This window comes from Glycine max, chromosome 13, assembly GCF_000004515.6.
Source record: "Glycine max cultivar Williams 82 chromosome 13, Glycine_max_v4.0, whole genome shotgun sequence".
NCBI lineage: Eukaryota > Viridiplantae > Streptophyta > Magnoliopsida > Fabales > Fabaceae > Glycine > Glycine max.
Genome location: NC_038249.2, coordinates 37173899 through 37234846, shown reverse-complemented (window position 1 = coordinate 37234846; position 60948 = coordinate 37173899). Strand labels below are relative to the sequence as shown.

General features: G+C 32.2%; 5 protein-coding genes and 2 pseudogenes across 10 annotated transcripts; 4 read left to right on the top strand and 3 right to left on the bottom strand.

Annotated features, from left to right (window-relative positions):
• Positions 1-777: 777 nt before the first annotated feature.
• On the top strand, positions 778-9624 carry LOC100776578 (probable serine/threonine-protein kinase At1g54610). Its single transcript, XM_003543194.4, has 9 exons — positions 778-1186; positions 1554-2101; positions 3105-3389; positions 3816-4133; positions 4393-4620; positions 5104-5204; positions 5761-5875; positions 8387-8857; positions 9050-9624. The coding sequence occupies exons 2-9, from the start codon at positions 1685-1687 to the stop codon at positions 9251-9253; spliced, it is 2139 nt and encodes a 712-aa protein (XP_003543242.1). The 5' UTR covers positions 778-1186; positions 1554-1684; the 3' UTR covers positions 9254-9624.
• Positions 9625-15696: 6072 nt separating this feature from the next.
• Positions 15697-21799, top strand: LOC100809718 (protein SPA1-RELATED 3). 4 transcript variants are annotated; one of them, XM_006594700.4, is made up of 8 exons: positions 15697-16081; positions 16466-17533; positions 17695-17852; positions 18697-19642; positions 19713-19859; positions 19992-20303; positions 21061-21120; positions 21200-21799. In XM_006594700.4, the coding sequence occupies exons 2-8, from the start codon at positions 16628-16630 to the stop codon at positions 21386-21388; spliced, it is 2718 nt and encodes a 905-aa protein (XP_006594763.1). In that variant the 5' UTR covers positions 15697-16081; positions 16466-16627; the 3' UTR covers positions 21389-21799. The 4 variants fall into 4 exon arrangements, with proteins under 4 accessions (XP_006594763.1, XP_006594764.1, XP_006594766.1 ...); XM_006594701.4 differs by having other exon boundaries at positions 15699-16081; positions 16424-17533; XM_003541797.5 differs by lacking the exon at positions 15697-16081 and adding an exon at positions 16155-16305.
• Positions 21800-23706: 1907 nt separating this feature from the next.
• On the bottom strand, positions 23707-27536 carry LOC100776045 (beta-glucuronosyltransferase GlcAT14A). 2 transcript variants are annotated; one of them, XM_006594699.4, is made up of 5 exons: positions 27340-27536; positions 25862-26589; positions 25667-25742; positions 25432-25547; positions 23707-24686 (listed from the first exon to the last, which is right to left on the bottom strand). In XM_006594699.4, exons 2-5 carry the CDS (start codon positions 26430-26432, stop codon positions 24187-24189), a joined length of 1263 nt encoding a protein of 420 aa, XP_006594762.1. In that variant the 5' UTR covers positions 26433-26589; positions 27340-27536; the 3' UTR covers positions 23707-24186. The 2 variants fall into 2 exon arrangements, with proteins under 2 accessions (XP_006594762.1, XP_003543241.1); XM_003543193.5 differs by having other exon boundaries at positions 27199-27427.
• A 7066-nt stretch (positions 27537-34602) lies between these two features.
• LOC100819875 (proton pump-interactor 1) lies at positions 34603-39657 on the top strand. Of its 2 annotated transcripts, none has more exons than XM_003543191.5 (8): positions 34603-35100; positions 35629-36039; positions 36827-37012; positions 37124-37303; positions 37424-37618; positions 38289-38387; positions 38526-39032; positions 39116-39657. In XM_003543191.5, the coding sequence occupies exons 2-8, from the start codon at positions 35668-35670 to the stop codon at positions 39425-39427; spliced, it is 1851 nt and encodes a 616-aa protein (XP_003543239.1). In that variant the 5' UTR covers positions 34603-35100; positions 35629-35667; the 3' UTR covers positions 39428-39657. The 2 variants fall into 2 exon arrangements, with proteins under 2 accessions (XP_003543239.1, XP_006594761.1); XM_006594698.4 differs by having other exon boundaries at positions 34774-35063.
• A 2778-nt stretch (positions 39658-42435) lies between these two features.
• LOC100820406 (putative RNA-binding protein YlmH) lies at positions 42436-47609 on the top strand (annotated as a pseudogene).
• Positions 47610-50545: 2936 nt separating this feature from the next.
• On the bottom strand, positions 50546-54292 carry LOC100775496 (50S ribosomal protein L3-2, mitochondrial). Its single transcript, XM_003543192.5, has 6 exons — positions 54116-54292; positions 53725-54031; positions 51906-52115; positions 51519-51623; positions 51277-51390; positions 50546-50960 (listed from the first exon to the last, which is right to left on the bottom strand). The coding sequence occupies exons 2-6, from the start codon at positions 54022-54024 to the stop codon at positions 50787-50789; spliced, it is 903 nt and encodes a 300-aa protein (XP_003543240.1). The 5' UTR covers positions 54025-54031; positions 54116-54292; the 3' UTR covers positions 50546-50786.
• A 3084-nt stretch (positions 54293-57376) lies between these two features.
• Positions 57377-57836, bottom strand: LOC100819344 (protein GRIM REAPER-like; annotated as a pseudogene).
• Between the last annotated feature and the right edge of the window lie 3112 nt (positions 57837-60948).

The window sequence follows — 60948 nt, the reverse complement described above, 5'->3', positions numbered from 1 at the left end:
TTTTTATTCTTCATAAAATTTGAAAATTTTAATAATAATATTATTTTATATTTTAATATCTTAATTTCAATACATTCTAAATGAAATCATACTAGTAAAAGAAAATCTTCAAAAAAAATACTTAGTACATGTTCCTAAAACCTATAGTCATAAAAAAGTCCTAGATATAAATTAAAAAGATTGTTTTTTTAAGTATATAATAGGAAAAAAAACATTTTGCAATACTTAAGTTTGAAAAATACTTCACAAACAAAGAATCATCTTCAGATACAATACTTATAATTTCATCAACATATATTTATATTAACTTTGGGAATATTTTTATAATATCATTTAATTACATATTTTTATATAGGATATGTTTATTAACTCTTATAACAATTATTAAAAATATTCTCAATTTTTTGACACAAAATCATAAATATTTTATAAACAAAAAAATTTGTTCCAATTGAATAAAAAATGACTTCTTTTTAGTATTTTTTATAGAAACTATTAGTAATTAAACCCTTTTTCCCGACTGACAAACTCTAAGTATAACTGAGGTTTGATTTTTCAAGGATTATGAAATCTAATTGTTCTTTTTCAATCAGAGTTTAAACTCAAAATTAAATCCTAATTATTTTTATCAATAAAAATTAAAACTATGTATCAAATTTATATCGACTAATGTACTTTATTCAAGGAACCGAGATACACCGTAATACATTGAACTCTAGTTTAACTCACTAAACACATTACTACTGTTTGGTACTGGCGCGTGGGTGTGTAGCATGAAGAAGAAGAATGTCTTGATGCACTGTGCTTTGACACTTCCTCTCTCTTCACAGAAAGCTGCTGTGCAGGGGACACTCCCTCTTCGCAACATAAATATGCGCCGCGACAACATTAAATATATATATTTTTTCCCTAAGTTTACTCTTTTATTAATTTGTTTTACGTAAAATAATAATTGAATATGTATATAGTTTTTCTTTTACCACGTTAGTTCCATTTCTTCATCTTCCAAAACACACTCCACGGTTCTCTCAACCCTGTTTGCCATTTTGGCCTAGATCCATGGCTTCCTTCATCAACATATGCTTCTCTTGCTGAGTTTCAATGCTACCCTTTTCCACTCTTACCCTTTGGGTGCTTGGAAAATCTGCAGGAGCTCTATATCAAATTGGAAATCCACTTTCACAAGGTTCTTAGGATCTGGGTATTGTTGTAAATTTGCTAGCTTTGATATCTTCTGGATTGCAAATTAGCAGGTTTTGCACTTGGAAAATTGTTATGCTGTCAAGTAACTCTCGTTCTCAAGTTATCATTGTTTTTGCTTCAACTGGGTAGAGCAAAGTAGTGATTTTCAGGTTTTTGAGGTTTGATTTGTTGAATTTGAGGGTTTCACTGCTAGTTAGATTGTGCATCCTCTTGGGGTTTTATGGATGGGTTGTGTGTTATGCTTGCTGATTTGTGACCAAATTTCGGTTGAGATGAATACTAGGTTGCTACTGTAGCTAATATTATGTTTTTTTTTTTTTTTTTTTTTTGTGTGTGTGACATTTGATAAGAGTTGTGGCTGAGTTTGGTGGTTATGGGCACTGAAGAAGAGGATAATAGGATAGAATAATGGAAATGGAATTAGATTGGTGAACATTGAGATTGGAGCTTGGTTTTGTGAGAGGGTTGGTTGGTGTGCATAATGGGTTGCATGTGTTGCAAGCCCTCTGCCATTGAAGATAGTAAGGAGAGTCCAAGGGAGCGTTTATCGAGCAAGTCCGACAAGTCCGTGTCGGACTTGCGTGTGTCTAGGGGGACTTCATCGAGGAGGGAGGAAGCCTTCTGGCTAAAGGATAGATATGATAACAATGATGGAAGAGCTGCATTAATTGATAAGCAAGGGAATGGTTCTGTTAGGGTGCAAGGTGAGAGTTTTGAAAGGAAGAGGGAGAAAATGGAATATACTGTTGCTCAACATCCAGGGATTGGTAGTGTTCCTAAGGCCATGGAAGGTGAGCAGGTTGCAGCAGGATGGCCCTCATGGCTGGCAGCAGTGGCTGGAGAGGCTATCAAGGGATGGCTGCCACGCCGTGCAGATTCTTTTGAGAAGTTGGATAAAGTATGCTTCTTTCATTGATCTGGGTTCTTAATTACATTGTGACAATGCTTTGGTTTGATGTAGATAATTTGCTTTTCCCTACCTTGCTTGCTTATTGTTTTTGCAATTGTCAGTAGAGTATTGATTTAAATGTTAAAAAAATTAATAAATTTTATTTAATTATGTGATGTTAATTTTTCCCTGACCTTTTTGTCCCAACTTTTGATTTAATTATATACATTTCAAAAATCCACTCTATGCCTGTGATGGCAATGTGGAGAAGGAGAGACCAAGGGCCTACTTAATTTAAAGTTATTTTTTTCTATGTTGTGTTTTCATTTCCTGTAAAAAAATGTCAAAATTAGAAAAAATAAAAAAACTGAAAACAATGTGCCATTTTTTGTAATTATTAGTGAAAAGTGAGAAGAAAAAAAAAACATTTTCCTTAAGCCAGTCAGGCCCCAAGTGTTGTTTTAACCATCTCCATTGCAAATTATTGAAAACAGGAAGCATAGTGAAGACAACTTTGTAATTATTGGTGAAATTTATAAACTGATTTTTAAAAGCAAACAAACAAACACACCCTACCCTGACTTCCCCATTACTTTCTTTGATTTTAATTACAAATGTTGCCGTGATGCTTGGCTGATTTCTCATCCCCCAGCCCCCCATTTAACTAATGTACCTAGTATTTGTATTATTGATCTTTGTGATCTCATTAACATTTAACACAATTCTGGAATTTTATTAATGATTGAATTTAAATTTGAAATACTAATGATGTTATGCTTCTTTATGCCACTGCCACTTTTGTTTGTATGTCATATATTCTTGAATTCATGCTCTAATGTATTTCTGATAAAATTAAGTTAGAATAGAGACTTGTGTACTTGTAATTTTCCGATATTTCCAGTTATCTTTCTCCATGATTTCAGGTTACTTCAATGTGAATACATTATACATCTCCTGTATGCTTTGGGGCCATGAATGATAAATTGATAACTTTTTTCTCTCTGATGTGCAGATTGGACAGGGAACTTATAGCAATGTTTATAGAGCTCGTGATCTTGAACAAAGAAAGATTGTTGCTTTGAAAAAAGTGAGATTTGATAATCTTGAGCCTGAGAGTGTTCGCTTCATGGCAAGGGAAATTCACATTCTACGTAGGCTCAATCATCCAAATGTCATAAAACTGGAAGGCTTGGTTACATCAAGGATGTCTTGCAGCTTATACCTTGTTTTTGAGTACATGGAGCATGACTTGGCTGGGCTTGCATCACATCCTGGGCTGAAGTTTACAGAAGCACAGGTAATTTGTGAAGCATCCTTATGTTCTATTTCCCTCTGCCCATTTTATTGCAAAATGCAAATGTAACCTACCATATGTTCTAGGGAGAATATTGCTGCCACTAATTTTTATTTGATGTGATATTCACCAATTTTTTTTTCTATCCTGATGTTTGTACTTTTATGCTAATAACTGGTACTCCTATTTACTTCCTAAATGAGTTTAATGAAATTTAATTCCTGTTTTCTTTTGCCATTGAATAGAATAGAAAGAAAGAAAAGGAATCATCAAGTTTTAATTATTTCTTTGAGTTTGTAAAGTAAACTATTAAAATTTAGAGGAAGAAGCTTAATGAAAAACAAAGATAAACCTTGTTAGAAACAGAATGCTACAAGACAAATAAAAAATAAATCTTACAGGATTTAATTTCCTATTGGAACTTTGCAGGTTAAATGTTACATGCAACAACTTTTACGTGGACTTGATCACTGCCACAGCTGTGGTGTACTTCACCGTGACATTAAGGGTTCCAATCTTTTGATTGATAACAGTGGGATATTGAAAATTGCAGACTTTGGTTTGGCAAGCTTTTTTGATCCCAATCAAGCTCAGCCACTGACAAGCCGAGTTGTCACTCTTTGGTATAGGCCACCAGAGCTTTTGCTTGGAGCCACTTATTATGGCACTGCTGTGGATTTATGGAGTACAGGTTGCATACTTGCTGAGCTGTATGCAGGCAAGCCTATAATGCCTGGAAGAACTGAGGTATGAGAGCTTAGATGATTTAGTTCAAATGTGGTATTTCAGCATTTTCCTTCTTTTCATCCGTTCAAAATAACTTTGGTGTACTGTGAAAATTTGTTCTTTACAATTGGAAGAATAAAATATTGGTAGTAGGTGAAAATAAACCAATTCATAAAAAATGTTATTCACAATATTCTGTTCATGTCATTTTGTGTTGTTATGCATAAGCAGCTTGGTTGTATTAGAAAATTATTAGAAACTACAATTTTCTGTCTTGTAGGTGGAGCAATTGCATAAAATTTTTAAACTTTGTGGTTCACCTTCTGAGGACTATTGGAGAAAATCAAAGTTGCCTCATGCAACAATATTTAAGCCTCAACAACCCTATAGGCGATGTGTTTCTGAAACGTTCAAGGAGTTTCCTGCACCTGCAATAGAATTGATAGAGATCCTTTTGTCCATAGATCCTGCTGATCGTGGAACCTCAGCATCTGCTTTGAATAGTGAGGTGTGAAATTCTTGAGTGTCTTTTATATTATCCTTTTTTTTTCAATTCAAGGCAACTCTATCAACACACTGAGAGTCTGAGAGATGATGTTCATGTTGGTGTTGGGAAAACCATCGGTTTAACTTATTTTCCAAATTTATGTTGTGGGTTCCTTTATAAATTGCCAACTAGAAATGGTTTTCTGACATCTTTGTGCATATATGTATCATCTTATAAATAAATCCCTGCCCCTGTACTGTATCATCTCTTTATCTTGTGTAGAACTGTAAATATAGACTAGTATTATCTCCACCTCAACCTTAATATGGTAGGAAATTAACTTGTATAACATCAAATTGATGTGTTTATCAATTGTTGGTTGGTAGTTACTCAGTATCTCATACTCAACTAAAGTTTTGCAGTGAATTTATGGTAGTAGAATACTGTTTTCAAACTTCAGTATGCACCGCTCTTGACTCACCTATTGGTTTACTTGTAATTTAGTTCTTCTCAACCAAGCCTCTACCTTGTGATCCCTCAAGCTTACCAAAGTATCCTCCTAGCAAAGAATTTGATGCCAAAGTTCGGGATGAAGAAGCTAGAAGGTGTGTTCAATTTTGGTGTGGAATTACAGTTGTTTATATTCAGTATTGCCAAATGTATTATAATAATTGCACTTTTGAAGGGTGTGCATCTTTTAGATCATCTAACTAAACAGTCCATGCCATTGTTGTTGCATCTATTTTTGTCCAAAATTTTGGTTTTCTTTTCAAAATGCAATGGGCTTCATATGCAATGATTAACTTTGGGTAAATGGAAGAAGGGAATCTTCTGGTATTTGTTTAAAATAACCTTCCACACGTTTTGTTGTTTTTCTTTTTCATTCGTTGCACATATAGTGTGGCTGCCTAAACACAGTAAAAGTTACATATAGAGCAGAGGATAATATTTTTTTAATGTTCCTTATGATTCACGATATGAGTGTATACAGAAGTTATCAATAAGTCCAGCTGAAATATATCCGGTTCTTAAAATCAGACTGGTTCTTATTTAGTTCTATTATAATGTTCACATGGGTTCTTTTATTCATTTTCCTCGAGTGCTTGCTTATAAAGGTAAGTGTTAGAATTTTGCTTATGGTTTTGGTTATGATGTTTGCAGACAAGGAGCAGCAGGAAGCAAGGGCCAGAGACATGATATTGAGAGAAGAGGTGCAAGAGAATCACGAGCCATTCCTGCACCTGATGCCAATGCTGAACTGGTCTTGTCAATACAGGTATGTTAATTGTTAGTTGTTATACTAACCAATCTAGCTCATGGAGATTTGTCGTTGCCGTTTATGTATGATATTGTTCCTTTTGCTGAGATCAGTTAATCTTTAAATTACATGAATATCTTTTTCAGAATAAACTTTTTCTTGATGCATCCAATTTAATGTGTGGCATTTTTTTTGGAGAAACAATGAAAAGATTTATTGTGTTTGCCTCTACGTTTCTGACTCATGTATGAGAGGATTTTCATGTCAAATAGAGCAAAAGATTGTAGCTTCTGTCAGACGCAGATCAGGTTGTTTTAAATGTGCTTCCAAACATGCAGTTATCCCACTAGGTGGACTGCATCTTAGGAGTTGAACTGAAAAAAGTAAAAATAAGAGAGATATTAAAGTTTTCTTATGCATTTATAAATTAATTCCTAAAGGAGGCTTTTTTGAAGCACCTCTTGCTATTTCACAACTTGGTAAATCTGTGCAAAAGTGCACATTGAATAAGATGAAAACTATTAACTACTGTACACTCTTCTGCCAAGTACTGCCATGTCCTTGGAATCTGTTATGGTTTTCCTCTTTTACTGAGTTCCGAATATTTATATTATTTTCCTGATAATTACTGAATTTCTTTCAGTTTCCCTTTTGGAATACCTTTATAATGTGTTTGGATGGAGCAATTCAGAAGAGGAATTCATTTTTTCATGGAATTTAAAATGATTCATGATAAAATAGCTTGTTTGGATAAAATATTTGAAAGGAGATTTAATTTTTGGTATTTTTATGAATCATTTTGATTGACTAAAACAGTGAGATTTCAAATTCTCTTAAAAAATATAACATTTGAAATTCTTTTTTCGGAGATGTTCACTCTAACTTACATTCTTGCTCACGACTCTTTCTCGCTCAATACTCACAACTACGGGTGACCAAAGTTTTTACGGCCGATATCGACATAAGTTATTTTTCACTAACGTTGGTCGAGGTTTTTTCGGTCATAATTTTTTTGTATGATGTCAACCAAAGCTATTTTTTGTCGATATCGGCTAAAATTTTTTTTAGATGATGTTGGTTAGGATTATTTTCTCACTGACGTTAGTCATGGGAATTTTTTGCTGACGTCGGTCAAAGATTTTTTTGGCCGTTGTCGTCCAGGTTTTTTCAGTTGATGTTGACCAATGATTTTTTTTGCCGACGTTGGCTAGATTTTTATGGCCGACATCGGTTATGGCTAACTTTTGAATAGACTACTGCTAGGGTTTTTCAGTCGACATCAGCCAAAACTATTTTTAGCCAATATTGGCTAGGGTTATTTTTCAGCCGATGTTAACTATGGTGTTTTGGCTGATGTCAACTAGATTTTCTTAGCTGACATCAAATTTTTTTGCTAACATCGACTAGGATTTTCTGACTGACATCGGCTAGAGTTATTTTTTAACCACATTAGCTAGGTTTTTTGGTTGATGTTGGCTAGGATTTTTTTTACTAATACCAACTAGGTATTTTTGACCGACATCAAGCATGATTATTTTTAGTCGACATCGACTGGGTTCTTACAGTCGATGTTCACTAGAGTTTTTTTGGTCAACATCAGTCAAAGTTATTTTTTAGCCAACATTAGTCAAGGCTATTTTATAGCCGATGTTGGGTAGGGTTTTTTGTCCTACATTGGTTAGGGCTATTTCTTAGCCAACTTTGACCAATGATGTTTTTCGGCCGATATCGGGTAGGTTTTATTGGTCGACATCGACCAAGTTATTTTTTAGCCGATGTTGGATAAATTTTTTTGTCAACACCTGCTAGGACTTTTTAGGTCGACATTGGCTAAAAATAGTCTTGGTCCATGTCGTTCGAAAAGACCCTAGCCGATGTCGGCCAAACAAACCCTAACCAACGTTGGTAAAGAAACCTAGTCAACATCGGCTGAAAAATAGACTCAACCAATGTTAGTCGAAAAATAGTCCCGACTGACGTCAGCTGTCAAGTATTCTTGACATACTTTGACAAAAAACGTTATTTGATGTCGACCGAAAAATAGTTTTGGTTGATGTTGGTTTAAAAACATTAGTGGTTGTGGTCAGACAAAACAACCCTAGTTAAAATTATCAATATTTTGTATTTTTAAATTATTAAAAATTGAAAAATATTTTTTAATTAATATTTTAAAATTAGATTGTGTTTGTTTTCTATAAAGTTTAATATTAAAATTTCATCTATTTAAAATATAAAATTGAAATTTTGCATATGGAGGAAGTTGAATTACCCTATCCAAATAAAAAATTTAAAATTGAAGAAATTTGAATTAATTTATCCAAATAAAACATTTTAAAAAATGAAGAAAAATAAAATAAAAGCAATTCAAATTCTAGGCATTTCAAATTCCCTGAAATTTTGAAATTCTTGATCCAAACACAAAGTTATCTTTTCTGCATTCTGTGTACTCATTCATTTTTTTTTTTTTCCACATCTCATTTGTTTTTCATATAGTTGAAAGCAATGATATCCTCTTTTTTTATTTTGTAGAAGAGACAAGGGCAGGCCAATTCTCAGAGTAGGAGTGAGAAGTTTAACCCTCATCCTGAAGAAGTTGCTTCTGGATTTCCCATTGATCCCCCTAGACCATCACAAGCTGCAGGATTAATTGCAGATCCCCCGGTTCATCAACATAAAAGATCCTCCCATTCAGGTCCACTGACCCACCGTGCGGCATGGGCTAATAAAGCCGGGAAGAACCAGGAAGATGCTCCAAAGATTTCAATGGGGGGTGACTTATCAACAGTATCGGGCTTAGTTGCAGCAAGGAGGAGTATGTTGTCTGACGATCGCAGAGAATGGTCTGGATCATCACAAGCAGAGGCCCCAAAACTAATAAGCAGGTTCCCAGGATCCTTCAAGGAGGCTTCTGAGTCAATGATGCAACAGGATCAGAAGCATCATGCACATGCTCCTCAAAAGGAAGAGGGGAGAGGCAGCCGCAACAAAGACTCAAATCTTGTAAGTAGTTGCACTTTCTCCCTTGCCTACCTTCTCTATACATATAGTCAACTACGTGTCGGAGTGGATGTTGGGTGGACATGACCCAGCAGGACATTAGTCTATTTCTATCTTGATATTCACAGCTTGGTTAGAGTTTTGTCTTTTGCTTGCTTGCTTGCTTACTCTATTATCTTTTTCACAATCCTGCAGGTTGGTTATGGCTCCAAGGGTCATAAAATTCATTATTCTGGTCCTCTGCTAGTTCCATCAAGCAACCATGACCAGATGTTGAAGGACCACGACCGCCAAATCCAAGAGGCGGTTCGAAGAGCACGACTAGACAAGGCAAAGATGAGAAGACTCCAAGCTGAAGGGAGCCAGATATCCAATTCATTATTTGTTTCTGGTCGTTGAGTTATAGAACCCGATGCTGCAAAGCATCATTAAGAATATTTGATTCTTTTATTTTGCCTGTACAGGGAGTTAGCATCCCCCCTGTGGCCATGTTAGGTAACTCTAACTCAGAAATCTTCCCTCCACTTTATCACAGCACGTGTATTTTCCTTCCACTTATATGGTCATTCTTGCAAAGCTTATCAACCTTAAGCTGTAGTAGAATACTGGGGGACCTTGTCTTCCTTGTGTTTAACTTATGATAGAGTAATTATCACTGGGAAGATGGATATGTATATTTGTGTACTCTCTTTTTGTCACTTGCCCCATGTCTCCGAGATGCATTTTGGTACGTCAGTACATGATTGAATATAGCCACTTGTCATGTGGTATACAGTCTCTCCTTGCTTCCTTACTATTTTATTCTAGATTATAAAATGAAATTAACAGAAAATTCCAAAGCTTGTAAGGTGTGTGAAATTGGGTGGCAATCATTTTTGGACATACATAACAAAGAGATCTTTTAAGGATTTTTACTGCAATTTCTGTAAATAACAAAGTGGGCCTAAAATGAATTAGCACAAGTTATTTAAGGGGATTTCAAATTGAGTGATCTAATGAAATGATCTGATAATTTTAAAGAAATTAAAGGATATTTACTGTAATTTCTGTCAATAACAAAGTGGGCCTGAATTCAAAGGAGATTTGAGTGGCTATTAACCTAAAATTTATTTGAGAGGATTTCAATCAAACTGAGTCTAGTTACTTATCTCAAGAGTACTCAAATTCCTCCAAATTCAAAAGTTTTCTTTGTTAGGCCTAATTCCTAACATTGCATTTAGTCCTATTGGTAGATTTTACAATTGGGCTTAGAGCTCAGTGTATCCTCGGGTTTAGAGTCTAAATGAGCTAAGTCACGTTTTTCTTTTTTATAAGTAAAACTTTATTAAAAACAGAGTATAAGAGTGAGTGTAAGAGCAAGTGCAATGGGGGTTCTTAAAAATTGGCACACGGTATTTTAGAATTGATGCTCATTACTAATTCGCATTAGAGAGAATCTGAAATAGGAATCCTGTGCTTATACAAGTACCGGTTCTTAATCTTGATGTGGGCCACATTTTCCAGAGATGGGTAACTCTTTACATAAAAAAATTACAAGCTTAAAATTTAAAATATATGCTGCACTAGTTTTGTAGAGATGCTGGGTCAGAGAGATTGAAATTTTATGAGATGCTTAATTGGAAAAAGTAAAAATAGTAAAGTGTACAAATGAGACACGTTTAAGAACTCAGAGAAATCCTGCATTTGAGATTGTCTGAGTCTAATATGATTACATCAACTTTACAAGGTTAAATCAAAGAGAGAAGTAAAGACAAACTATAAGATCAACACAACAATTAAAGAGGAAAAAAAAACATTGAACTGTAGTCTTAAGTTATGTTCATGATCTAATTTTTATGAAGTCCAAAACACTATTAAATTTGAAGGAAATGCACTAAAACAAAACAAAAATGTTATGCATAATTCACATATACCATACTGTAACATGCTAAATTTGACACAACTTTTTCTAAAAAAACAAAGTTAAACTAGATATAATGAGTAGAAATATTATTAAGACTCCAAAATACGATCAAATCATGTATAAATTGCATTTATCATAAAAATTATTAAAATAAAACTCCAATTATAATAAAAAAAACAGCACTAAAATACTTGTAAAATCTAAATCTTTTTTTAGCCACTAAAAAAAACTAGCCAGCATCTAGGCGGAAATGGTCCAATCCAGGAGGTAGATCATCCAAGAGAGACAAATAATTGATGTCGTGTGGGACTGTTAGCATTTACAGAGTGAATATAGGAACTTGTGGTTGCACATATCCGTGGGGTACAGATTAATTTATTTCGGTGACCCAAAAAAGATAGTTATTAATAAAAATAAATAAATGTCGTATTATTGTAGTGACAAAAGTTTTTATCCAGTAGCTTTTATAAATAGGTAGTGTTATGGAAAGGAATTATTTTACATTGTTATAAGATGAAGGTTGATCAAAAAGAATTATTTTACATTGAAATATAATAATTACTACAATCATTCTTTTTTAAATCAGACGGGGTACATATTAAAAAAATCCTCAATTTGTAAAAACATGAGTATACGTTAATTAAATTCGTACGAAAATTCATGAACAATGAAATAAGTTCAAACTGATAATGCAAAGTTCTGCATGTCAAATCAATGTTGAAATTCAGAGACACTATACGGCTCGAGACTCGAGATTCTCACGTGTATAGATGGTGGAAAATGTTGGGAGCATTTCCCCAAACACGTGTTTATGGTCTTGTTGTGACCCACCACACAAGAAATTAATCAATAACGTACAACAAGTTTATCCACGTACGGCCAGACATGAACCATTTAATTTGAAGAAAATCACCATTAATTTTCTTTCGTTCACCAAACTGTCTCCCTTTGATTTCTTCTCTGTGGACCTCTGGTGTCAATCAACGTGTTTCTTTCCTAACATCTATGGCAGCAATGAACGTCAAATAAGTTATGCTGATCACACGATACTTTATTGGAAAATTTTGGTATAAACCAGCATTGGAAAATATTGGGGTCTTGCATTGCAGATATATATGTACTAATTAAAACACCGATTGTTATATCTATATAAGTTTAGTCTTATATTATCAATAGATATATAAATGTATATGGCTTTCTTTATTGATTTAATTAGTATTAAATTATAATTATACATGCATGTCACACTGTATAAAAATTTAACATAAAAGAAGGTAATCAAATTATAACACTTACACTATTATAAGTTATACAAAATGGATGGGTTGACGAACAGTAACTACACTTTTTGTGTGTCATATACTATACAAATTGAATACCAAAAAGAAAATAATTTAATGAGTCTTATTTAAATTTATTATTATATTAATTTTAATATACGTATCAATGAACTATAAGATAATTTTAGATCAATCTAAAATTTTGAGATATGATCTATATGCGGTAGAACTTTTAATATATTGATAAACTTAGAATTAAAATCATTTAATAAAAAGTTATTAAATAATATAAAAGTAAATGAAACTTATGCATTTCAATCTATAATCTGTAAGCAAAAAGTTCCAATTTATAAATTTAAACTATAAATAGTTTAAGGAAATACAATGGTTGAGTGGTCAAGTTAGGTTGGGTACAGTAATCTTTTTTAAGAGTAACCTTGAAAGGGTTAATATCAAATTTTGTTGAGAACAATTACATAGTTTATGATGATCAAACTAAAATTTAATAACATAATCCATCAAATTTGGAATTATTCTGCAGGTTGAACCCACCCCGATCCTCACAAAAGGAATGGATAAGTTTTGCTCTTGTGAAACCACAAATCTTGCCGGGTTTGTGTTCATTGTTCTCCAAACAAGGTAGATATGTAAAAAAATCAAGAACAGGAGCCAAATATACACTAGGAAAACAATAAAGATTTCAGTAAAAAAAAAAAAAGAAACAATAAAGATCTATATAGTTTAGTTTTTCTTTTCTTCTCTCCCTCCTTCCGTAAAAGAGTGTAAAAAATGTCAGGTAGAAATTAATATATATATATATATATATATATATATATATATATATATATATTATTGTTTATCACATAATACAAGCGTGATAGAATTAAAACTGATTGAATTTTGAAATACATGTACAAAATGAAAAATAACAAAAGTACCAATATAATAAGACATCCAAAAGCAGGCTATTGGCTTCTTGGATGAAAATTATTTATTTTTCTTGTTAAATTTATCGTTTCTTATTTGTTGGTACCTTTTTCTTCTGTTTAATTACAATATTTGATCAAAAGTGGGGACCAATCCGGAAAATAATTATTCGAAGAGTCAAATTCAAAGGTCAATGAATGTTCAAAAAATAAAAACATATTAAAAAAAAAAGTCCTGTCAATGTTTCACATTCACTGAATCACTATAGTTTTCGAGTGGCCAATATTTTTTTGAGAATAACAAATCATATTTATCTTAACCATCGAAATTAAAATTTTAAAAACTTCCAAGATAATCAAATCTAAATTTTTTAAAATTTATGTTTTTAGTTTCTAATTTAATTTTTGATGATCATAGTTTTAAACTTTTTCTTTCATTATCACTTTTAGTCTATATTAACAAATAAAGATATTAACACTTAACACATAATGTAATGACAATAATGATAATATTAATAACTTAGTGATTTGTCATATGAGTCTAACAGGATAATCATGTATAATTTTTGTTGGATAATTTATGTTTTTAATTTCTCATATATTTAGAATAATCGATGACATCAAATTAATTAATCAGAAATTAAAAACAATTTTTAAAAAATATATATGACTATTTCTTTAGATTTTTATTGATTTTTTTATGACTCGACAAGTCACTCAAATTCTATTATTGTTTTTTATTTCCAACCTTCACGTTTTTATGGTTCATTTTTGTTTTTAATTTATGAATTTTTATAAATTGCATATTTTTTAAGGAAAATTCTACATCTTAAACTCTTTCGTTGTGAACTTTTTTTTAATGATTTTTCACTATTATATATATCCTTTTCTTTTATAGAATGAGTTTCTTGATTTGTATAAAACAAAATAATCTTTCTTAGTTCTATTGTCCCAACAAAATTTGGGAATAACATGTTAAAGGTTAGGAAACTTGTAGACCAACACTGCATAAATCATTAAAGACATTGTGAAGTTATATATTTTATTTATCAAGCCAGTATAGTATAATTTGTTGAATAAGGTATGAGAAGTATTGTAAACATATGAATATTTATTTATGATTTTTATGGATTAAAATCTTAATCTATTTTATTTTATTTTATTCGTAATTAGCATATTTAGAGAGTTAAGATCGATTCATTGTTTATTATTTGGCCTACCTACAACAAATTTAGAGGTGATTCTTTTTAATACAAACATCAAAATAAGCACTACTATATTATATACTGTTTAAATTTTCATGTTTAGTTTCTTAGTTTCATCTTTGAAATCTTAAAATTTGTCAGAGATTTTAAGTTGTTTGACTTGTTTCCTTCTGTATGTATCACGATTAACGAGAATACTAAACATTTTTTTGGTTACAGAACACTAAATATCTAAATTAATTGATACATATTTGTTTTAACTTAAATAATAATTTATAATTTGAGTTATATATATAACTATATCAAATATTTGGAGAGAAAAAATAGTTCTAATAGCCTCCATAAATACACAGGATCTCATACGAATAATAATGCATCATGGTCTTTTCAGCCAGTGACCCAATTGGTTAACAGTGACACAGTAAGCAATTAACTAATGATTACTCTTGATCCTGAAATTAAGAAATACTTGTCTCCTGCCTGCATTGAAATCGCAAAAGTGATAATATGAATGTTGAAACTATTCAACTATTTTTTATTATTATCATCAATGTTACTTTCACCAAATAAGACCACACTTTGCCTAACTCTAAACTAATTGTTTATTAGCTTGTCCTGTCGTCGCTTATAACCAAGGGGATTTGATCTTTCCACTTCGGGATAGGGCATGTGTTCCGGAAACAGATACCACATATTTTATTTAGAGCACATACTTCTTCTTCCCCATTTTAGGGAAATGATTTTTTTGTCATTTTATAATTCCAATTATTGTATTATTTTTTTTATGAAATTACATGTTAATTTTTTAAAAACTAAAATACTAATGACATTTCTTAGTTCATGTGTCTAAATCTTAAACATTCTTCTAAAAAAATAAATCTTAAACATAAAACAAAATAGAAACGGAGTATAAAATAGAAAATGCTACTATCTTCATTTTTATTTACTTAATTTATCAGAATTAAGAGAAAATTAATTATTTTACTTGATATTCATGAATTTATATATTTTTCCAATGTCACCATCGTAATTAATGCTCTTTTATTTTTTCTAAATGTTTCTAGTACAACCTTTATTTTTTTAAATTAGGAGTATTGAACTCTAAAAATAATTAATGTAAGATATTATAAATTGAGTCTTCTAAAAAAAAATTAGTTACGTTTTACACAATCATTCGAATGTATGATAATTTTATTTATCTTTAAAATAATTTAATTTTAACCGACACATCAAACTCAAGTAACAAACACGGCTTATAGTTGAGTTATATGAATAAGAACGAAATTTATTACTCTTTTTGGGAGTATAAATTAAATGTGTTTAGATACTTGTTAACAGAATCGTAATAAAATATAAAATACTAATATGTGTTCGTTACTTTTTGAAAATTTCAAACATGGCCCACGAGTTACAAAAGTTTAATAATCTCTCTCTCCTTCAACCCTCTGAGGCCATGGTAGTGCCACGTATAACATAGCGGGAAGATAACGAAGATGAAGAGGAAATGAAATGCCCCTTCCTCAAGGCTTATAAACTATTAAGAGTAACAAAATTGATACCCAATGTGGAAACAAAAGGAGAGGCTAATACTAGAGTATGCAAAATACGGCAGAGATTACTTTGGTTAATTCTCAAACGACTTTTTTTAATTCCAATATTAGTTTTATATTACTGTAATTGTTTGTGTGGGGGAGGTTTTATTTGTTCTGTACTTTTGTTTTAACTTTTTATTATTATTACTGTGTTATTTTTTCTTCTTCTGATTTTCCTATAATAAGAGAAATGTTGGGAATTTATGAGGCTGTGGAGCTTCAATGTGCTTGTGTTGTGTGTGCAACTAGAAAGTTTTTGTTGTGTGGCTCTGTTGTGAGGTTGGCCTAGCAGAAACAGGAGATCCTCCTATGGTGACACTGGTACACCTCTATCTCTCTCTCTATCTATCTATCTCTTCTTCTTTCACTATTTGTCTCTCTGTCTCAATTACAAGTGTCTCTCTATCTGTCTGCTCATTTATTAACTCTGATGGGTGGGTGGTGGGAAAATTCTGATCAATTTGGATAACGTTTGGTACTTTTTTGGAGGGTCTATGTTTGTTTTCCCTACTGTTGGAGTCGAGGAACCTTTAGCCTTTGTAGAAGTACTGTTTATTTTTTGTTGGCTTGGTTTGGTTTGGTTTGCTGAATTTTAACATATCCCTTTTAAAAAGTTTGTCTTTTTTTTTATTTATTCTTTTTTTTTTTTTATTTTGTATAAAGGGATAGATTGCATTCTGAAGAGTTTGTGAATTCATGGTGCAGACTTGACAGAGGAAGTTGTGATCGTGTTCAGTGTGAAAAAAAGGTTGAAAGGTTGATCTTGATTGATATTGGAGTCTTTGTGATGAAATGAGTTTGAGTTATAATGGTGATGGTGGAGGTGCTAGAGTGTGAGGCAAGTTGGAGGAGGGCCATAGTTTATGGATGTGTTGTTGTACTTGGCCTACATGCAACTCTAGCTGGATGAAGATGGAGCCTTCTGGGTCTGCTTTTCAGAATTCTGGCAGTTCTAGGGCCTTGAACAGTTCTGGAGTCTCAGATAGGAACCAAAGGGTTCATTGTCCTCAAAGGAACCCCTTCTTGGGTGAGGCATCCCAGGATTCGGGGTTCAGAAAGGAAAGGGATAGGTTTCTGTTGGCTCAAGGTGGTCAGCCTAAGAACTTGGGCGGTGGTTTTTCGGGGTTGTGTGAGGACGAGGTGGAGGTTGACCCCTTTTTCTGTGCTGTAGAATGGGGTGATATTAGCTTGAGGCAATGGTTGGATAAACCTGAACGATCGGTGGGTGCCTTCGAATGCTTGCACATATTTAGGCAAATAGTAGAGATTGTCAGTGTAGCGCATTCTCAAGGAGTTGTAGTTCACAATGTGAGGCCTTCCTGCTTTGTCATGTCCTCTTTCAACCATATCTCATTTATTGAATCAGCATCTTGTTCAGATACTGGATCGGATTCTTTGGGAGAAGGATTAAACAACCAAGGCGGTGAGGTTAAAACTCCAACATCTCTCTGTCCCCATGATATGCCTCAGCAGAGTATGGGAAGTGAAGATTTTATGCCTGTCAAGACTTTAACCACCCCTGCTCAGTCAGATTCTAGTTGCATGTTGTCGAGTGCCGTGTATGCGGCTCGTGCATCATTGATAGAAGAAACAGAAGAAAATAAAATGAAAGATAGGAGAAAGGATGACGAAGTAGAAGGAAAGAAGCAATCATTTCCAATGAAACAGATACTACTAATGGAGATGAGTTGGTACACTAGTCCTGAAGAGGGTGCTGGTGAATCTAGTTCTTGTGCTTCAGACGTTTATCGATTGGGGGTTCTCCTTTTTGAGGTTTGTAACAGAAATTGTTCAATTCTTAAGTTCTTATAATAGGGTTTACTTCGATATACTCTATCTTATATTTTGTTTGTTACAATGGAAGTAAGATATAGTGTTGAAAGACCCTATTTACATTTTGATGTACTCTAATTTAATTACCTTACATGTTACAGCTATTTTGTCCGCTCAGCTCAAGAGAAGAAAAGAGTAGAACCATGTCTAGCCTTAGACACAGAGTTCTTCCTCCACAGTTACTTCTAAAGTGGCCTAAAGAAGCTTCTTTTTGTTTATGGTTACTGCATCCTGACCCTAGTGGTCGTCCAACACTCGGGTAATTATCTTCATCACATGGTTTTTAGTTTTTGCATATTATATATCCAAATTGTTTATGACATATCCCATTTACCTGCCATTTGAATGCCTTTTTTTTTTCCTTTTTGTTTTCTATTTCTTCAATTCATGAGATATTAAAAGGTTCTGATTCTTCTAATTGGCAATTTATTTCAAATTAGATCCTTAGAAGCTGATTTTACGTTGAATTTTCTGAGATTATTTAAGCTTCAAGATGTCTGATTTACTTATCTCTTAGATACAAAGCTCACTATGAAGTGTCTATTTGAGAAACTAATTAGATAGGTTCGTAAATAATATAAGATAAACTTGAACATAATCATGTGATAACTTTTGCACTAATTTTGCGGTGTTGGCTTGTATCTGTTTTGTAAAGAAGTTTTCTATATGATATTTATGTTTTTGCTGAAGGTGGAAGATAGGCAGTAAATCATTTGCCAAAACAAATATGACAATATTGGATAAAATTTGCTGACTTGTTGAAATATGTTTAAGAATTTCTATGCTAAATAAAAGTTTTTAATACTTCTCTCTTTAAGCATTCATGGAAACTTGAGGCTTCGATTGGTTTTTGTGTCATAGGAAGAGTCAGCAAATTCTTGCACCGTATGCTAAATGGATACATTTAGTGTTTGCAAAATCTATACTGTTTTTTCCTTGTTCTCTGTTTATGAGTTATGTTTCTTAGTTTTTTTCATCCGAGCAGATTCCATAGAGTTATACAATATAGTAGCTAAGAATCAAACGCCTGATCAATCAAACCATTTTTAATTCTGTCATAAACATTACACATTTTTTAAACCATTTGTTTACTTTCCTAGCAGGGAGTTGTTGCAGAGCGACTTCCTTAATGAACAGAGAGATGATATGGAAGAACGTGAAGCAGCGATAGAGCTGAGACAAAGGATAGATGATCAGGAGTTGCTGTTAGAATTCCTTTTATTACTTCAACAGAGAAAACAGGAAGTTGCTGAGAAGTTGCAACATACTGTCTCTTTTCTGTGTTCAGATATTGAAGAAGTGACCAAGCAGCACGTTAGATTTAAAGAGATTACTGGTGCTGAACTGGGGAGTGATGAGCATTCAGCATCAAGTTTCCCATCCATGACAGTTGTTGATAGTGAGGGTTCTGCTTTTCTAGGGACTAGAAAACGAGTCAGACTAGGGATGGATGTTAAAAACATTGAGGAATGTGTCGATGATGTAGGGGATGATCAGAAAAGTAACGGAAGTTTTCTTTCAAAAAGTTCACGGCTAATGAAGAACTTTAAGAAACTTGAGTCAGCATACTTTTTAACACGATGTAGACCAGCCTATTCCTCTGGGAAACTGGCGGTTAGACATCCACCTGTAACAAGTGATGGTAGAGGGTCTGTTGTCATGACTGAAAGAAGTTGCATCAATGACTTGAAATCTAAAGAGCAGTGCAGGGAGGGTGCGAGTGCTTGGATAAATCCTTTTCTTGAGGGTTTGTGCAAGTATTTATCATTCAGTAAGCTAAAGGTTAAGGCTGACCTAAAGCAAGGAGATCTTTTGCATTCTTCCAACCTAGTATGCTCACTCAGCTTTGATCGTGATGGAGAGTTTTTCGCTACTGCCGGTGTGAATAAGAAAATTAAAGTGTTTGAATGTGATTCAATAATAAATGAGGATCGTGATATCCACTATCCAGTTGTGGAGATGGCTAGCAGGTCAAAGTTAAGCAGTATATGTTGGAATACATATATCAAAAGTCAAATTGCTTCAAGCAACTTTGAAGGTGTTGTACAGGTAAGTCAATTGCCATCAATAAATTGTTTATGGTATGCATAACAATATTGTAACTTCTCTTCTTATTCAGTTATGGGATGTAACAAGAAGTCAAGTAATCTCTGAAATGAGGGAGCATGAGCGGCGGGTGTGGTCAATTGATTTCTCATCAGCAGACCCAACAATGTTAGCAAGTGGGAGCGATGACGGTTCTGTCAAGCTATGGAGTATCAATCAGGCAATTCCATTTTTGCACTTGGTGGAATGTCAGCTTTGAAACTAAACGTACTGCAGTCATCTGTTGCATGTTTTATGTATATTATGCTGGATGTATAATGAGTTGTTTCTCTCACCTGGGATGTTTCTGCAGGGAGTTAGTGTTGGTACCATCAAAACCAAGGCAAATGTTTGCTGCGTTCAGTTCCCTCTGGATTCTGCTCGTTTTCTTGCTTTTGGCTCAGCAGATCACCGAATATATTACTATGATCTACGCAACCTAAAAATGCCGCTTTGTACTTTAGTTGGACATAACAAGACTGTGAGCTACATCAAGTTTGTAGACACTGTGAACCTTGTCTCTGCTTCCACAGATAACACTTTGAAGCTTTGGGATTTGTCTACATGTGCATCTCGAGTTATAGACTCACCGATTCAATCATTCACGGGTCATGCGAATGTTAAGGTATATCTGCTGACGAAAGTAACTTGTGTCTTCACTGCCATATGAGTTTTTAGTTATATTTTCCCAAGGATTTGTTTTATTATGGTCAGTTATATGTTGAGGATAAATAAGTAGGCAATTTTTATCAACCAACCCCCCGCCACCAAAAAAACAAAGCCAGTTCACTTGAAGATTATTTCCTATTCGAAGATAACTTATAGCCAAAGATATAACTGTTGTCATATTTTAGGCAATGAGCTTGATACTAATTTTGTGTGTGTGTGCAAGAGTCTCCCGCCCCCAAATTAATGTTTCTATCAGCGAATGAAGTTTATAGTGACAGCAGCGTGATAATTATTAGACTGCCTGATTCCTAATCTTGTTTGTGGGTAAAAATAAAATGTGACAGTGCATAAGTTATTAAGGGTGATACTAATTAGAATCATTGGCTCCTTTGCAATTTTACTCTAAAACAATGCCTGTTCAGCGTTCATGATCTAGTGGCATTCACTGTTTTCTTTTCTGTTAATAGCTACTGAGATATTTGGACTTCTGCATCAATCCTTGTGCATGCCTCATGGTGTAGCATATCTTGTTCTCTATGTTTGAGATCCATATATTCTGTTCAAAATCAATTATGGACCTGTGTGACTGTGCATGAAAATTATATTAAAAATTAGGCTCAATTATTATTGATTTCCATACATTTTTATGTAAGCCATTTTTCAATTTTGAGGTATCATATAATATCCTGCTGATGCATCTTCCTTTCTTGCAGAACTTTGTGGGGTTATCAGTATCTGATGGTTACATTGCCACTGGTTCAGAGACAAATGAGGTATTTCACGTCTTTTTCTCAGTTTTCTTTTCCTATTGATTTTACATTACTACTGAAGGTAACCTTCTGTGTGAATTAGGTGTTCATATACCACAAAGCCTTCTCCATGCCAGCATTGTCATTCAAGTTTCAGAACACAGACCCTCTTTCCGGTAATGAAGTGGACGACGCTGCGCAGTTTGTGTCCTCGGTTTGCTGGCGCGGCCAGTCGTCCACCTTGCTCGCTGCAAATTCCACAGGGAATGTCAAAATTCTGGAGATGGTTTAATAAGTTGTTGGCGTCTACACATCAATCTACTACAAAAATGATAGAGTTTGCTGAGCATGAGGTGACAGAGCCTATGCTTAAGATTATAGCTTCTGTTGCCACTGAATGCTATACAAAGGGGTATATAGATTCCTTGATTATTATTTGTAAGTTGTAACATAACAAATTTTTGCATTAGTAGTTCATAGCGGAAGCAGTTAAAGAAAAGAGAGATTGATCGCGTGGAAAACCAAAAAAGCTCATGTAGATAGTGTCACATTGAAGAAAAAGTGAACGTCACAACAATCAATATCAGATTTTTACGGTTATGATCCATATTCAATGATAGTTACATTCACCTAGTGGAAGCTACTCATTTTGTGTAGAATTCGATAATATTTACAGATAAAAAATCTATTGCATTTTCTAAAATATTTCTTGTTTTTAATGTGCTAAGTTGGTGCAAGCTTTTATGAATTGAATGTCCCGTATCATGTGGATTGTGGAACGTGGCACATTAAATGCCTTTTATTATACTCAATTGTGGCATATCAAATGACTATGTAAATCTTGGCCAAAGATTATGGATGGGTAAATTTTTTATTTTGAATATTATTGAATAGTTTGGTAGTTTTTAATAGCTATATTCCTTTTTCTCCTTTCACTTTTATATCCGTGGACTAGTTATTTTAATTTTTAACTTTTGTAATAGGTTTGTAATTTTTATGTAATGTTGAAATTATGGGAATTTATTTAAATATTGAGGGAGGAAAATGAGATATTATACATTTATATTTTGAAAATTATATGGATTTGATGTATGATATGTTAGATATGTAATGATGCGATAGATGTGTTACAAAACATACAGTCCTAACTTTTACTAACACTAATCAGCTTCCTAATAATATATGTTTTAGAAAACCTAACCGGATTGGTCGCATTGGTGGTTCGACCGAAAAATTGGTGAAATGGTCAAATATTTGCTCTAAATAAATAAATAAAACTGGCCTTAAGAAAAATTGGAAAAAGTAGAAAATCAGTTAAAAAAATTGGTTCACAGCGTGTTAGTGAAAACTATTTTATAAAATGTTGATATGATTTTTTTCGTTTAAAAAATTGAAAAATTAATCTAAGATGTTTGCCATTTTCTTTTTTATTTTAGATGTAAACTTATTATTATCAATAGACATTGTTGTGTATTTTTTTTTTAAATTTAGACCTAAGTATAATTTCAAATTTCAAAAAGAAAATTAGATCCAAGTATTATAATATATTTGATTTGGATATTCGAGTGTACTATGAACGTTAGAAAAGCCTTCCATTCAGCAAAAAAAGAGAGGTTAGAATAGCCTTCAAAATTATATTGTTTTAATGTAATAAACTTTCAATATTATGTTTTTTAATATAATTTTACGTATCGTGCATTATTTAATTCATATTAATGTGTTATTAAGATGAATTCGACTACGATTAAACTATTAAACCTTGAAATAATATATTGATTTGGCCTTGTTTTAAAAACCTTGCTAATAATCTGTATATATAAGGAAATAAAAAAAAAACTATGAAAACTAAAGAATTTAGATATTATTGGATATTTTTATTTTATAAATATTCTGACAATTATCTTGCAATATTAGTGGCAAATTGGTTGTGAGATTAGTATTTGCGTGTGCTCAAGGTACTACCTACATTGGGTTAGCGTTTTATTGTTTTTTCTTGCAACGTTGACCAGAGAAAGAAAAGAATATTTTTCCCTTACTATAAGTTACTTAAAGGAATATTAGTGGCATATATTAAACTCCAATTTCATTATATTGACTAAAAAACAAAGTCAATTTCCTTACAAGATTCTAACGATATACTATTCCAACTTACGTGAAGACGAAGCTTTGTGTGAAAGTGAATTACCTTTCTTTCTAGTTGCCACTGCTGTTTTTGGCACGCGTTTTCCTCAATAAACCCAACACACGCATCAAACTAGAGACTTGTTTTTATGTCAAAAATCATATAAGGCTAAAACACATGATTTTTTTTCTCTCTGATGTAACAAGAAACCTAATATCCGTAGATATAAGATAGGTTGGATGATTAAAAGAGACAAAAACGGAAAAAAGATTGTAAGTTTGATCCTCTGCTAACACAAAATAAACAACTAACATTTGTCAATTAAAAAAAAAAAACTGATATCCATGATGTACCAGAATTATAAGCAAAGAGAATGAATAAGATTGTGCTTGTTACCTAATACCCATGTTTCTTCTGCCACAAATGTTTTCCAAATTGATGAAACAAGTCATAATATAATTGCTACTGAACTAGAGAAAACTAACCAATTTATATAAATCCAGACATGCATAATCCACTGAAACATGAAAATAAATGTCTAGCAGAGTTTTTGGCTGATTGAGCCTAGCATTTAAATATTTAATTATCCAAACTCTGATGTCTATCAAAAAGATCGTGACTCATGAAACGTGAAGTAACAAAAAACATAAGCAAAAATGTATAAAATTCCGGGATCATGATGCTGCTTAAAAATTGTGTTACCTATGGGTAAAAAGGACCTACAAAAAGAAAGATGACTCTCATGCAAGCTTTGGTACTTCACATAGAGGCAACTAACTATAAGTATAGCTAAGTTAATAAATATCTGGGATTGATTTGCTATATTATGAATGAGGTGCAATTGCACTCTAACCTCAAAAACTTGTCTCTCTTCAAGTAGGTGCTGGAATACTAATGTATCTGGTTATAAGAATAACCTTCATCTATCCAACTCTTCCATCTCCAACCACAAAAGTCCTCAACAGGATCTATTTACACTGATCCTCACCAGATTTAGCCTTCAAAGTTAGCCCCGCGACAAGGCGATGAAGCCTTTGAGACCCCGGACCCGGTTTGAGTTTATAAATGTTCCCAATCTCAGAACATTTGGGTTTGCCGGTGCACCAACCACCGAGCGGGAATAGTCCATTTCTCTTACGGAGAATCTTTTTATCAATCCAATCCAAGGATGGATCATCTTGCTTAAACTTTCTTGCAAAGGCAGCACCACTTTCAACCATTTTGTCTGTGTCATTGATGTTAAGGACGTGAGGGTGCTGTTTAGGAGGGACGTCCCAGGAAATATAATGCAAGTCACTATTTACAAGGGTTTTAGCCCATTCTGGTGCATTGCATGCAACAGTCTGAAAGTAGCCTTCAGGGGAAGACAGAAAATTAGTGTAGTACATGAGAAGGGTCCTTGGCAGATTGTCCCATCCCCATACAAGATATTCAACAAAGTCGTGTGATAAAACTGTCCATGCTGAACCTGCAATGTAGGTACAATAATTCAACAAAAATTATCAGAAAGCAGAGCAAATAGTATATGCACTGAAAGTGTATAGGGCTTTTAAATAGAGTAAATAGTATGGGGCTTTTAAGTTGTCAACCAATAAAAAATTGTCATGTCTTTATAATTTTGTCAACTTATATAATAACTACCTTGAAAGTCATCCCTAACATGATTTTAGATTGGTTGACATTATAAAAATCCTTTACACTGTCAGTGCATAGATTTTAAACTACATAAAATAACAATGAAAGTGGGTAAATGATGGTAAGCCAGAAATCAGTCATTTGGCAATTTCGTGTGTATTAGAAGGGGAATTATTTGATTCATGGTTTAAGATTGACTAATATTCACTTCTTCACCCTAAAGGAGGGAAAACAAATTTTCTTAGTTCAAAAGCCCAAAAGGAGAATCTTTCATGAAACAAGCACATTTTACCGATTGTAAGAACTTATGTTTTTGAAAATACACAAGCATATATTTTAATTCTACCCTAAGAAGCTATGTCCTTGGTGAAAATTAAATAAACCACATAACATAATGAGATATCGGAACCAAGGTAATGTTATCTTATCAACAACCCAGAAAAAAGTAGCCTCTACAACTACAACATGTATCTGGTTTCATTTTTAGACTAAACCATTCTTTTTCCAAATTTGCATATGTGAACCTCTAGAAAAGTGATCAATGGCAAAGAAATAAAGTTAGGAAGGAGAAAACTAACCAGTGAATAATTTAAATGCTGTTGGCAGAGGTCTCTTAGGATTAACCCAAAATACATCAGATTTGGTTGACATGTAAAGCCCAGGGTCTACAATTAACGGCATTGCTCGTTTATCACTGCATATAGTTCAATTCATCATTATGTAAGGGTTCATATGTCATGGGGGAGGAGACAATTCATTATTTATATGTCAAGGCTTGCTTATATCAGGTGAAAAAGAGAAGAAAAAACTTACAACTTCCACCCTAACTGACTTGTGTGCTCAATGAAATTAAGGCCTCTATCTAAATCTGAAAAAGTATATAGTAGATCTGCACAATTATAAACTCATATTAGTCTAACAATCATTGAGCAGAACAAGTTGTCATCTTAAAAACTTTGAATCAGAACAAATTTTAATAGAAGAAATCACATAGGATAATAAACTAACCATCCTGTGTCACAAGAGGATAGTCTGAAGCACTAAGATTAATAAACCAGTCCCAGTCTTTACTTCTCTTGAGCAGAATGGCGCAAGCATGAAGAGTATTAGAAACCATCGTTGGTCCTCGGTAAGTCACCATGTTAGCCTTTGTGATTACATAAACGTTCCCAACCTCAGCGAATACATGTTGTCTTTCAATTCTATGTGCAATCTCCATCCTTTCCTCTAGCGGTGATTCAAGGTCCATATGAACAACATAATGGTTTAGGGGATGATAAAGTGCATGAAGGGTTCTCCATAGCTTTTCCAAATCCCCTTTGGAGCCGGAAATCAAGTAGGCAAAACGAGGAAGCGCAGGCCTAGCCGGCGCTGGAGCAGGAGAAGCCTTCCTCTCCACAATAACCGGGGCAGTTTGGTTTGAGCGTAAATGAGAAGGGAGAAAGAAAAAGAGTGAATTGATGGAGTGAATTTTAGAGACAAGACCCATGTTGAAGGATGAAACTAGTAAGAGCATGCATATTGCAAAACACACTATGAAAGGATATAACCATTTCTTCTCTACGTTTAAGAACCCCATAACTGAGAACTATCACGGATAGTAATACTTCACATTCTATGATTCCATCAATGACTCAAAAATAAATTGCCAATTCACCATCAAACAGCCACTACAACACACATATTTGGCATCCTCTTCATATATCTTCTCAACAATCTCTGTCTCTGAATAGTGTCTGTCGCATCAAAATCAAATATTATATTCAACAAAAATGTATACTTCTCTCCTGGGAATATACTGATTATTTAACAAACGAAGGAATCACAGTTCCGTAATCAAACGGATTAAGCATCTATCAATAAATAAATCGATAGTTAAATGACCAAAACTAGAAGATACGAATCTAAGTATGTCTAGTGAAACGTGACAAACCTGAGCATCAAAAGAATCGAAAGAAAAAAAGTGACCAAAGAATATTAAACAACAGATTTTGTTCTTGACAATGACGAGCTAAGAAGAAAATGAGGAAAAAAAGAGATAAAAGAACGGTGCAACAAAATTGATTATCATAACACAAAAGCCAGAAAAACAACGATCTAGAACAAATCAACGAATTGTTGGGAATAAATCAAGATAAATTTTAGCTCCAACAATGGTCTATAAATTTTATCTCTAACTGCTGCATTAAAAATATTAATAGAATATGATCATCAAAAGAAACAACATAACAAAAAAAAAAAACTGAAAAAAGGAGAAAACCCAGATAAAAAAAATTCACTGATTCAATTTTTTTATGACCCTTGAAACAGCAGAAACACACAAGAATAAGGAGAAAGGAAACTACCTGCATCTGCATGACAAAGAACAACACAACACGAGCTGAAAGATAAGCTTAATAACTCAAATAAAAAATGTTTAGTGTTAATCAGGATTATGCAGATCACACTAATGAATTTTACTACAGAGATAAAAACGAGGGACAAACCAGTTTGTGATGGAGGACGCGTCCACGTCTAAGAAACACATAAGAGAGAGAGAGGCTCTAAAATGAAGCGCATAATAATGATAATGAATAAGAGAAGAGAACAATGAGTTTCTTTTTAATGTGTGACTTGTAACTTGTAACGTGTACGTTTGTTTGTGTCAGTGCTTCAAATCCTACGTGTCAGACAAAACGGTTCCATTTCTTTTTGGACTTGCTTTGCCTATATATAATGAATTTAGAATAATCATGTAATGTAAGCGTGTTGTTGTTGGATGGTAGTAGTTGCTAATTATTAATCCAGTCATACATTGTAATTTTTTAAGTTATACTAGTAATAGGTACTCATAATTTTTGTCAAAAAAATTGCTTATAATTAAAGTTTTCTTGTAATTTCATTTGATTTTAAATAAAAACAATACCGCTCTCATGCCTAGCCATCTAGGTGAGTAATTAGATCATTTTGATAAAGTGAAAAATAATAATTTAAGATCAAAATTTTAAATTAAAATAAAGTGAAATAATATAAATCTCACGTCATTTTATTATTCATTCTTTTTCTCTACTATCGAATATATTGCTAGTCTTAAATATATATATATATATATATATATATATATGCAATTTTATTCATAAAAATATTAATATTATTTAATATATGCTCAATATTACTAGTGAGAAATGATAATGACTAATAGATCCTACCTATAAAAATTACCTGAGGCAAAAATAAGATAGTTATTTTCTATTAAAGTGGACATTAATGTGTCAATCTTAATTAATCAATAGAAATTAATATTTAATAATGTCAATCTTCTAAAAAGAGAGGATATGACAAAAAGAAATATGTTATCATTATTGATAGTGTAGCTCTATCATAGTCATAATACATATCCTACTTTAGTGACATCATCTTTCTGTTACCCAAATTATCGGTCAAACTCGAGGAATGAGTAGATTTTGTGAAGAAACAAATTGTAAATAAATTTTCCAAAACTGATGAAGGAAAAAGAGGAGAAAGTCTTAGAATGTTTCGAATAATGATAAACATTCGAAACAGAAATAAAAGTAATCACAAACAAATATAAGAGTTCAGGGACAGAGAAGAAGAATGCACCAAAGTTTTATATTAGTTTAGCCACCTCAATTATGACATACATTTGGTACTTAAGAATTTTTCACGGTCAAATCAAAGAATTATAGTAATAAGTATTTTACACCGGTCTATTAACACCGAATTTTGTATGTACGAAAGTAATTAACACCGGTCTAATTGAGTTATTTTTTCTGTACCGGATGATACTTTATACGAATTCCTTATCTCCTGAGAATTATTATAAAATAATTTTCAAATTTTAATTGAATTGTAGGTACAATAGACGATCCTCTTTTTAATAACATCATAACAAAATCTTTTTTTTAATAAAAATCTAATAAGAAACAATTGCGACTAATTCATTTAATACAAATTTTAGCTTACAAAAAATATTATGTTAAAAAAAAATAGACAAAATAAAATGTTTTATCTGTTGATCCAAATTAAACCAAATTATTTAAAAACCAATTGGTTTGGGTTGGATTTTTTTTTAGAAAATCAACCCAAACCAAGCCGTTTAAATTTGATTGAGTTGGATTATAGGTTTGACTAAATCCAATTCAAACCGACCCGCTTATACCCCTAATTAAAAACAACTCTACTTTAATTATTTAATCTTCATGGTAATTTTAGTGTAAAATTTAAATTGATATAATTATTAATTAAAATTAACTAACCTAACTTTTTCACACAACTTGTTGTGTTGAAGGTTGTGTAACATTGTGATTTTTTTTTAGATTGTAACATTGTGATTTTTATTTATCGCATAATTAAGTGTGTGATTAATACCACAAAAAGAACTAAATTTAAATTTTTATTTAATAAACTAACTAATAAAAACTATAAAATTCCATGTGTTTTGTATGTTTTTAATGGTCACTGGGCTTGATTTCGGGCTTTGGCACATGTAAGAAGAGGTGGGTATATGAAAAAGGCTTAGCTGGATAGCAAAAGTCCAAACTCACTTCAAAAACCTTCTCCGAGTCTTTTATATGATGAAGCTTCCCCTCCTTTACTCAATTTCTCATTTCCTTCTTCTCTACCCAAGCTTTTTCCCTCACTGGAGTTAAGGAAGTAAAACTCTACACAATTGGATGGTCCTTCTTCCAGTCTAGAGCTTCCTTAGGTGCCTATTGTATTGTGTTCTTCTAGTTGAACCTACAATAGGAGTTGGTAAGGACCTTTCTTGTAGCACAAAGTTTATATCTTTAATCTCCCTCTTAAGGAGTTCTCACCGTTTTAGGGTAAGGGGAGCTTTATCTTATACTATACTGTGTTGAGATATTGAATTCTTGATTCATTGGATTGTTATTGGGTTGTTTTCCTTTTTTCCCATTTTGAAACCTCGTAAGTTGGAAAATAAAGAATTTTTAAGATTAAGCTTGAATGAGGGTTTTATTTAATAGATTAGTCAGTTAGAAATGTAATATGAATGTTAAGGAATGTTATGCCACGCTTAGTTTGCATTTGGAAGACCATGGATGGCCACAGGAAGCAAACTCACAAAAATTCATGAAGTTGCAAATCTATAATGCTAGACTAAACCTAGGAATTTTGAGGCTTAGACTAAGGCCTCCATGACTCATTTTTAGTTCCAGGGGCATCAAGCTAAGTGTGAGACTCAATGAGGCATAACCTAAGGCCTCTAGAATGGGGTTTTTTGTTCCTGGGGTTGTAGGCTAAGCATGAAAACCCATACGCTAAGCGTGAAGCCTCCAAAATGGGGTTTAAAGCTATGTGTTAATGCTAGGAGCCATATTTACATTTTTTTATGAGATAAATATTTTATTGTTATTAAGCTAAATTTTTGGAATGATTATGGTATTAATTGAAAATGAAGTTTTATCTTAATGTGGTGATGTTTGTTAAGGTGATGGTGGACAATCTATGGTACGTGAGGGTTTCCTACTTGGTTTAGTAAACCATTGGATGGAATTCTAGCGACGAGTAAGGTGAATTTATGTTGATGATTTTGGTGAATATGTATATAATCGACTGTGTATTGACGTGCAAGTTAAAAATTGTATTTGTATTCATACATAATGCCAGTTGACATTCCATATGGATAGATACGTAAGTTGGAGGTGCTCAATAGACTTTGAACCTAATGTTGGAGGTTTTCGTGATAATTAATATGAATGAATTTACATAATAGATTAATGAGTGAATCCTTATAAATGCAAGATCTTTCAAATCTTATAAAGGTAAGCAAACATCAACACTTATGCATTTTCCATAAGTCACATTTCCTTCAGATGATCAATTGTACGTCATCTTTGAATGCTCATGGAGTGGGACTATGTTAAAGCATGTATCAATGTTGATTGTTGAAGGTGAAAATCTTCATGGAGTCGAATCTGTATGATATACCATGATGAATTTGCATATGAAAATCATAGTGTGTGAGATGGATTTGTGTATTGAATAATAATAAAATCATTTGATTTTTTGTTAGTTTGTTTAAGTTCTCTCAAGAGTCAATATTATTCTATCATTTCCTCTTTAAATGCATTATGTTTATATTATAAATAAATTTATACTTGTGTTTTGTGTGTTGTATGATTGTAATAAGCATGTGATTGACATAAGAGTAAATAGTAATATTATTACAAGTTCTTAAAATGCTTATGAAAGCGGATAGGGATGATAAAAATGGGATGACATTCATTTTTTTGTTCTTATATATATATATATGACCAACTTAGGATATATTTATAAATACTTAAGCTATCGTGTGTGTCCTCTAAAAGGGGACTATTTTGCTAGTGTATTCACTTTTATATTTATATTTTGTAATGGCATAAGGCATACTATCCATATATTAGCAATACTTGATGAATGTAGATACATATTTTGAATGTGAAAAAAAAAACTTATAGTTAATTTGTAATAATTGTAATAGTTGAATAGAATGATTAGATATAGTTAATTATGTAATGTACACGAGTCGTTACGGTTGGTCCAATTTCAATAAATAATTTTTCGTTTGCTAAAAAAATATAATTATTTTTATTGGATTTGATAAATTAATTATTCATTTATCATAAAAAAAATATGAGAGAGAATATTAAGCTAGCTCTCTACTCTCAACTAGGTCTAAAGCATGGATGTAAATAACCTTGCAAGTTGCAATACACATGATTATGAGAAAGATTAAGAATTTCACTCTTTAAGTTATATATTAATCAATTAAATATATAAAAGTAAACATGCAATAATCAATTAAATTTCAACAAAATTCGAGTCTGCAATAACTTTTTTCATTAAACTTTTAGTAACCTCTTAACATGCCGTGACATCCTATTGTTATTGGATAAGAGATAAGATTGGTATATGATACTAGTAGGATTTTTTTCTCAAAGTGGCGCCACCTCATTTGTAGTCTGCATCATTCTCATCTGTTAGTTAGTTTGGTAGAGACAAAAGAGAGTATAAAATAAATGAAATGAATAATAAAATTATGTAAGACGCACACAAACTTAAAAATACCATATATAATGAAAAAAATCTAAATACTAGGAGTACAAATAAAAATAAGAATGGAGTTGTTTACTTTCTATTTTAATTCAATTTTTTGTTTAAAAATTAAAATTAAAACATCACAAAAACATTAAAGTGGTTAATTCAATTCTTTCAACCCCCTCCATCTAAAGAATAAAGTAGTATTTGTGTATTTGGCTGTATTTATTCAACTTTTTCCTGAATAATAACACCAACGTCCAAGGGGCAAATAAAACAGAAATCAGAAAGAAAAAGTAAAAAAATAAAAAATAAAAATAGTGAGATACTACTATATGAGATGTCACATGTCAGAATGCGCATTGCACGTGGAGAAAACCATTGTGGGTGGTTAAGGGAAGGTGAGAGGGTATTTATGTACTTTACTCTGGGACTACTATTATTTTGTTCCCACTTCCACTTCCCATCCAGATCTAGGACACGTTCCTCGATTTCAACGCCTACTGCACACCACACTTTTTAATGCATAATTTCTTTTTGAGAGACTTTTTAATGCATGAATAATTAAATATAATTATGACTTTTTTTTTCTTGTTTCTTGACAAAATGTGTTAGTCATTTTTAAATTAACCCATCTCTCTAGGAACATGTTTCATTTTTAGTCTAACTTAAATGTAAAAGACAGAATGAAAATGCTTTTCTAAACTTTATTTTTCTACCAATATTTATTTACAACGGATGCCTAAATATGCATTATATTTTTTGTACTATATTATTTTCATTTTAATTCATATGTTTCTTACGTTTTAGTTTTTATATTAGCATTTATTTATTATTAATATTTAAGTAGTTGTTATGAATTTTATTAATGAGATGCTAAAAACTTAAAATATTTATCGTTCGTATTGCCAAACTAATGCTAAAAAACATATGGATAATACTTTCAATTGGTTGCGGATATTTTCTGATGGTTAATCTTTTCTTTAACTTAGAATAGAGTTTTATTAATTTTTTTTAAAATCCAACTAAAATTTATTAAAACAAAAGTGTGAAAAGAAGCACAAGATGGATAATTAAAAGAGATAAGTATTGGACAATTCTTTTATCATATAATAAATAATTTGTTACTAATAAAAATGTATTTGTTTAACTTGTCTGATATTTTAAAGATATTGATTAAAATTTGGCAGAAAAGAAAATGAAAAAATTAGGATTAATATAGTATGTCAGAATTTAAAATTTAAACCATGATTAGTTAAAATTACAATGATACCCCTTATAAAAAGATTACAATGATATTAAAGTTCAATTTATCTAAACAAAAATACAAGAAAGATATTTTCAATAATTTTTAGTTACAATACAAAACAGTCAAAGAGATTTAAATAAGTTGATCCACTAAGATATTTTAACAAAAATAAAAACTAGAAAATATATTTTTAAATATACTGTATATTAATGGATAATGTTAAATTAAAGAGAAAAAAATATCAATTCTCAAACACTATTTCACTTATGCGAAAAAGATAATATATCAATTATTGACAGAAATTTATTAAAAATGATAATTTTTCAAGTATTTCTCTATATTAAATTCAAAATAAATTTAAGGAATACCATTTAAAACAAAATAAATTGTAAATATGTATAAAAAATGAATAAATTTTAAATAAAAAAAACAAATATTCATAGGAGTTAAATGACTTAACAAGAAATAAAATAGTTTTTAAAAACTAGGTTAGAATATGTGTGTCACATTAGCAAAATATGCTATATCACTAAAAAAAATGTAGTGTCACATCGTCTAATTGTTAAATTAAATTTAAATATAAAATTAAAAATATATTTAAAAGTATTAAAATAAATTAAAATATTCAATAAATGTGATTAGGATAAGACATATGAATATAATGATAACACTATAAAAAAAACGAATATAATGATAATAACTTCTAAAATTTTCTTATTTAAGAATGACTCTTAAAATCATCGTTCGATAATAGTTTTTAAAAACACTCTCATCTGATTATTTTTTCGGTGATTTTAAAATTCAAATTTCTAATACTAGACCAGATTTAGTGAAATTAAAAAAATAAAAAAGTATAACTAACACATGAAATTAAGATTTAAAGAGGAAAAAATATTTTTAAGCTAAAATTTAATTTGTGAAGATTTGACTAGGAAATACAAATTTAAGCATTTTAGGTAAAATAAAATTGAATAATTTTAAAAATGAATAAACTTGTTTTATTTAAAATAATTTAAGAACAAACATTGACAAAAAATATAATTACATTTTTTAATAGAGTAAAATAAATAAATATTTTTGGTATAAATTTTTAATACCGTCAACAAACAATAAATTATCATTGATATTACTATTGAATTATTTTTACATGTAATTTTTTTTAGTTTCTATGTACTATAAAGTAAAAACTTTTATGATGTTTATCAAATAAAAATTATAATAAGTATGACTTTTAAGATGATTATTAATAAAAGTTAAACTTATGTTAATTTTTAATTAGATAATAATATAAAAACTCTTATGATAATACATATACTATTTCTTACTTTCTTTTTAACTATAAAGAAATTGTTGAAAAAGTAAACATTTTATTATAGCATAATGCAAAATAATTATTATAGCATATTTAAAAGCAGGAAAACTTTGTTGATATACTTCTTTCTGTATAATCCTCAGAAGATTCTGCTAACCAAACATCTACGGTTTAGACTTTTAGATATGCAGAGCCCATAAACAGCAATGAGCAAATGTTTACCCAGAAATAAAAAAAAAAACCAAAATTACAAAATCCGGAACCCCTTTGTTTTAATTTTGATTTATTTATTATTTGTGAAATATCCCAAAAAGGTAGAAAAGAAAAATCATCCTTAAAATATTAGCTTCAAGAAATACACGGTAGTCCAACGTTTTTACTGTTTGTAGAAATCGAGGGTGCGAAATCCGCTGCCGAACCTGAAAAAATCCAACCCCTTTTGTTACTATAAATAAGGCACTGTGGTATACGGTTGGTTCTCTTCTTTCTCTCTCTGGTACTGGTTTTTGTTTCTCGTTTAAGCCATCATAGGGAGGAGGGGCTTGTCGGGTCAAACAAGTGCAACAGAGCGAGATCTGAGTCGTAATTCGGAGTCCCTTTTGAAAAAAGAGGTCTTTTTTGCTGTAATTCACTTGGTTCTCCATTTGGGTATTCTCTCTGTCATTGCTTGTGCGTTTTTTAGGTTCAAAGTTTTTGTCTTTCTCTTGATGCATCCATGGTGGCTTGGTCGTTTTATGTATTCAGATCATGCCCTTTTGGAGTTTTGTTTTCATGTTTTTGTCTCCATTCCGTGATTTGGATTTGCATGTTGGGCTTGGTCTTAGAAGAAGGTGATTTTGGCATGGGAAAAAATGTTTTTTTTTTTTTTTAAATCGTGTTTGCTAGCTTTTTTGTTGATTGTGGTTTGTTTCATTTGCATGTTTGAGATGAAGGTGGTAATCTTTAGATCCCTTTGTTCGTTTCACCTGATTAGTTGTTTGTGATCAAATTGATATCACTATATATGTCTGTGTATATATGTATGCTTTTCGTTATTTGATAATAATGATACACGGTTAATGTTTCGTGAAAAAATTCTTATTGATTTGTGATTTAGCATTTGTGTACCGAGCCTGTGGATCAAAATAATGAAACTGTATATGCTCATGATTTTTCCCTATATTGCATTGGAATTAGGTTACTTGGATTTTGTGAGGTTGTCTTGGAGTTGGAGTCATGGCAGTTGAGGTTGTGGGATTTGAGATGGTTCAAGGACCAGTGGAGAATGGTACTGGAGGAAAACCTGTTTTAAATGAGAAGGAGAATGGCAAGCTGGAAAAAGATGTGGGAGCTGCGGATGCCATCAAATTTGGGACACATGGAGAGGAATCTGCAAAAACGGAAGGGATTGATGTTTCGGACGTGAATGCCCCGAAAGATGCTGCTGAAGATTGGCCTGCACCTAAGCAGATTCATTCTTTTTATTTTGTCAGGTGGCGGCCTTATGATGATCCAACCATCAAGTCTAAAATCGACTTGTCTGACAAAGACATTAGCAAGAAAAATCAAGCCCGGTTTCAGATCACTGAAGCACTGAAGGCAAAGCGGGTGAGTTGAGAATAATTCATCGTGGTTGCTCATAAAAAATTTAGTCGCTTTTAGTGTATTTCAAAATGAGAGGATAATTGTCTCAAAGGCGCGAAAGCAAGGCCCCAGAAGAAGCCAGCGCCTTATGCGTGTCGTATTCGTAACCGTTAACTACCTTAAACTCAAGCTGTCTAACTGCCTGTTTGTTTTTGTTTTAAAATTCCCCAACCGCAAACATGTGTCAGATAGAAGGAGGATTTTTTCCCTTCCTACAAACCAGTATTGGGAAGTGAAATTTTCCCTTGATAATTGTGTGAACTTCCATGTGCGTTTGTTAGAATGTAAATAAAAAACCTCTAATTTGCTAGCATGATGCTATTGTTTTTTGGTTGATTTGAGAACTATGGTGATTCTATTATGCTAATGGAGATAAAATGGTCAGAATATTAAGAAACAAAACCAATTGTCAATATTTTTTACTCTTAGCTGGAAGCAACTTAGTGTTTTACAAAGTTAAACATTTAATATTTTTTTTTCCATAAATGTTATGTTTGAGTTGTTACTTTATATGGACAATTAATGCAAAAAAATCAAATAATTTATTTTCTATTGCTGACATGTTTCTTTAGCGAGGCATGTATGCGTTTTGATGGAGTCTAGGACCTAAAGGGTGCATTTTTTCCTTTCACTTAACTATGGACTGTCCTTTCAATCAAAGTTTTGTATTTGCAGAGTGACATGATATGATTATTCCTTCTCAATGAACATCTAACATAATTACATATCTTGTCTTTATTGTTCGCTGCAGTCAGAACGAGCCGAGTTGATTTCTCAGGTCAAGTCTCTAAGAGGCGACAGTAGGCAATTTCAGAGTATTGTGGATGAGAAATTGAAAGAGATTGGACCTCTGCAGCAAGCACTGGGCAAGCTGAGGACTACAAATAATGCCGGTCGGGGTGGTTTGTGTTCATCTGAGGATGAACTTAACAGTGTTGTATGTTATGAGTCAGAGTTCTTTTTAGTCCAGTGTTCCTCAATTTGTCTAGTTAATCTGAACATGTATTCTCCATTCACTCACTACTCCTGTGTGCTTTGACGGATGCAGATATATAGTTTACAGTACCGCATACAGCATGAGAGCATTCCTTTGACTGAGGAAAAACAAATCCTCCGAGAAATCAAACAGCTTGAGGGGACAAGGGAGAAAGTTATTGCTAATGCTGCAATGAGGGCCAAGTTACAGGAATCTATGGGGCAGAAAGAAACCATTCAAGATCAGGTTAAGGTAAGATGGTTATATTTGTATTTGTGCTAATGAAATTCCCCCCCTCTTAAAAGTGTTCTGAATAAATGTGTATTATTATTATTATTCAAAAAGTTCTTGAGAAATTACTTTCCATTGCAGCTTATTGGTGGGGATTTGGATGGAGTGAAGAAAGAGAGAGAAGCGATTCGGTCCAAAATCAAGCAAATTGATGATGCACTGAAAGCCATAGACAAGGATATCCAGTCTCTACAGGAGGAACTGACAGCTGTTTCTCAGAAGAGGGACAAGGCTTTTGAGAGCATGCAGCAGCTAAGAAAACAGCGCGAGGAGGGGGTATGTTTCACTTTAAAATATGAGCAGTCCAGTGCAATTTCTTAAGGTGTGCTTGATAGAAAAGGTGGAAAATGAAAATGAGGAATACAGGGAATGCAAAATGGAGTGAGATGTAATGCAACATATGTTTTTGAATTTCATCTGGTGTTAGGTGTTGAAGGTGGAGAATGGGGAGGTTTGAAATCGTTTTTGTTGAACCTTGTTTTTGCATTTCCATCTCATTTGGTAGGATAATTTTTTTAAGATGGAATGCAACATATGGTTGTGTGGTTACTTGCACCTTCATCTCTCTCAAGCATTTTGTGACTTCCATTCTGTTTTTTAAACCTCTTATCTTTTTATCCTTTTTGTACCACATTTAATCTTAGTTTTTGTGAACCTGTATGCTTTAGAAATTTAGTTGACATTGTAACCAGAATCTTGGAGTTCTGCCAAACTGACAATTATTTATACCTATTGACATGAACCCTGTAAAGTAGAATTTCGTCCTTGATGTAAATTTCATGAAATCATGCTTGATGTTGTCATTGATGTAAATCTCTAGTCTCTTAATGATTAATAAACTAATTTGTTTATTTCAGTGATATGATTTTTTTTTTTGGTGAATTCCAGTGATATGATTTAGCACTGTAGAATAATATCTGAATTTGCATTTATGTTTCCTGTTCAGAACACCTATTTCTACCAAAGTCGTACAGTTCTGAACAAAGCACGGGAGCTGGCTGCAAAGAAAGATATTAATGCTCTTGATGAAGTTTCACAGACAGAGGTTTGTCCCATAATATTTTATTCTTTGTAACTATCCAATATTTAATGATGATATTGCACTTTAACCATCTGATAACTTTTTTCTGCTTTTTCTTGACTCTTATGTTTGTGATTGAATCTCATATTTCCTCGATTCTAGGTTGAGAAATTTATGGCACTCTGGAACAAGGACAAAGCATTTAGGAATGATTATGAAAAAAGAATTTTGGCCTCATTGGATATGCGACAGTTGAGTCGGGACGGACGGATGAGGAACCCGGATGAAAAGCCAATCCTGGAAGAACCAAAACCTGCTGAAGCTGAAGCATTACCAAAAACTTTCACAAAACAGCCAAAGGAGGAGCCTAAGCCTTCTCCACAAGAAACTTTGCCTGCTCAGAAAGAATCCAAAAACAAGGGGAGGGATTTGAAATCCAAACCGGAGAGTAAGGATGTAGCAGAAACTGATGAATATGAATTTAAAAATCCCCAAAAGGAGGCCCCTGCCAAAGAGTGTGAAATCGATCCAGCAAAGCTAAAAGAGATGAAAAGAGAGGAGGAGATTGCAAAGGCAAAGCAGGCCTTGGAAAGAAAGAAGAAGTTAGCAGAGAAAGCTGCAGCCAAAGCAGCCATCAGAGCACAAAAGGAAGCTGAGAAGAAGCTTAAGGTGATTTCTTTGTTTGTTGATTCATTTCTTTTTCTCGTTCCATGGTTATACATTTTCCAAAACCTGAAAACTGCTTGTAATAGGACCGTGAGAAGAAAGCAAAGAAGAAATCAGGTGCTGCAGCTGTGGCCAACCCTGAGGATGAACCAAAAGATGAAGTTGTCGAGGCTACAGAGCCAGAAAAGGTTAACGATGATGTCCAAGTCCTGGCTCCAGTGAAGGAAAAGGTCCAAAAGGAGAGTGGCATCAGGTCCAGGGGCCGAGCAAGAGGCCCAGACTCGATTCCAAAAGCTATTATTAAACGGAAGAAGTCTAACAATTACCTGATATGGGCTGCAGCTGCGGCTTTGCTAGTCCTCCTGTTGGCAGTGCTTGGATACATCTATCTTTTCTGAAAAGCTTAGATGTAGAAGGAGCTGTGAAACCAATTTTCTGAGTGGGTGGCTAGGTTTGTGAGGTAGCATAAGTTATGTTCATGTTTCTATACATCCTCTTGGGAGAATAGATGAAACACACTTTGTTGTGCTTAGCTCCTGCTTTGGGGAGAAAACTGCATGCATACATTTAGCTTTGACTATGTACTTTCAAAATTTTGTTCAGATTTCATTTACTGAATTTGCTTCTATAGTTAATTTGTCATAGGAATGGTACCATGATATACTGAAAAACTTTTATGATGATAGATTTTACATGTTGGTTAACAAAAATCTCTCTAGAGAGGGTGAATGTCTTCATTTGGTATGTGCTAAAGTTATTTTGATAGTATCTCGAACTGTAGATTAGTTATGTCTGTAAGTATTTGTATTCATGCTAGAATGAGTCATTTTAGGTAAATTATACCGACTTAGTACACTGCTGCGTGTGAAAATGTCTTCTTAATTTAAATGAAATTTTTTAAATTGGAGAACTTCAATTTAAGATACCTTATATTTTGATATTGTGAATGCATGCCCAATGTCTTATCCAAACGGATTTTGATAGCATTGCTTTTTCTAATTTTGTTCCTTCAAGGCTTCAACCATGAATCAGGTTTTGACTTGTTTCTATAGGCCATAAAGAAATACGGATAAACCCTTGCAAATTGTAGAGTGATGGTGTCATTAGTGGCCATGAATTTCTGGTGGATGAAATTGATTCGTGCAGATGTGCTACTCCAATAGTTTTAAAATAATGGTATGCAACTAGGGGTGAGCATGGCTGGGATTGGATTCGTAGGAATTTTTAATAAGATCGATTTGGATTGAATTTTTCTTAGTTCGAATCTATCTCAATGATTAGATTAATTTGGATATAAAAAATGAAAAAAGTTGAAAAAATAATACTCATTCCCGAGAGAGATTTACGAGTAAAAAGAAGAATGATGAATAAAATTCAAAATAAAAGTTTTTTTTTGCATGTGGTACGTTAGTCCCTAGTCACCAAAAGTAGAGATTTTTGCATAATTAAATTTTGTACCATATACTTGATAGGGACATTCAATTGACTTTAATCTTTTCTTCATAAACATTGCTTCTTATACTCTTTCTCAAGCTTCAAGCTTGGATATCAAAAAAAGTTTGTTAGAAGGATTTTTTTTTTAAATAAGAATAAAATAAATGATGCATATATGATTATTGAGTATCTATAAAAATTAGACTAAATTGTAATTTTGATTTCTCTACAATTTTAAATTTGTGATTTCAATTTTTCTATTTGTAAATTAAGATATTTAGTTTCCTTATTTACTAAAATAAACAAGTTAATTGTTCAAAGTTAAATGTTGAATTTGTTGTGAAATGTTGATGTTACATGAAATTATGTAAATTGTTAACATGATGCTTATGTAAAAAATAATTAAATGAAATGAAAAATAAAAAAATATATTAATAAGAATTGAACTTATGAGTCTTTATTCATAGGCAAACCAATAAATTACCAAGACACTTGTTTTGTTTAGTTAATTATATTAACATTATTTTTATGTATTATTAATAAAGTGTTATTATTTTTTTAAATTATCAAAATTTATATATTAAAAAATATTTAATATACAAATATTTTTAATTTTATTTTATATCATTTTATGTTTTTATTTGAATAGTTTAGATATTTTTATTTTATTTTACCAATTCCAAATTAAATTTCATAAATTAATAGGAAAATTATTTACATAATTTTTTAAAAATTGATTTAATATATATTATATATATATATATATATATATTATTTTTCTCTAATTATTTACGTAAAATAATTCATAGACAAGACAATAAAACACATATTTTATTTAGTTAAATACATTAACATTATTTTTTATGTATCATTAGTGAAGAGTTATTATTTTTCAAATTATAAAAAAATATAAATTAAAAATATTTAATATATAAATATTTTTTAAATTTTATTTTATGTTTTATTTTGAATAGTTTAAATATTTTTAATTTATAATTTTTTATAATTTGAAAAATTAATGACTCTTAACTAATGATATATAGAAAACAATATTAATGTAATTAACTAAATAAAATAAGTGTGTTAATAGTTTATTGTCTTGTCCATAAATAAATGGTCATAGTTCAATTTCTATTAAAATATTTTTTTTCATTTCATTTAATTTTTTCCACATAAATATTATTTCAATGATCTATCTATGTTTTACATTGACTTTAAATAGTCAATTGATCAATAAGTTTATTCTAAAATTATAATTTAGCCTTTTGAATTTACTTCTCATTCTTAGAATCTGATTTTCTTTCTTTTTATTAAAACTGCGATGTTGCTTTTGAAATAAAAATCTCTTTGAAAAATATTTTCAAATATAAAATGTATTAGCTTTATTTAAACTGAGCATCTTTCAGAAGTTAAAGTTTTTTTTATTGAGAAAATATTAACTATTAATTTATTAATTTTTGTTAAGAAAATAGGCTAAAATAAATGTGCAACAATCGCACGCATGAGAAACATAAAAAAAAAGAGAGGCAAGACACATAATTTATATTAAATCACTCATAAACCCAGCGCATTAGTTTAAAATATTAGTTAATATTTACGATCAAAAGTATAATTTATTTTATAATTTTTAAATTTTGGAATATTAATTATATATATATATATATATATATATATATATATATATATATATATATATATATATATATATATATATATATATATATCAAGGAATTAAAGTAAACGATTATTTATAAAATTAGAAATTAAAACGACAGTTTTATAAAAAAAAAGTAATTAGTTGATACTTGTAATTCGTTCATAAAATTTATATAGAGGACAAACCAAGATTTTTACTAGACATTAATTGTCATATAAGATAGTTACATACTAATTTCCAATCATAAAAACAGAAAACAAAAATATTTTTTTTAATAGGTAAGAATAAAGAAAATGGCAGAAGATTTAGCATAATGTTCTACCAATTGAGCTATAAGCTATTGAACAAAAAATAAAGAGCTTTGAGGTGTAACATAATTCCTCATGTGGTGTTGAGTTCACGCTCTAATCCCAGTAAAGGTGGAAGCACCATGGCTGCTGCAGCCTCTAGCTTTGGAACTACATGTCGTCTAAGAAGAGCAGCTCAGGCTTTTGCAATCTCTCATTCTCATATTCTCCGCAGCAATGCCAACCTTTCTTTGCAGAGGAACTTTTGCTCTCATCTCACCGTTTCTACTTCTTCAGGTCTCCACCTACTTCATCTAATGTGTTTTTTCCTTTATGTTTTTTGGTGCTACCTTTATCCAAATGAATGATACCCATTATGTTTAATCTTTTAAAACTGCAATCTTTCTGGCAAAAGAAATTGTGGGTGCTGAAAATGAAGGCGAGAATTTGTGTTCTTTGACCTGACCCGATCATACGAATAATACCCCGTTATTTTTAATTTTGAGGTGCATGAATTAGAGTATGTTTGTAACTAGACATGATTATGAATATAACTGAATGGACAAAAGGGATTTCATGAATTATAATAAAGTTGAGAACTTGTCGTTTGTAATTTGGTTAGCAGGGTTCCTCTTTTTTTACTGATCATGTTGAACTTGATAGACATGCTTTTTGATCGAAAGTGTTAGTTTTTACTACATCTGCGATAGTGGTGAAGGGGCTTTGGTACTAAAAGAAACATTATCAACTGTGTTGTTGAGGGCTTGTGAGTTATAAGTGAAACTTCAGTCATAGAATATAATCAAATAAAGCTGTTAACCAAATGAATTGGAGACATGGTCAGTGTTTTCATTGAGGTGACCTAAAAGGTAAAATCTGAGTTTTGACCCGTCTGACTTCCTGTGATGTAATACAGCTTGAGTTATGATGTTTGCTTTGGCAATCTGGGGGAATATGTAACACCAGGGAGATCTATTTCAATGGACTTGGATGAAAGTTGGTGATTTTGATCTGATTGGATGAGTATTGGAGAAATAATGGTTGATGAATGATGACTGGTGGTACAAGCAACTGAGCAAGTGGCGCAACCTGGTGATGAGTGGTAAGGTATTTGAAGAAATGGCTTAATGAGTGGTAAAGAGTGGTAAGTTGTAACATGTATGATGTTGTTGGCTTTTAAAAGTAGGCTTGGTCTCAGTGATGAGCAAAAACAGTGGTTAATATGTAGGTTGTTTTGGTAAAGACTGAAGAGTGCCAACATGTTGTTCGCATGTTGATCTTGGAAAAAGAGGCTTCATATGCAGTTGAGTTTGAGGTAGGGATTTCTGAGAATTGAAGTGTTAAGTACTTGTGGGTGTGACTGTGTGAGTGAAGTGAAGGAGTTCCAGAGTGGATATTAACGGACAAGGTAAGGAATGTATAAAGTGGAAGGACTTATGAATCTAATGCCTTAAACTTTTGAATTGAGACATAGTGTTTGGCCCATTGTAGTGTTTTCCGTGGTAAGTCAATTATTTGAAACACATCTCCCACTTGTTTTTTACTCCCCTTAACGGCTCAACATTGAGGCAATCTCCATATGTTGCTACAAACCAACAAACTGAGGACCTTATGTTTTTCCTAAGAAACTGGGAAAATTTGTAAAAGAATGTTCTAGTGTCATCTAGAGTACTCATTAGTGTCAGTGGTAATGTACATGTCAGATATTCTAGTAATGGTTTTGACTAGATAACTTTCATTTAAATCCAGTAAATGCCCCTTCCCTAAACTACGATTAATTTGAGGTATTATTATTGTTTGATCATCTGTCAGAAAAGAGGTGTACTGGGTGATAACAAAGCAGTATTCATGAATTCTTTCGCCACTTTTGAGCTGCTAGTTCAGTAAAGTATGCATTATGTTGGCGTCTCAATCAATCATGATCCAGTTTCACATTTTTAATGTTTTATGAAGTGCAGCTTCTGGTGTAAGCCAGACAGTACAAGCTCTAAAGGGAGAAGTTGACTTGTTACTCAAGGGAGTAGGAGAAAGAAGTGTAATGAAAGAAGTAAAACATATCCTTGAGATGGTACGCTCTTGTTTTTCCACGGTCTCTAGTCTATAAACATCATTACCTTACACATGCCATGAACAACCTTGGAACTCCTTTTTATCTCTACATTAGAAGTTTGATATTTATTGCCAGTGTTAAAAATACTGGGGCCCTTTGGACCATTACATGTCTTAAAATCTTATCCTATAAATTGTTATTTAATCCCTGACTTGGTAGGTGTCCATTTGTTGTAGGCTAGACGAGCATCATTAAAGCGAGAGATTCTCCATACATATTTTCTAACCCCTCCAGTGCTAAAGGAATATATGCAAGTTTTGGAAAAACTAGCAGATGTGAAAGCAATTGCTCAAGGAGGTTACCCTCAGGTAAATATCCAGTCAAGTGCTTTTCAGTACCCTTGATACATAAGTAATCTGAATTTGTATGTAGACATAACAGTTGTATTCTCGAGGCTGAATGTTGTCGGATTTCTGTTGGACATCCAGAAGAACTGGCCAGTGATCCAGATATTATTTCAGCATTAAGGTAAATGTTGTAATTTCATTACCAAAATTTTCAAGCTCACCAGATCATTTTGATGTTCCTAGAAATGTTTGCTAATATTTACATAAAATTAATTTTTTCAGCATTACAAGAAACTTCCTGTTTGAACCTTGCTCGCATGGTGACTTCCTTGGCTCAATTCTTGGTACAGGAATTGTCAGGGAGAAACTCGGAGATATTATATTGCAGGCATCTTTTTATTTAAATTTATTACATGAAAGTTCTGTTTGAAACTGCACTCCGTGCACAGAAGGGTGCTAATAGCAGAACGAGAAATGCTAGCAATACACTCTTTTGCCATACTCTTTTGAACGCACCATCTTTTATTGGTTAAAATTTCTTGGAAATCACACAAAATTGTGGGTTCCACATCTTATTTAATGACTCTCTTTCATGATTTTGTAGATTTGAATAAATTTCAACCAATAGTAGAGTGTGTTGCTAGCAGTCCTCCAGCAGAACATATTCATATTTTATATCTGATTGAGGAACAGTTACAACGGTCAGCTAAGGCTGTTGTATAAACATGATTAGCTTCTAATGGACATGCCTTAAGTAGTACATCATAATCTGCAATTTGTTATATATTATACTAGAATATTCCATCTTATGAGTTTTTTATTTGCTGATTTTGTTCTAATTTCCATGTCATCTCTTGTAAGTAAAAGATTCTTGTCTAATGCTGCTTTTATCTCTAATGTTAATGATTTTCGTTTGTTGTTTGATGACTCAATATTTCTATTATCTTATACTTAGATCAATAGTGTCTAGAATAGAAGATTATTCATATGACGGATCCAAAAATGTCAAATCAGTGTAAAAAAGAAAAGAAAAATCATAAAGTCAAATCTGTCAAGAAAGCAATATTAAGGGTGACTTCTACAGTTGGCTGGCAACTAGGTTGGCGATTGATTGGTTCGCCTCAATTAAAGTTTATAGACATGACCTGGATTATATTTTCTCATTTGCATTCATTCTGATTTTATTTTACCATTTTGTTTTGTATTTATTCAAATAATTAATTTTTTGTTCTTTTTATTTTTCTTGTGTGCATGTACACCAGCCTGCACATATTTTAGGAAACTTAGACTTTGTTCCCTTGTTATCCAGGGGGAACAGGGTGCTCAGATAATTGTTGTACCTGAACTCGTTGAATTTCTCATGTCAACACTGGTTAAGGTAATGTTATTTCACTTGATGCTTTTTACAGTTCACCTCTCTTAATAAACATTATATGAGAACAAAAGGTAATATCTTACCCTTGTGTGAGAATCATTCTTCACAATATATAAAGGTCTGATTGAACATCCTGCTGTTGTCCTGAGAAAAAGCAAATTTAGTACACTGTTTTAAGCAGTTTCTGTTTTTGCATAATTGTTGGATACTATTTATATTCTGATTGTATTCTTCTTATTCAGGTTCGTAATGTTCCTGCATCTTGCACCAAGATTCCATTAATTTCTCTTGATTATGAACCACCAAGGTTCAGTATTGGCCTGGGCTCAACTTCACATAATATTTGTGTCAGTCAGACTTTACCAATTTTGTTTATTGTGCAGAACAAAATCATTCAAAACTATAGAAGCATCACTATGAGTTGATGCACTAGCTAGTGCTGGATTTAAAGTTTCTCGTTCAAAGCTAGTTGACATGATCAGGTTAGCAATCTCCAACTTATGTATATCGTGTCTGTTTATTTGTAAACTGTTGATTGCCCCCACTGTTGATTGCCCCCACTACAGTTAAGAATATTGCAAAAACTTGTAAATAGATTTAGTATCTCTGAATTTTATTAGCTTTAACCACACCAGTTGCTTCGCTTACTCCATATTTTTCTTCCCCTTTCTTTCAATGTTGCCAATATCCAGAAATGTACTCTTGGTCTTGCACATAAAACTGCTGAGACTTCTCTGGCTATTTTGGCATATAACCTATCTGTGTAGTCAATATAGTTCAGCATTCTACTTGAAACAAATCATATTAATCAAATATGTTACCGTAAGGAAATTATGACAAATGAAACATGTTATATGGTTTGCTCTTGGTGACAAGACCTTGGTTAGATATGATAACCGTGTTTTGCTTATATCATACTCGTAGCAATGGTGATGTGCGTATCAACTGGATCCATGTTACTACCAAAGGAACCACACTCAAGAGTGGAGATATTGTATCAGTTAGTGGCAAGGGAAGATTAAAGGTAACTTGCCAAAACTTAAATTAAGGCTTGGATTATCTGAATGACTTTGGATATATTATATGTTTTGTTTCATTTTGGATCAGATAGGAGAAATAAACTCCTCAAAGAAAGGAAAGTTTGCAGTGGAGCTCATTCAGTATTTGTAGACGTTTAGCAAGAGCTATCTTCCTAGGCAGTGCATGTTTGGATTAAAGTTGAGAGAGTTCAGAAGTACTTTTATTCTCAAAGTAACAATTTTTTCCTTCATTTGTGCATTGGAATTCACAAACATATTTTTCAAACTTTAATCCAACATAGCCGTAGTCTGTCTAAAGTCTAAACGGCATACTTTTACTTTTTGTGGAAAATTTTGCTTAGTCTCATGTAACTAAAATTTATGATGAAGATAGAAAAAAATGTACAGACAGAACATTCATCTTCTAATATTTTTACTCCCTCCATTTCAAGACTATTGATGTTCACTTTAACAAGCCCAGAAAGAGGATACCTAGTGATCTTATTCAGTAATATCAACAAGCATCCTGTACAAGTTTTTATTTTTGATGGAGCTATCAGTCCAAACTAGCTATTACAACAAATATCAACAGAAGCTAGATCAGCTACAAGAGCCTTTCCAATGAATTTGGGAATTTTATCATAAGCAATCATTTCTTGTTTGAATTGACACCATTCTTAGCAAGGAGATCTGCCATTCTATTAGCTTCTTTGAATACATGTGCCTTGACCACATTTTCCCATGTCTGGAAATCTATTATTTTGCTGATAATTTGACTACAGACATGCCCTGCGAGAATCAGTTTCAACTCATGACCATATTTTAGAAGGTTCAACCAAGCAAAATGCTAAGCTGAATTTGCTCACAAATTAAAAATAGCACTTCATTAACACTATTTCTGTTACATCTAATAATAATTCCTCCGCTCGTTGTACTTATATTGAATCTGTTAATCTATGGCATTATAGGTTGGAACATGTGAATGTGGATTCCATTAAGAAACTTAAAAATATGCATTTTATTAATGTGTTGGATGCAAATAACTTCTCTAAGTGTCTAGTATGTGTGTAGAAGCTAAATATGTAAAAAGGCATTTTAAACCTATCACTACTAGAGCCACTGAATTACTTGGGTTAATTGATATAGATTTAGCTGGTTTTAGAAACATGGTAAGGAGAGGAGGTAAAAGGTATTATATAACCTTTATATGATTATTCAAGGTACACTAAGATTTACCTTCTAAGTTCAAAAGATGAAGTTGAAAAGATGTTTTTAAAATATAAGAAGCATGTTGAAAATCAACTGGACGGTAAAATAAAAAGGCTTAGATCTGATAGGGGTGGTGAATATAGCACTACTTTTCTTAAGGTTTTTTGTGAAAAGAATGGTATTATTCATGAGACTAGTTAAAACAGAACAGTCCAATCAAATCATAGTCTTCAACTAAATTTGTCATTTACGTTTCCCCAAGATAGCAACAAATTGCGGTGCATGCATCTCATGCAAGCGTCCTTGCAACCAAATCTACAAAGTCTTTGGTTACATCAGAGAAGAGCAAGAATTCAAAAACTTGATGAAAGTCTACCACCAGATTAACAGAGACGCTGCACAATTGGGAGTGGAAGATTGTCCCATCTACATAAATTCTCTCTGAAGGAAGAGATACAATTGAGGGAGGTTGAGCCTGTGATAGGAAGCATTGGTGTGGTTCGACACCTACGTTCAGAAATCAAATAGAAGAATTTGGAGATTAGGAAGCTTCACACTAAATTGACATTGAAGAAAAGACAAATTAACAAAATGAAGATGTCATGGAGGAAAGGCTAGTAGTTTGGGTTTGTGAAGAAGAGATCAGTAAAATCCTATGAGAGAAAAATCTCACGAGAAGATCAAGAAGATTGGATCTAGGAAGGTGCTATGGTTCTTGTGTTGGGAATTGCTTTGGGCACCAGCCCAACTCTTGTACACCCAACAACTTAGGTGAAGTGACAAAATGCCCTTCACCTTTTTTTAAAAAGCATTCCATATTTTTCCCCCTGCCGCTATAGTGCTCTTCTTCGTCTTCTCCATTTGCAATCTTTGTCGTGACTTCGCCTCCGCCGTTCTTGCTGCCGTCATGCCACAGCCACTCGTGTTGCCGTCACGCTGCCATTGTAGTCGCCTTGTTGTCGCCGTCATTGTAAGTGACTTTCTCCTCCTTTATCTGCGCATTCACGATGGCAGGATTGGAGGAGATTGGGGATCCGTATGCTTTATAAGGATTGGTAATTCGTATGTTAAATTAAATTTATGGATTATCAATTTGTAAAATTAATTCAACTTACGGATTAACAATTTATATGTATTACACAAAAAAAAAAAATTAACACCTTACCTCCAAAAAGGACTACCACTTGCCGATCAACCACCAAAAAGGACACAAAAAATGAACAACAAATTCTCAAGGAACCAACAACGCCAAAGGAAAAACAAAAACAAGCTCGGGCAAAAACGAACAAGGAAACCACTACTTATAACACAAAGGTATAATGGGCGTTTTCCAAATTTTGCTGGGTGTATCGGCAAATGCTGGTGCCCGAAGCAAAACCCTCTTGTGTTGACAATGGCAATTGCAGCCTAAGACCACGAGTGCGCGTTAATAGGTTCATTGTGTTAACCTTGGAAAGCGGTTGGCATTTCAAATTTGCATTGAGATTTAACCAAATTTTACTTCGAAGACAGTGATTTCCACACCACACCACAGAGACCTTTTGATAAGTATTTCAGTTTTGTATTACTCTTCTATATTTTCCAACAGAAAACATATCCTTTGCGGACTCATTCACTATTGTATTATCAACACATTGAAAGCCTATCCTTTAATTAATCCAACAATTCTAAAAGTACGTTTAAGTAAATTTCTGAAAATATAATTTCTTATCATATGACAACTAATAATGTGACAACATTTAACCGTTAAACTAATAAGCTAAAAATTATTTTAAAGGACTTGATAAGAAAAGTCACTTACATATATTAGAAAAAAAAACCCTTTAAAACATAAGATATCTTCAATATCCTCCTAAATCAAAACCAGCAATGCTAAATTTACCCACAATAGATTGAACAAAATGTAACATTTGACGACCAATTAACTATGAGCTCTTGGTGCATTCATTTTTTCATCGAACGAATAGCACCTGGACCTAAATAACATTTAAATCTAGGAAATCTGTTTCAAAGACACTTTCAAAATTATCTCAATCAGAAAGATAAAAAATATAACAAAAAAAAGTAAAATTGGTTAAATGTTTTGTTTGCTGAATGTACAACGGCAATTAAATTGACTAGAAAAGCAAACGATTCAATTAGAATAAAACATCATGATTCATTAATTCCAAATCTCCACACTTATTTGTAGGATTCCAAGAAAACCACGCTTTACCCAATCTTAATTTAGATTTGATCAATGTTGTAAACAACCCTAAAGCTGCCTAAAAAGACAGGTAAAAATTCATCCTGGGTTGGTTCCTCAAAAATCTCATTTTACCATTCTATATTCCGAGAAAACATGACTGCAAAAGTGAACCTAGCATGAAAACCAACTCTTTAATCAGTAACCATAAATGGATCCACATCCCCGAGCTCAGCAACCAATGGTTTCAAATTATCAATATCTTCATCTTCTGGGACAAAGTAAGTTGGGAAAGGAAGTAGAGATATATCAGGTTTTTCGTAGACAGCATCTTTTATAAAAACAAAGTTCCCTGTAGCTCCTGGGACCTGTTGAGCACACATCACACAAAGAGAAATATGCAGTCAATAATAAAGCCAAAAACCAATTTTTTTGGGAGTTAATGGCCAATTGTGAACCAAGAAGTTGCAAATCAACCACTAAAATGCAGGCTGAATGCTGATCCATCTATGATTACATACTAATGATCCCAAATTTTTATGCAAAAAAATTTACACAAGTAATTTTGGCTCAAACATAAAATGAAATTTCTTTAGCAATACTACAATATGAAATAAACAGATATTTCTTGCCCTTTTTAGCTCCAATCAGAATGTGAGCATAAAAATTGAAAAAGGAATTTACCTGGCCTTTCACCCACATCAAATTCCTTGCTGGATCGATTTTGTAGACCCATACATTTTTAACTGTTCTTTGGTCTCCACCCATTCGCCCAGGCATCTTTTTATTTTTAAAAACCTGAAGGGTAATAGAAAAATATATTTAAAACTATCGGAGAAACATTATTATAAGCAAATTAGAACTTATTCAAGGAACTAGACAAACATATCTCAGCAAAAATACCAATCTAAAAGAGTACAACTTACCTTTCCATGACTAGTTAAATGACCTACAGAACCAAGTGTTCGATGGGCCAATGAATTACCATGGGATGCTGGCCCTCCACTAAATCCATGCCGCTTCATCACACCCTGGAAACAAAAAAGATATTTGAAATTGAAACTCATAATTGAAGAGACTCAACAAGTCCACAAAACTGGAAGTCTGGAACCCTTTCAGTGTCTGCTTTACTCACATTGAAGGACTCTCCACAGGCATACACAAAATATAAATAAAACAAGAGGGAAATAACATGTATAGAAATGCACACACAAATACATGCATAAACTTACACACATACTCAAAGTAATGGTTTTTTCTTTTAAAAAAAAAGAGTAAAGTCAATATTTAATATGAAGGAAGGAGAAAAACACCTGAAAACCTTTTCCTTTTGTTATTCCTGTGATATCAACATACTGGCCTGGAACAAAATGGCGAACATTAAGTGATGTTCCCACAGGAAGTAGTGCATCTTCCGTCACTGGAAACTCCTTAAGCTTCCTCTTCATTGGAACTCCTTGAGCCCTAAAATGACCCACTTCAGGCTTGGTCAAATGTTTATCCTTCTTGTGTCCACAACCAATCTAACTAGAAACAAAGTAGCAAACAAGTCTATAGTTAGATACACACACACACTTGATAAGTTTATACTATAAAAACCAAGTCATATCTAAATTAAACAACACCACAAAATAACCAAACCTTTTAAACAGTTTAATAACCCAAATCTGTTTTCTTAAACCAGATCAGTAATATGAAGTATGAACAGATTTTTAATCCAATTTGGTTATAAGTTACAACCAAACCCAAAACAATCTAAGATCAAAATACACATCCAACCAGAAATAGCTTATGCGCCCAAATCATCTCTGCAAGGCTGCTTTGCCTCTAAATTCATCTCCTACAGTAGACCAGTTCTCTCTGCAATTTTCTGGTTCTTTGTGTCTTCACATCGGGGCACAACAGTCATTATAACCATCTTAGAGTTTTGTTCAATTGGGGATTTACACTCCAAACCGAATTTCTTTCTCAGTAAATATCTTTAAGTAGGGGTAAGACAAAATTTGGAAGCAAAGGGTTTTTGCTTAAGTATGAGCAAGACAAAGTTATATGCATTGCAATTTTAGCAAGAGACAAGGGGCATATGACTTGGAACAATAGAGAAGGGACCAAAAACTACTATGGAATACTGAAAAATATAAAGCTCTAAATGTTTAATGTCATGCCAAAGTTGAATCTCAACTCCCCAGATAACTAAAGCTAATGGGTGCAAATTCACTCCAATAATTCTATCTGCTATACATTACATAAATGTATCGATGAAATGAAGTGACAAACATCTAATTCAAGTGCTTAATACATTGTTAATGTTAAACAACAATTACCCATATATTTTATGTGATGGGTTAATAAATTTAACTTTGATTTAGAGTTAGTAAGGAAAATTTTACTTAAATTATATATTGTCACATCATACCTTCTTAAATAATTGTTACGCAAAATACTTTTGGTTTCTCCATAACATATTAACATTAACCCCTGTCTTATTGGTTTGTTTTCTACTTCAGAGACTACTCATCTGCTGCTTGTATTGTGAATTGAAACTCACACTTCTTTGTTCCTGTGCCTGGACTTGGAGCTCATATATTACCTACAGGTAGACTGATGTCTCTTCTTGTCTGCCTTTTTTTCTCTGCTTGTCAAATTAATATTGTGAACTTTATATAAGGTACCCTAATCACAGTATCTATTTCTAGATTACATCTTTAATGAAGACTAGTGTGACTTTTCTTCTCATTTCTTTCCTTACTTGTGCATTCAAATGCAGGCATTCATGTATACAGTTTCATTGAACTCCGCCAATAATGCAAAACTTACAGGTTAGTACTGGAAGCCACATCATCTAAAACTACAAACAGTTCGGCCTTGGACTGACTCTTAATTTTTCTCTCATTTCTCTGACATCATGACTCTACGGCCCAAAATTGCTGTTTATATGAATCCAGGAAAAGTAAACCACAGATATTCACTGTTTCGAATAGCAACCATTCTTTACAAATCTATATATTTTGTAAACATGTTAATGTTTACTCAGGCAAACTTAAAATTCCAGCCACATCCAACAAGTACAGTATTAAGGAAAAATACAGATATAGGGTTTAAGAAATGGAAGCTAGAAGAGAAGAGAGGTACCTGGAGAGCACAGAAACCTTCTTTCTCTGGGGTCTTAACCTGAGACACAATGTTATCATCCACCCAAAGCACAGTAATTGGAATTCTAGCACCCCATTTATCCCAAAGCGCACTCATTCCGCACTTCACCGCAATGAGCCCGGTTCGCTTGGAATTTGGTGTCATCACGCTGGGCTTTGGTTCAATTATCCGAGTCTGAATCGCCGCCGCATCGGAGCTCAGAGATCGGAGCGGCGACGGTGACGAATCAACGGCGAAACGTTGCAGACGAGAAACGAGGCCTCTTGAAAGGGCGAGCATGGCAGAGCTGTAGGAACAGAAACAGAAATGGATCCGCGTGAAACGAACTGAATCGAGAAAATGGAAATGCGAAGAATTGCATTGCGCTTACCCAGAGAGATGAAGATGGCGACGATGGTGGAGAGGGAGATCGCAGAACCGAGTTCGCTCGCAGGATTTGATTGATATGCGACAGTGCACGCAAAAACTCTAACCCTTGGCAAAGGTGACACTCGAGAAGGAGCTTCTGGGTTTAGGGTTTTGAGTGATGAATAGTGGATTCAATTACAAATTATACAATATTGCAATAATAATTATAAATATGTGTAATTACAGAATGTATTACTACGTTTTAAAAAAATCATGTATTAATAGTATATTAGCATGTGAATTGCACAGGATAAATATTTTATACAAATAAAATTTATAATTAATAAATAATTTTGAATATGTAAATAACTAGTATATTGTAATTAAAATATGTAATTAATAAATATTTGTATATTTATAAATAATATTTTAGATTTATGTTAAATAATTTATATTATGATATATCATTATTTTTAATTATTCATATGTTAGCATTCTCCTAAAAATACATATAGGTCCAACTAGTTTACATACTCCTAAGAAAATAAAAACTTATAATCACTTATTTTTTTTATAAAGGAGTAGATTAACAAATTATAATTATGATTGTTCTTAAAATACATGATAGAATACAAAAAAAAAAAAAATAGCGTGTTTAGGGATATTTTATATTTTGATTCTTTCGTATCACAGTCATCTTTAAAAGATAAGTTTATTTTACTTCATTTTTTTTGTCTTTCTCCTTTTTACAAGGAGAGGAAGAAGAGAGTGTCTTGACTCACTTTCTTAATCTCTCCAAATACAGGATTTCCCAAGGAGTTGCAGGTTTTTTCCTACTAATTGGGCCCTCCCTTCACCACCCCATGCGAATGATCTGAGGTTTATAACTACTCCTCTTAGTACAGGATGCTTACCTAGCCAATATTTAGATTGAGCTCTACCTAATTTTTTTTGGTTTATGGTTGTCAAATAATTTTTGGATATCAAAGGAACCTCCCCAAAAGGTAAGTTTAACGTGATCGATTTCCCTTCTTTTGCAATTAGTTTTGCTATAACACCGGTTGAAGTTTCTAAGGTATTTTTAAAAAAACAATAAGTGAGTCCACATTAACAAATTCATAAATATATTATAGGTTAAAATATATTTTTCATTCTTATGAAATAAAAAATATATATTATTTGTAATTGTAAAATTTTTAGTATGTTTTTATTTTTATAAAATTAAAATGTAACATTTTTTTGTTTGAAACAAATTTCAATTGTATCCAAACTCATGGTTATGGTTTTTTTCACGAGTTATGCATATAAACATGTGTATAACAACTACCAGAGAATGACTAATTAGGGTAATACTGAACTTAAAAAGAACCGAAGGGGTGAGACAATGTTATTATTTGACATTAGACAACTAGCCATCTAAAATTTGGGTGAACTTTCACGGTCAACACGTTTTAGGAAATTGGCTGGCAGGTACATAATCTTTGTCAACTTTTTTTAGGAGTTAAGTTAACAAAAGATCCTTGTCAACTTTAAAATTGAGTTAAATAGAAATAATTGATGTGAGTATAAGCCCCATGAAGCATTGCGCAAGTAGAACACTTGATGAAGATTCCACAATCGAGAGTGTAATTGGCTTCTACCTTGTAACTCTTGTTGGTATCCATTATAAGATCAGAGACCAAAAAACAAGACCATTTCCCAAGCAGTTTGTTTAGAAGAGCAAGTGAATAATCCAATATATATATATATATATATGTTGAGAAGGTAAAAGTAATGTTGGTGAGGCCACAATGACTTGGAAGTTGAAAATCATACTATTTTTATCCTAATTCCTAAGAGTAAATTTAGCTATATCTTGTTGTCAAAAAAACTTTTAGCTATATTTCACCATTTACTAACAATCCACCAGAATATGGTTACAATTTTATGACTGCTGCTCTAAATTTTGCTATAAAATCTCTTGGAGGTAGTTATCACTCATCACGCGTCAGATATCGCTGCAATGATAAAACTAACCTCTGCTTCTTCGATGAAGTGGATTGCATGACACAAATCTTATTCTGTGGTTGGTTTCACAGTGATCCAAAACCACATTGAAGTTATAGTTGAGTTGGGTACTTTGAGTTTGATAATGTACAACTAAATACTATTCGGCTTATACTCTTTTTACCCAATCATTTGAACCAACCAAAATTTTCTTATTTAATTTGAGTTGAACTGAACTTTTAATCACCCCTTCTTACTTTGGAAACGAAATTTTAATTTGATTGATAATAGGCATGAGACATCTAATCCACAATTCATTTACATGAAACTAATGCTAATTAAACTTTAATTGCCATGCAAATCTGTATCTTCATGAACATATGTAATTATATAAAAGCAACCATCCGTTATTAATTTGAAGACTAGACCAACCATAATAACAACTGTCAAGAAGAGAAACATAAAAGATCAAACTAAGCACTTAACAGTAGACATGGCAAGAAAACTCGTATCCGTGGGTATCCGCCCGAATCCGTCCCGACTTTGATGGGTAATACCCGAGTTGATCGGGTATGGGTTCGGGTTTGGGTTTTCCCCGATAACCAAAAGTCGGGAACGGGTATGGGATTACTAGACCCGTCCCGACCCCGAACCCGAACCCGCCCCGCTACTTAAAATCTTTAGAATTTTTGCATAATTTAATCAAAAGACATATAATTTTTATTACTAATTAATTTTATTTTAAAATTTTTACATAATTTAATATTATTTTCTTAACTATTTAGGTAGACACACGCATTATAATAAATTTATTGATATATAAGTAGTTAAAAATAAATGTTTAACAATCAATTTATTTTTTTCTAAAATCAAATTTTTAATATTTTTTTACAAAAAAAAAAATTCTAAATGGTGTGTGGAACAGGGTTGGGGATACCCGACGGGTACGAGGATGCAACAATAAACTCAAACCCGTCGAGTATCGGGTATAGGTATGGGAATATATTGAGGAGTTGGGATAAGGGATTGGGGAGACAATACCCGTACCCGACCCGCCCCATTGTCATGTCTACTTAACAAAATTGATGTGTACACTTAAATTTGGGACCACAAAAACTCAACCCAATCCGATCCTTCTATCCCTTTATCCCTTTATTAATAGGCTTAGAATGTGACAAAAACTAGTAAACTACAATGGCTGTAATGTGGAATACTTTAATATCTCAAACTGTTGTATAATATATGGATCACAATTCACAAGACCCCTACCTTTTTCATTAACTTTCTTGCATCAGTTTCATGCATAGCCTTAAACCCCATTCCCACATGAATCTCCAGGTGAGCACTGCTTGTTGCACTTGCCACAGTGTCGTGCATTGGACAACACATTGGTACAAACCCCATTACAGCATCTTTCTCCTTGCTTGCACTTGTTGCCACACACCCTGCAGTTGTTCTTGTCACTAAGAACATTGCGACAATGGTTCTTGCAGCAGAAAAGAAGGTCTCTTCCCTTGTTCGTGCTAACCCCATTGTATATGTTATTAGTCTCGTGATCACACTGTCTTCCTTTCTTTATTATGGTCTCTTGGTCCTAGATGAGGTATTGGAGTGTCTAGAACATACTCTTCTTCCTCCTCTTCATTAATGTCATGATCTTGATCTATATCAGTTGAAGAAACAACAAAGTGGGAGTTATGCAGAGCTAAAGAGACGAGTAGAATGAGAATTGTGAGATTTAGGATTGTCTTGGCCATAGTGATGAATATGAACTTGAGGCTGTTTGTTGCTACTTACTTGCTATAACTAGAGCTTGTGATGATTAAGGGAATGTGTGTGTGTACAATTTAAAGTGCAGTTCCTCGTGAAATACTCCATGATCTTAGGGGACGAAAACTTGTTGCTTGCAATTGCAATGTTGAATGAGAGAAAGATTCATCTAAATTCTTGGTTTGAGCATGATTGATGTGCAAGCATGATCCTGCTATTTAATTAATGTAAATAATGAAACAAGTTAACCTGTTTTGCTGATGTTTTAAGAATCCTTCGAAGTTCATAATTAATTGAAGTTAAGGACAAAAAAGTGAAGATGCAAAATTAAGTCCTTTAAGTAATTGATACTATCTTTTCCTTTGTACTGAAATCTGGGGGCTAGCCAAATATTATACTTCAGACCACCTAATAAATATAATCAAGATAGAAAGAAACATTGTATGCATAATTTGGGTTTGTCAAATAAATATTCAAGCTTCTTAGGAACTAATTTTACGGAGCTTCTTAATGTGTTGGAACATGAATTGCGTATTCTTTTATTGCTACATAGCGGATGAACCAAAGTAAAAAGAATTACATTTGATTTTATGACTCTGTTAAGGTTTGTACACAGGGTGTTACCATGACATTACAATTACCATATATGATGTGTTATGGTGATGGAGTGTAAATCAATTTTACACTATTTGAATTACCATAATATTAGTGTATCTATTAAATTTTAGTGATGATTAATCTTTGTTTAACCATCTTTAGTGAGATTTTCTTTTTCTTATTTTTTCAATTCATAAAACTCAACTCAATATATTGCTTAAGAGGATCAAGTTCAATACTAATCAAAATGACTTATTTGATTAGTGCATAATCTTTATTTTCACAACAAAAAACTAATTTATCTTCTTGAAATAAATATACAAGATTTTCAAAATTTTACTTTCACTTTTTTATTCATTTCAGAGTAAATATTAACAATTTTGTAACCAAAGTACAATATTCTCCTTATTTATCTTCCAATTGAAATTTTTGAACCTATCTTTCCTCCAACTTGATTTTTTTCCCCAACAGCTTTTGAGTTTTAAGTAAGAAAATATTTTGTTGATTTTTTTGTAAGTTTAATTTTCATAATAATTGGTGTAAAGAGTTTTACACTAATTAATCATAAAATTATTTTAAAGTATGATCTTAGGATAATTATTATAAAAATTAATGAATTTAATATAGTATAATATTTATGATTGAATGATAATATAATATTTTTTACACTATCAATACATTCTAATTGAATTTTTTTATAAGTATTTACTTCAATTCAAAATCAAATTTTGCATAAAGAATTTTTACAATGTGATCTAAGCATAACTTGTTTCTATATTTTAATTACCAAATTCTTTAATACCGTATAAAGGAGCACGAGATAAGTGGGATGTTTTTTATTTTTAATTTGGGAATCATATTTTTCAAGAATCGCGTTTCTTGGAAATTACAATTTTTAGAAATATTATAAACGTGTTTACTATGTTGAAAATATTATTTGAAATGTTATGATGAGTATGGCTGAAGCTTTTTTCACTTTTATGAAAAATTTAGATTTGCATCCCTTATGGGAATATTTTATTGAGAAACATAGCTAAAAAAGTTCTTATAAATATTTTTTTAACTTAGTGGGTGTATTTAATTAGAATTTCAAAATATTTTAAAAGATTTTTTTATATAAAAAATAATCTTGAGATATTCAATCAAGATTTTTAAATAATAGAAATAAGTCTTGTATTAGAACTTTTTAAAAAATTTAATAAAATTTGTTGGTTTTTAATTAAGATTTTTTACCACTTTAAAAAAATCTTATATTGAAAAGTATATAAATTTCGAATGATTCTTTCTTAAGATGAATTTTAATAGATTTCATGAGTTTTTTTTAATGAAAAATACACATTAAATTCACTTAAACCCTTGAATTTATGAATCTTTATTAATAATTTTGAATATTTTTTAAAAATTCACAAACTCCTTTAAAATCTTAAAAATTCATAATATTCTTCCAAATCTTATGAATTCATATATTATAAATCTATTAAAATCTAAATTATAAAATTCTAATAATAAAATTCTTTTAAAAAAATCTTTAAAATTATTACATTTTTTACAAAATCTTTTAAAATTCATAAGATATTTTTATGTTAAAATAATTTTTTTAAATCTTAATTCAACACACCCATTCAAATAAAAATATCTAACCTTCGTGAGAAAAGAATCATCTATCAAAGACTTCTTTTTTGAAAGAATGGTGTTAAAGAAACCTAACAGGATGCTATTAATTAATTAAAATTCAAAGAAACATGAAGAAAAATGTTATTAAGCAAGGGCATTACTAGACTAGACCTATCATGGTTGACCATGACATCTAACGTAGGTACACGTGTAGAGGATCCTCTTTCCCGGCGGTAAGTGCGTCAGTCACCACTAATGAGTCTGTCTGTCTTGGTGGCTACTGCTGCTTACACAATTGTTGACCAACAACTTCACACTTGAATTTTCTGCTTAAGCGAATCAGGGTCGTTGAATCGGTGGCCTATTACAACAAATGGGCTTGACCTTGACTTTTACTTTCATCTTCTTGGTTGTTTCATTGCCCTTATTAACTGTGTTATGTGTGTTCACTGTTGAGTGTCGACTCTTCAAAGCTATGGACTTCAAGAATATGGAATTTTTTAAAGCAAATTGCTCCTATGATATATGTCACTAATAAAATTGGTTATCTCAATTAATTTAATTATTATCGCTTAAATTCACAAATGATTTAACACCTTGATCAATGAGCAGGATGTTGAACCTAAGACTTTATGTATTTATTTTAAATTTCCACCATTAGGTCAATCCTAATGGTTCTAGAGGATACATGTAATTTAGACAAAAAAATAATTCATCACTATGACGTTATTATTACAAAATACTTTATTGGTTCCTTTTTATCTATCTTTTTAAGATTTTTGTAGAAATCAACAAATACAAAAAAAAAATCTTGATTTTAATAAAATAGATGTTGGATTTCCTATTTTACCTCCTTTTATTTTCACTCCACAATAAATGGATGTATAA

Excerpts from the sequence above, each read along its gene's own strand:
- LOC100809718 (XM_006594700.4), top strand. The coding sequence starts at position 16,628 with ATGTGTTGTTGTACTTGGCCTACATGCAACTCTAGCTGGATGAAGATG. Across the intron at positions 19,860-19,991 it reads AGCTATGGAGTATCAATCAG|GGAGTTAGTGTTGGTACCAT; the intron begins GCAATTCCATTT and ends ATGTTTCTGCAG. Across the intron at positions 21,121-21,199 it reads CTGGTTCAGAGACAAATGAG|GTGTTCATATACCACAAAGC; the intron begins GTATTTCACGTC and ends TGTGTGAATTAG.
- LOC100775496 (XM_003543192.5), bottom strand. The coding sequence starts at position 54,024 with ATGCTCGCCCTTTCAAGAGGCCTCGTTTCTCGTCTGCAACGTTTCGCC. Across the intron at positions 51,624-51,905 it reads CAAAAGGAAAAGGTTTTCAG|GGTGTGATGAAGCGGCATGG; the intron begins GTGTTTTTCTCC and ends TTTTGTTTCCAG. Across the intron at positions 51,391-51,518 it reads ATTTAACTAGTCATGGAAAG|GTTTTTAAAAATAAAAAGAT; the intron begins GTAAGTTGTACT and ends ATTACCCTTCAG.
- LOC100776578 (XM_003543194.4), top strand. The coding sequence starts at position 1,685 with ATGGGTTGCATGTGTTGCAAGCCCTCTGCCATTGAAGATAGTAAGGAG. Across the intron at positions 4,621-5,103 it reads CATCTGCTTTGAATAGTGAG|TTCTTCTCAACCAAGCCTCT; the intron begins GTGTGAAATTCT and ends CTTGTAATTTAG. Across the intron at positions 8,858-9,049 it reads GCAACAAAGACTCAAATCTT|GTTGGTTATGGCTCCAAGGG; the intron begins GTAAGTAGTTGC and ends ACAATCCTGCAG.
- LOC100776045 (XM_006594699.4), bottom strand. The coding sequence starts at position 26,432 with ATGGGGTTCTTAAACGTAGAGAAGAAATGGTTATATCCTTTCATAGTG. Across the intron at positions 25,743-25,861 it reads TCCTCTTGTGACACAGGATG|ATCTACTATATACTTTTTCA; the intron begins GTTAGTTTATTA and ends ATAATTGTGCAG. Across the intron at positions 24,687-25,431 it reads AGCATTTAAATTATTCACTG|GTTCAGCATGGACAGTTTTA; the intron begins GTTAGTTTTCTC and ends CCTACATTGCAG.
- LOC100819875 (XM_003543191.5), top strand. The coding sequence starts at position 35,668 with ATGGCAGTTGAGGTTGTGGGATTTGAGATGGTTCAAGGACCAGTGGAG. Across the intron at positions 36,040-36,826 it reads AAGCACTGAAGGCAAAGCGG|TCAGAACGAGCCGAGTTGAT; the intron begins GTGAGTTGAGAA and ends TGTTCGCTGCAG. Across the intron at positions 37,304-37,423 it reads CCATTCAAGATCAGGTTAAG|CTTATTGGTGGGGATTTGGA; the intron begins GTAAGATGGTTA and ends TTTCCATTGCAG.